Source organism: Cnephaeus nilssonii, assembly GCF_951640355.1.
Source record: "Cnephaeus nilssonii genome assembly, chromosome: X".
NCBI classification, from domain to species: Eukaryota; Metazoa; Chordata; class Mammalia; order Chiroptera; family Vespertilionidae; genus Cnephaeus; species Cnephaeus nilssonii.
In genome coordinates this window covers 39,472,798-39,544,886 of record NC_137071.1, presented here as the reverse complement: position 1 = coordinate 39,544,886, position 72,089 = coordinate 39,472,798, and the positions used below count along the sequence as shown (strand labels likewise).

At 42.2% G+C, this 72,089-nt stretch overlaps 1 pseudogene across 1 annotated transcript; it reads left to right on the top strand.

Annotated features, from left to right (window-relative positions):
• Positions 1–50,234: 50,234 nt before the first annotated feature.
• Positions 50,235–50,769, top strand: LOC307096395 (CYFIP-related Rac1 interactor B-like; annotated as a pseudogene). The gene has a single exon. The product of its transcript is annotated as a CYFIP-related Rac1 interactor B-like (transcript).
• Positions 50,770–72,089: the final 21,320 nt, after the last annotated feature.

The window sequence follows — 72,089 nt, the reverse complement described above, 5'->3', positions numbered from 1 at the left end:
TGGCCACCACCTTCTGCCTTTTTCAGGGTCGGGGCTTGGCCCCGGGCGGTGGCCTTGGGCTCGCCGCACCCAGCGTCCCTGCTACCGATCACAGGAGCCGACCCCCAGTGGTTTCCTGCGATCGGTGCAGGCTCCCCGCTGGTGCCCAAGGCCCGGAAAGCCTCGGCGCCTGGGACCCCCGGGAGGGGCGGGAGGGGCCAGGCCACGCCCCCCCCAGGTGGACGATCAACCCCGGGAGGGGCGGGAGGGGCCCAGACACGCCCCCCCGGGTGGCCGATCGCCCCCCGGGACCCCCTGGAGAGGCGGGAGGGGCAGGGCCATGCCCTCCCAGGTGGACGATCAACCCCGGGACCCCCGGGAGGGGCGGGAGGGGCGGGAGGGACCCAGACACGCCCCCCTAGGTGGCCGATCGCCCCAGGCACCCCCGGGAGCAGCTGAATGGGCCCGGCTACGCCCCCCGGGGAGCCGATGGGCCCGGCCATGACCCCCGGGGTGCCCATCGCTTCAGGCACCCCCGGGAGCGGCAGCATGGGCCCGGCCATGCCCCCCCGGGGTGCCGATGGCCCCAGGCACCCCCGGGAGCAGCGGCATGGGTCCCTCCACGCCCTCCCGGGGTGCCGATGGGCCCGGCCACGCCCCCCGGGGTGCCAATAGCCCCAGGCACCCCGGGGAGCGGCGGCATGGGCCCGGCCAAAGCCCCCCGGGGTGCCGATGGGCCCAGGCACCCCTGGGAGTGGCGGCATGGGTCCGGCCACGCCCCCCTGGGGTGCCGATGGGCCCAGGCCCCCCCAGGGAGCGGCGGCATGGGTCCGGTCACTCAACCCCGGGGTGCCGATGGGCCCGGCCACGCCCCCCCGGGGTGCCGATCGCCCCAGGCACCCCCGGGAGCGGCGGCATGGGCCCGGCCATGTCCCCCGGGGTGCCGATCGCCCCAGGCACCCCTGGGGAGTGGCGACATGGGTCCGGCCACACCCCCCCGGGGTGCCGATGGGCCTGGCCACGCCCTCCGGGGTGCCGATTGCCCCAGGCACCCTGGGGAGCGGCGGCATGGGCCCGGCCACGTCCCCCCGGGGTGCTGATGGGCCCGGCCAGGCCCCCCCGGGGTGCCGATCGCCCCAGGCACCCCCTGGCAGCGGCGGCATGGGCCCGGCCACTTGGCACCGCCATCTTGAACTTCTCAACGGTGGATATGCCACCCGGAGTCCCGCCCCCAGCCTCCTGCCGGCCCAATCGTGGGCATAGCGGAGGTGCGGTCAATTTGCATGTTTCTCCATTATAAGGTAAGATATGCATAACCCATAGACACAGACAATATAGTGAAGGCCTGGGAGGGGTGGCCATGGGGTTGAGAGGGTCAATGTAAAATAATAATAAAGTAAAGAATCATAAAAAAAGAATGTATATTCTGCAGCTTTGGGGTGAAATGCTCTGAAGCTATCAATTAAATCCATCTGATCTAGTGTGTTATATAAGGCAATTTTTCCTTATTCATTTCCTGTCTGGAAGATCTATCCATTGATGTCAATGGGTTGATAAAATCATTTAGCATGACTGTATTACTGTTGATTCTTCCTTTTACGTCCATCAAGAAATCAACTCAAACCACTATGCTCAACTAATATTTGACAAAGGAGGCAAGAACATACAATGGAATAAAGACAGTCTCTTCATAAATGGTGTTGGGAAAATTGGACAGGTACATGCAAAAAATGAAACTAGACTACTAACTTACACCATACACAAAAATAAACTCAAAATGGACAAAGGACTTAAACATAAGACAGGAAACCATGAAAATATTAGAGGAATCCATAGGCAGCAAAATCTTAGATATATGCCTAAGCAATATCTTCACTTATACAGTTCCTAGGGCAATGTAAACTAAAGAGAAAATAAACAAATGGGACTACATCAAAATAAAAATCTTCTGCACAGCAAAAGAAACCATCAACAAAACAACAAGAAAGCCGACTGCATGGGAGAACATATTTGACAATATTATCACCAATAAGGGTTTAAATCTCCAACATTTACAGGGAACTCACACAACTTAAAAAAGGAAGATAAACAATCCAATCAAAAAAAGGACAACGGACCTAAATATATACTTTTTGAAAGAGGACATAAGGAATGCCAAGAGACATATGAAAACATGCTCAAAGTCGCTAATCATCCAAGAGATGTAAATAAAAATGACAATGCGGTACCATCTCACACCTGTCAAAATAGCTATCATCAACAAATCAACAAACGACAAGTGCTGGAGAGGATGCAGAGAAAAAGGAACCCAGGTGCACTGCTGGTGGGAATGCAGACTGGTGCAGCCACTGTGGAGAACAGTATGGAGTTTCCTCAAAAAAGTAAAAATGGAACTCCCATTTGACTCAGTGATCCCACATCTAGGAATATATCCCAAGAAACTAGACAGGATATATGCACCCCTATGTTCATAGCAGCACAATTTACCATAGATAAGATTTGGAAACAGCCTAAGTGCCCATCAACAAATGAGTGGGTTAAAAAACTGTGGTACATCTACACAATGGAATACTACGCTGCTATAAAAAAGAAGGAATTCTTACCATTTGCAACAGCATGGATGGAACTGGAGAGCATTATGCTAAGTGAAGTAAGCTAGTGAGAGAAAGTTAAATATCACATGATCTCACTCATTTGTGGAATATAATGAACAACATAAACTGATGAACAAATATAGATCCAGAGACAGAGAAGCATCGATCAGACCATCAAACCTCAGAGGGAAGGTAGGGAAGGGTGGGGGTAAGGGGGAAAGATCAACCAAATGACTTGTATGCTTGCATATAAGCCTAACCAATGGACACAGAAACCAGGGGGGTGACAGCATGAGTGGGAGGTAGGAAGGGCAATGGGGGGATAAGGACACATATGTAATAACTTAATCAATAAAGAAAAAAAAAGAATTGCATCAGGGTGGTAATGAACCCTTTCACTTTTTCTTGTCTGGGAAACTCTTTATTTCTCTTTTGATTTTAAATGATATTTTTCCTAGGTCAAGTAGTCTAGGTCCCCTTTTTAATCCACTCATCTGCTGATGGGCATTTAGGCTGTTTCCAAATCTTAGCTATGGTAAATTGTGCTGCTATGACCATAGGGGTGCATATATTCTTTCTGATTCATGTTTCTAGTTTCTTGGGATATATTCCTAGAAGTGGGATCACTGGGTCAAATGGGAATTCCATTTTTAGTTTTTTGAGGAAACTTCATACTGTTCTCCACAGTGGCTGCACCAGTCTGCATTCCCACCAGCAGGGCACGAGGATTCCTTTTTCTCCGCATCCTCTCCAGGACTTGTCGTTTGTTGATTTGTTGATAATAGCCATTCTGACAGGTGTGAGATGGTACCACATTGTTGTTTTGATTTTCATCTCTCTGATGATTAGTGACTTTGAGCAGGTTTACATATGTCTCTTGGCCTTCCTTCTGTCTTCTTTCGAAAAGTGTCTATTTAGATCAGTTGCCCATTTTTTGATTGGTTTGTTTATCTTCTTTTTGTTAAGTTGTATGAGTTCTCTGTAAATGTTGGAGATTAAACCCTTATCTTTGATATCATTGGCAAATATGTTCTCCCATGCAGTGGGCTTTCTTGTTGTTTTGTTGATGGTTTCCTTTGCTGTGCAAAAGCCTTTTATTTTGATGTAGTCCCATTTGTTTATTGTCTCTTTAGTTTCCATGGCCCTAGGAACAGTATCAGTGAAGACGTTCCTTCAGGATATGTCTGAGATTTTGCTGCCTGTGGATTCCTCTAGTTTTTTTATGGTTTCCCATCTTATGTTTAAGTCCTTTATCCATTTTGAGTTTATTTTTGTGTATGGTGAAAGTTGGTTATCTAGTTTCATTTTTTTGCATGTATCTGTCCAATTTTCCCAACATCATTTGTTGAAGAGACTTTCTTGACTCCATTGTATGTTCATGCCTCCTTTGTCAAATATTAATTGGGCATAGAGGTTTGGGTCAATTTCTGGGTTATCTATTCTATTCATTGATCTATATGTCTGTTCTTGTGCCAGTACCATGCTGTTTTAAGAACAGTGGCTTTGTAATACAGCTTGATATCTGGTATTGAGATCACCTCCCTACTTTGTTCTTCTTTCTCAGGATTGTTGCAGCTATTCGGGTTCTTTTTTTATTCCAAATGAATTTTTTGAAGGTTCGTTCTAGGACTGTGAAATATGCCGTTGGTATTTTAATGGGAAGTGCATTGAATTTATAGATTGCTTTGGGTAGTATGGACATTTTGATGATGTTGATTCTACCAATCCATGAACATGGTATGTTCTTCCATCTGTTTATGTATTCCTCTATCTCTTTTTTCAGTGTCCTGTAGTTTTCCGCGTATAGGTCTTTTACCTCCTTAGTTATGTTTATTCCTAGGTATCTTAATATTTTTGGTGTGATGGTAAATGGGATTGCTTTTTTAGTCTGTCTTTCTGTAAGTTCACTATTGGTGTATAGAAATGCCATAGATTTCTTGGCATTAATTTTGTATCCTGCTACAATGCCAAATTCAATTATTAATTCTAATAATTTTTGATAGAGTCTTTAGGGTTTTCTATGTACAGTATCATGTCATCTGAGAATAAGGACAGTTTTACTTCATCTTTTCCAATTTGGATGCCTTTTATTTCTTCTTCTTGTCGGATCGCAATGGCTAGTACTTCCAGTACTATGTCAAACAGGAGTGGTGAGAGTGGGCATCCCTGTCTTGTTCCAGTTCTTATGGGAAATAGTTTTAGTTTTTGCCCATTGAGTATGATGTTGTCTGTGGGTTTATTATTTATGGCTTTTATTATGTTGAGTTATGATCCTTCTATTCCTACTTTTCTGATTGTTTAACAAGAAAGGGTGTTGGATTTTGTCAAATGCTTTTTCTGCATCAATTGTTATGACTGTGTGATTTTTATCTCTCAATTTTTTAATGTAATGTATCACGTTTATTCATTTGCAGATATTGTACCATCCTTGCATCTCCAGGATAAATCCTACTTGGTCATGGTGTATGAACTTTCTGATGTACTGCTGGATCCGATTTGCTAGAATGTTGTTGAGGATTTTGGCATCTATGTTCATGAGGGATATTGGCCTGTAATTCTCTTTCCTTTTGTTGTTTTTATCCGGTTTTGTTATTATGGTGATGCTGTCTTCATAGAATGAGCTTGGAAGTCTTCCTTCCTGTTGAGTTTTTGGGAATAGTCTTAGGAGGATAGGTTTTAGTTCTTCCTTGAATTTTTGGTAAAACTCCCCTTTGAAGCCGTCTGGCCCCGGGCTTTTGTTTTCTGGAAGCTTTTTGATGACTGCTTCAATTTCTTCCATAGTTATTGGCCTATTGAGATTTTTAGAATCTTCCTGAGTAAGTTGGAAGGTTGTATTTTTCTAGGAATGTGTCCATTTCCTCCAGGTTGTCCAATTTGTTAGAACAGAGGTGTTCATAGTTGTGTGTTTTTTTTTAACAATCCTTTGTACTTCTGTGGGGTCTGTTGTTATTTCACCTCTTTCATTTCTTATTTTGTTCATTTGGGTCCTCTCTCTTTGCTTCTTGGTGAGCCTGGCTAGAGGTTCATCAATCTTGTTCATCCTTTCAAAGAACCAGCTCTTGGTTTTGTTGATCTTTTCTATTGTTTTTTTGGTCTCTATGTCATTCATTTCCGCTCTGATCTTTATTATTTCCTTCCTTCTGCTCATTGTGGGCTTTTCTTGTTTCTCTCTTTCTAATTCTTTGAGTTGTTGAGTTAGATGATTTATTACCATTTTTTCTTGTTTTTTGAGGTAGGCCTGTAGAGCTATAAACTTCCCTCTCAGGACTGCTTTCATTGTATCCCAGAGGATTTGCAATGTTGTGTTTTTATTGTCATTAGTCTCCAGGATGTTTTTCGTTTCTACTTTGATCTCATTGATAATCCAATCATTGTTTAGTAGCATGCTATTCAGCTTCCAAGTGTTTGAATTTTTTGGAATGTTTTTATTGTAGTTTATTTCTAATATTATGTCATTGTGGTCTGAGAAAATGCTTGATATGATTTCAATCTTTTTTAATTTGGGGAGACTTTGCTTGTGACCCAATATGTGGTCTATTTTTGAAAATATCCCATGTGCACTTGAGAAGAAAGTATATTCTGTTTCTTTGGAGTGAAATACTCTGAAGATGTCAATTAGGTCTATCTCATCTAGTATGTCATTTAGAATTGCTGTTTCTTTGCTGATTTTTTGTCTAGAGGATTTATCCAGTGATGTCAGTGGTGTATTAAAGTCTCCTAGTATGATTGTATTGATGTTGATCTCTTCCTTGATATCTTCCTGGAGATTTTTTATGTATTTGGGTGCTCCTGCATTGGGTGCATATACGTTTACCAGAGTTATATCTTTTTGTTGAATTGATCCCTTTAGTATTATGTAGTGGCCTTCCTTATCTCTTATTATGGCCTTTACTTTGAATTCTATTTTATCAGATATAAGTATCGAAACCCCAGCTTTTTTCTCATTTCCGTTTGCCTGAAAAAATATTTTTCCATCCCTTCACTCTCAGTCTGTGTGAATCCTTTGCTCAGAGGTGGGTCTCTTGTAGACAGCAAATATATGGGTCATGTTTTCTTATCCATTCATCTACCCTATGTCTTTTGACCGGTGCATGTAGTCCATTTACATTTAATGTTATTATTGACAATTACATGTTTTTTGTCATATTTTTCCTTAGTGTTTGTGTTCCTTCTTGCCTTTCTCTTTCTTCTTTTTACAGCAGTCCCGTTTAGCATTTCCTGCATTGCTGGCTTGGTAATGATAAACTCTCTTAGCCCTTTTTCGTCTGTGGAGCTCCTGATTCCACCTTCAATTTTGAATGATAGCCTTGCTGGGTATAGTATTCTTGTATTCAGTCCCTTGCTTTGCATCACTTTGTATATTTCATTCCATTCTCTTCTGGCCTGGTGTGTTTCTATTGAGAAATCAGTTGATATTCTAATAAAATAGGTCCTCTTTTTAATCATTTTGCATATATCATGCCAATCCCTCCTGGCTTGAATGTTTCTGTTGAGAAATCAGCTGTCACTCTCGGTGTGGGCCTCTTTGGTTTCATCTTTCCTGTGACTTTCTCAAATTCCTGTACTCGTAGCAGGTTAGGAAAATTTTCAGTCATTATTTCTTTGATCCCTTGCTCTCTTTTCTTTTTCTGGTGCCCCTATGATGCAGATGTTATTATGCTTCATGTTGTACCAAAGGTCACTTAAACTATTATAATTTTGTTTTAATTCTTTTTGCTGCTCTGATTGGGTGTTTTCTGCTGCCTTGTCTTCCAAATTGCTGATTTGATCATCTGCTTCCACCAACCTACTATTTATTCATTCTAGTATATTCTCCATTTTAGATCTTGTATTCTTCTTTTTTGACTGTTTATTGTTATGTGTTTTTTTTTTTTTTTTTGTTCTTTTTCATGCTGTTGTAGATATTAAGTTTCTGGAGCATTTTTAAAACTTTTTTAAAATTCTATATCTGATACATTGCTCTCCTCCATTTCATTTAGTTCTATTTTTTGAGATTTCTCCTGTTCTTTCATTTGGAGCATGTTTCTTTGTCTCCCCATTTTTGCTGCCTCTTTTTTTATGAATTAGGTTGAACTGCTATGATTCTCAGTCAAGGTAAGGTGGCCTTATATATTAGGGTCCTATGGGACCGAGTGGTGCAGTCTCCTTGATCTCTTGAGCTGGGTGCTCTAGGAATGCCCTTTGTTTGGGTTATGTGTCCCTCCTGTTTTAATTAAGCCTTGATTTCTATTGGCCCTTTTATGTATGGAGTCAACACTCAGGCTGGCTGACTGTAAGGATGAACCCCAAGCCCATACCACAATGTATGAGCTTATCTGCCATTGTGAACACACAAAGTGAAATTCACTTCAGCAGGGTCTGGTGCATGCTGAGTTCTTCCTTTGGATTTACCACTTGTGAAGCTAATGGGTTCCCAGTGTGATGTTATATGAAGCTGGCCACTGGGTATGTTTGTTCTGGGGACTTTTGGGAGGGATTCTGGTGCAGGCCAATGTCAGACACTGCCTGTAACTGGCCCTAGACAAAATTTTTGTAGCTATGAAATGCTCCACAGTTTGTGGCTGCCTCTTCTGGACCAGAGTGTGTGTGGAAAGGACCAAGCCTGCCTTTTGCCATCACCAGGCATGGGGGAGGGTAAAAAAAAGTCCCAAGGCACCCCAAGATCCGCCTCTGCCTCTGCCTTCCTTTGCCTTCCAGAAGTTTGATAGGCTAAGTCCCTAAAATAACTTCCTTTTTTTCATTGTTAATAAATCTTTATTGTTCAGATTATTACAATTGTTTCTCCTCCCCCCCCCATATCTCCCCTCCTTCCAGTTCCCACCCTTCCCTCTTCCCTTACCTCCCCCCCTCGCTATCCTTATCCATAGGTGTATGATATTGTCCAGTCTCTTCCCGTACCCCACACACAGACACCCCCTTCCCCTGAGAATTATCAATCCACTCCCATTCTATGCCCCTGATTCTATTATGTTCATCAGTCTATTCTGTTCTTCAGATTTTTAATTCACTTGACTTTTAGATTCACTTGTTGATTGGTATGTATTTGTTGTTCATAATTTTTATCTTTACTTTTTCTTCTTTTTCCTCCTTTTAAATAATACCTTTCAGCATTTCATGTAATACTGGTTTGGTGGTGATGAATTCCTTCAGTTTTTTCTTATCTGTGAAGCTCTTTACCTGCCCTTCAATTCTGAATGATAACTTTGCTGGGTAGTGTAGTCTTGGTTGTAGGTTCTTGCTATTCATCACTTTGAATATTTCTTGCCATTCCCGTCTGGCCTGCATAGTTTTTTGTTGAGAAATCAGCTGATAATCGTATGGGTGTTCCCTTGTAAGTAACTAACTGTTTTTCTCTTGCTGCTTGTAAGATTCTCTCTTTGTCTTTTGCCCTTGGCATTTTAATTATGATGTGTCTTGGTGTGGTCCTCTTTGGATTCCTTTTGTTTGGGGTTCTGTGCGCTTCCTGGACTTGTAAGTCTATTTTTTTTACCAGGTGGGGGAAGTTTTTGGTCATTATTTCTTCAAATAGGTTTTCAGCGTCTTGCTCTCTCTCTTCTGGCACCCCAAAAATTCGGATGCTGGTACACTTGAAGTTGTCCCAGAGGTTTCTTACACTATCTTCTACTTTCTGAATTCTCTTCTCTTCTTGCTTTTCTGGAGGCATGTCCTTGGCCTCTTTTTATTCCAAATCTTTGACTTGATTCTTGCGTTTCTCTAGTCTGCTGCTGGGTCTCTGTATAATATTTTTAATTTCAGTCAGTGTATGTTTCATTTCTAGTTGGACCTTTTTCATATCCTTGAGGGTCTCATTAAATTTATCGGCTTTTTCCATGAAATTCTTGAAAAACCTTATAACCGTGGTTTTGAACTCTATGTCCAGTCGTTTGTTCTCCTCCATTTCTTTTGTTTGGGATCTGTTTCCTTGCCTCCTCATTTTCATTTTTGCTGCTTCCCTAAGTTGGTAGGGTAGCTTTGTGTCTTATTGTGTCCTATTGGTTCAACGGGTCAGCCTCCCAGTTACCTAAGGTGGATGCTCTTGGTGCACCCCTTTTTAGACTGTGTGTACAGCCTTGTTGTAGTTAAGTCTTGATTGTTGTTTGTGTCACTGGGAGAAATTGACCTCCAGGCCAATTGGCTGTGAAGACCCGCTGTGTCTATAAAGGCAGAATTTCTGTGCTGGAGACACATTTATGGGCCGGGACTTGTTGCAGTAGGGCTTTGGCGCTCACTGAGTCTGCCTCTTGAATGTGTCCCTTATGCGAGTGGTTGAAATCTGGTGTCTTCTCACACCGACCACTAGATGCCCTCGTTTCTGGATCTCCAATGGGGTGCAGGTCAGCTACTGTCTGAGGTCACTCAGCAGGAGTTACAGCAAAAAGTGCAGTTTTCTCCTCTTTGCTTGAGTGGTTTTGGAGCAGTCTGACTGGAGCTGCAATTTATTTGGTTAAGCTGCCATAGGGCAGGCCATGTATATGCAAAAGCTGCTGTTTGGAGCCTGGGTGTATTTGTAGAATGTGCAGGGTGCGTCTCAGGGCGGGGCGGGGTCTCAGGGTGTCACTAGGCTAGGGAATGGCAAACAGCAATGGCTGCTAGTCTGCCTTTTCTGCCTTTCCCCTTTCCAAGTCCCTGCGTCCCTTGCTCCAGCGCAGTAAATACTGATTGCTGGGCGCACCTCTACAAGAAAGTCACTCTCACTTTCTGACACGATAGCCAAGAGTCTAGCTTCTCCCCGTAGGTGTCTGGGTCCCCCGCGCGTCCCCAGAAACTGGATTTCAGAGTGATCGGGAGCTTATCTCCCTTCGGGTTGGAAAAAAAACCGCGCGTCCCGTCGCCCGCCACCAGCCCGATTCACGCGCCTCCGTACCTCAGCCCTTCCACGTTTGTTCTTTCTTTTTCCTTCTTAGTTGTAAATCTACCATTCAGCCAGCTTTCCTGTGGTTCTGGGTGGTAGACGCTTTATCTTTTAGTTGTATTTTTGAAATTGTTGTGCGCGGCGGCAGTTTAGTTGTTTAACGTTGCCGCCATCTTGGTTCCTTCCTTGAAAATAACTTCTGGCTGTATTCAAATTGCATGGGATAGATTCTCAGTGAGTCACCAGGTATGAGCAAGTGGTGTTCACCAGATTGACATAGGTTCAAACTCAGTGCAAGTGTTATATCTGAGGCCACTCGGCAAATATCCCAGGGTATTCCAAGTTTGTGTTACTGACTGTAAACTTTTGTGGTGTGGCAGGGTATTAGGGAGTTAGGGTGAGGTCAGCAGAGTTTATCAGGCCCAATAATACCATTGTTTTTACATGTGAAGGGAGGGCTCTGCATTGATCAGGTGTGTGAGTTAAAAATAGTCCCTATCCTAGAGCCACACTACTCAGTCTGTCCAAGATTCTGCTAGGAATCTAATCTCAGCAGGGAGGGCAGGTCCACCAAGAGTAGGGAGGATGGGGCTAGTGAATCTTCCGTGAGGGAAAGGTGCTGGTCAGGTTTGAGATAAGGTGGGAGAGTGATCCCTGTCCTTGAGCCACACAACTCAGCCTGTACTGCATTTCGGAAAATGGGGCCCCCGGAAGACTACAGAGTGAGGATAGCAGATCTCCCATGAGGTGAGGCACCAGTCAGGTTCACCACCACACAACTCAATCATTGACACCCTCTCAGCCTGCTCAGAATTCTACACACTGGCCCAGGCAAGTGTCTCCTTAGGAGGGCCTAAGCTCTGCAGGATTATGTGACACGGAGTCCTGAGGGTGGGTCTATTTCATTCCCCCAAGCTGATGCCTTAAGGAGGGAAGTGTTCCACCCAAGAGATATGGCATCTGCAGTGTGGGAGAGGAACTCAGTAGCACACGGATCCTGGCTACTGTCTCATTATCTCTCTTCCCAGAGCCATAAACCCATTTTTCTTCATGTGATTCTAGTTTGCTCTGCCCTTCCTCTGCTGAAGCCCAGGGTGAGTGGCTATGAATGAGATTTTGTTTTGGGCCCTTTAAGAGGGAACCTGTGTCCTAGCTGGGTGGCTCAGTTGGTTGCAGCATCATCTCATTCACCAACAGATTGAGAGTTTTATTCCCAGTCAGGGCATATACCGAGGTTGTGGGTTCAATCTCCAGTTGATTCATATATAGGAGGCAACCGATCTATGTTGATTTTTCTTTATTATCTCTCTCTCTCTCTCTCTCTCTCTCTCTCTCTCTCTCTCTCTCATATCTCATCTCTTTCTCTTTCCTTTTCTCTATCTAGAAATCATTGAAAACATATCCTCTGGTGAGGATTAAAGAAAAAAAAAGAGGGTTCTTGTGTCTCTAGCAGACTTCTATCTCTCCCTGTTGTTATAGAATCCTCACTGATTTTCACAGCCAGATGTTATGTGGATGCCTCTTTCTAGTTCTGGTCCTGTGGTCTGGGGAGCCTGTCTTGGGGTTGAGACATGTTTCTCAAAGGAAAACTTTGCAGCTGAGATATTGCTCTGGAATCCCAGCTGCTGCCCCTGGGAGTGGGGCCAACCCTTTTTGCGTCTCCACCTTTCTTACCAGTCTCAATGTGTCTTCTTATATAAATACTTGGTTTTAAGACTTTTCTTCAGACAGTCTTCAATTGTTTATTCCAGTAGATTGCCAGAATTGATCCATTTGTATTAAATGGTCAAATTTATGGTGCAAGACATCCTATCACTCTGCTATTCCTCTAGGCCTAGAGTTTCAAACCACTTAGCTTTTACTAACCACATTTCAGAATTCTCATTTGTTGCCTTTAGGTATTTTTTAGAGTTTGTAGTTGTTCTTGGCAGGGAGAAACAAAGAAAATGTCATCTTGCCTGGTTTATGCTATTTTGTTGGGAGCAGAAGTCTTAAGAGGGTATTTTTATACTATGTCAAGAAAAGGCATTCTTCCATGTGGGGCTTCCTAGGGCTCCATCCCAAAACAGTCATATTCTACCATAGCAAGGATTGAGATAAAAGAAAGTGGAGCTATAACAGATACTCAAAAAATGTGGACTCTGGTGGCTCAATTTCTAGGCATTTTAATGTGTAGTGGACATGTTTGTAAGGCTCTGAAGCTGGGTCTATGTTCCCATAGTTTGAGTTACCATTCATACCTGTGAACCTGTTCTCCTTTGGAAGAGCCAAAAAGGGTCTTAGCTTTATTTTGTGTCTGCAAGTTTGAGCTCTGGTTTTCCAAACATTATATGGTCTTTAAACTACCAGGCTGGGATTCTAGGTCACCGAATAATGTGTGGGAAACAGTTACAGACGAACAGTTTCCACATGTTGGGGGTAAGAGGCTTTACTTGGGGATAAGGATAAGTTATTTGGCCCAGACATTTCTACCATAAAGCCAGACCTTCATTCTCCATTTGAGTTTACTATTTTATCTTAAACAGAGCCATGGGATTTTCTGACCGAGAAAGTATTGACAAATCAAAAAGGCTGCCTTTCTCAGCCTCTGGTGAAGCTGAGGCATAGAGAAGAGAAGAGGCCTACATGAAATAACCCAGTGAAACAGTGACAGAATGGGAATAAAGATATAAGGTTTCTGACTTTAAAGGTTCTTCCAACAGAGCTAAACATTGGTAGCCACAGATTTTTGATGTTGGATTCAGTTTGAGAAGATTTTATAGTGAATGGACAAACTGGAATATATCCAAAAGGTAGTGAACAGTCTGTGAAAAGGGCTTCTAATAAGGACTATGAGGAACCTTTGAAAGAACTAACCCTATTTAGTCTAGAGAACAGTTTAGGAAGACATTTTCTCTGCCTTTAGATATTTAAAGGACTATCATGAGAAAAGAGACCCAGTTAATAAAGCTAAGGCCTGTGGGTGGAAGCCATAGGAAGATACATTTCAGTTTAACAGAATAAATAAATATGTAATGGGAAGAGTTATTCAGAGATGAGATGGGCTATCTTAGAAAGGAGCAAGCTTCTTGTCACTGGAATGTGACTGGAACTAGAAAACCATTGGTAAGCATTGCAGTAGGAGTAATTCAAGATTTAAATGGGTGAGGATTGAACCAACAGATCTTTAAGGAGATCTCCAATTATAAGTGTCTGTGTATCTGTTATCCTGACTAAATTATCTACTTATGTAATGTGAAGCAAATCATCTAATTATTTGTGATTCTATCCCACCATCCTAGTCCCAAAGACAAAGAAGACAACTGCATCAGGAGGAAATAATTAACCATCCCAAAAAGAGAAACATTTTTTTTCACCATACTTCAAAAAAAAAAAAAAAAAGAAATGTTTATTTTGAGGAATTTGAGTTGTCTTCAAGAACTTGATTGAATTTGAGGTCACAACATGAGCCCTGGTTTTATTGAAATTTTGGCAGTAGTATATAGATCACAAAGAGATGTCACTTTGTGCATGCTTAAATCCATACTTCTGGGAATTCAAAGGTGCTTCTACAGAATGCAAAAGCATTCCCCAGGGTTGAAGGGGCAGAGGTAGAATGATTCATCCCACTATTGAGACTGGAACATTGATACTCAAAGGACTAGTCAATTCAGGCTTAACATTACATATAATCTCTTTTCTAGAATCTGATCCCAGTTTATTTTTGTAATTTATCTCCCACTATCTCTTAATTCCGTGAAGTGCTCCTTTCTTGACTTCTCCCTCTGCTGGCCTGTACTAAAAGCTGCAGGAGAGCAGAAACCTAAACTTTTTCATCCCCGTATTTCTCCCACAACCCAGTACACAGTGACTACAGCTTTGATTGAATGTCTTGTCTTACTTCAGGGGTTACATTTAGACATACCTGCCAGAAGCTAATTCCAGCATGTCATAAATGTAAGAAGTTTCATCAAAAGGATTATGGAACCTTGAGGATTGCCTGCTGGAAATGGCTAAGGGCATTTCACCACACCTAAAGATTTGCATAGGTGATTGCTTGCTGGCAGACAGCTGAGGGCATTTTAATCTACATGTTATTGACTCCTACTGACCAAACACCTGAACAGCCATAGGCAGTTCTCCCAATCTGACAATGGATTCTGTATACTAAACCTTGCCTTTGATCTGTATATCTACTTTGCCTTAGGACAATTTGTCTTAATAAAAAGCAAGGGGTCCTGAGACAAGAAGAACTTGGTTCCTACAGCCAAGCTCCTCTGGCTCCCCAAAATGCGGTCCAAATTTATGTATCATCTCAGGACTCTTTAATAATTCACATGCAGCCCTTCTCTAGATTCCTAAACCCTTCTAGATACTGGATAAGACCCCCAGCACATACCCTTGTGCACACAGCTTAGTATCATGGCATATTCCTAATCCCCACTGAATTTTGTTATTCTCAGTTCTCCATCCTGATTTCTCCATTCTGTTGAGTGAGAAAAGTTAACACTGAGCTTTACTGAATACTTCCTATGTGCTAGACACAATTCTGAGTACTTATCATGCAGTAACTCATGATAATCTTCCTCGAATTATCTCCATTTGACATATGAGAAAAATGAGGCACAGAGAGATGCAATGACTTGTCCAAGGTCATGCAACTAAGAAGCTGGCAGTGTTTATCTTTGAACTGAGGCAACTGGCTCCATAAGCCACAAAGGCACAAGGGCCTGACATGGGAGATATGGGCTGAAGTAGAGAATAAGTTAGTGGAAGCTTTAGAATCCATACTATAGAGAAAGTTTGGTGCAAGTGTCCCACGTCCCACATGGTTCAGGGTTCAGGTTCAGGCTCTGGAGGAGACTGTGTGCAAATGAAAGAGACTAGACAAGAAATAATAATTTGGAAATTGGGGGCCAGGTGGAAGCCCAAGTAAGGACTCCGTTTTGCTCTGGCCTTGCCATCCTTTTTATTCAAGTTTGAGATACACCCATAGCCCTTAGGCAGGCAATTCCAGTAATAGCTCGGTGATAGCCTATCAGCAAGGATTTACATAAGACTAAAAGGTGGAAGTTGCTTCAGCTACCTTTTTCTCAACTAGACAGTGGGTGTATGGCTCTGACCCTTGCCAGAGCTTCAAGGTTGACCAGTCTTCCAGACTACTTGTCCACCCCTTTCTGCTAGTGAAGGCAATGGGCATCTCCAACATCTCCCCCTTTTATTTTCCTTAAAAAATCTTGCATCTAAAGAATAGAAATAAACATTTGAGAACAAAAATCAGACAAGCAATAGTGGTTATGCTGAGAGGAAAATGAATCAGTCTGTAGTAAGTTTCTTTCTGGACCAACAGTTCTTTGAGTCCCAATTTCAATGTCCAACAGTTCCTTATGTGTACATGCCAGCAATGATATGCTAGTTCTGGATGGTGGGCAAATGGTGGCAATGCAGGTCTGACCTTATCTGGCTTGGTCCTGGGCAACCTGCAGTGATGCACAGCTGCTGACTGCTAGCATGGCAAGGTGTCTTCACCATCTTCCATCTCTGGACCGTTTCTCCTCTTGTCTTTGTGGCTGGAGCAGTCCAGTCAGTTCCTCTCTGGGATCCGTTGTTGCAGGAATCCACACAGGCTTGGAGGAGTTTTCTGGAAATATACAAACATATTCTCGACCGAAGGTTAATAAAGGCATCTTTTCTATAAACTAGGGATCCTTTCTTTTCATTGTGCCCAAACCATTTTCCTTTGGCTTATTTTGACACCATGTGTGTTTTCATGGGTGTCTTGCTTTCCGCATTACAAATGAAAAATAATTTTTAAAGTAAAAATTTTTCTTGATGTAATTTACTCACAGGGGATTATTCCACTATCCCCCTTCTTTTTTTGATTTAAATAATATTAAGAGGCTCTTGGAAATTTTGCAATGCAGTCTTAATAACTTTTTTATTTTCAATTTTATGCACAGAAATATGACTGCTTTGGATTCATTGCATGTTAAGCAGATTTTTAACTATGAGATAAACCATTAGTAAAAAAATTAGTTAATGCTTCAGGAACAGTTTCCTGCCCAGTACAACAAGGTTTTTATGAATATTCATTTATTTTAATTAGCCAATTTAAATCAATCTGAAATAAGGTTTATTTATTTGTTTATTTTTAACTTTACTTGTCCTAGGTTATGGACAGTAAATGACATTAATTAAATTTTTGCTATTAGTCTTTGAGTAACTTTACATAAGCTTTGTCTAGGGAGGCAAAAATACAAATTATTTATTTTTCAAAGCCTAATACATTGACTTTTTAATTACTGTTTCCCAGATATTTGAAGGAAATCTCTTTATTTCCTTCCAGAATAATTTCCAGGCCAGCTTTTAGAGAGTTTCTCTTAAAAGTTTTTGTCTTTTTTTTTTACACCAAGCAACATACAGGGCTGCTGCTTGGATACTGAGTCATGTGGCCGAAAAACTATATTACAATGACTTTCTTTACATTATGTTGACTATTTATCATCAGATTTAAGGCTTGAATAATAATTTTCAGTTTTCCCTGTAAATATTAGTGGAAGAGATTTCAAAATTTTAAAATTTCTCCTTTTTATTAAGCTTAGAATTTATTTTTAAAGTGTATCCCCTTTGGCTTATTTGCATATACAGAGGGATTATGGGAAGTTTCAGTAATTTTCCTAGACTTTACTTGGATTCAGTTATAATTTCAGCATATAAAGAATAAATAATATGTAAGATTTTAAAATGAGGCACATGGCTTGTTGCAAGCAGTGTATTGAGCATTGAAAATAATTCATAAACTCCCAATCTGTGAAACTCAAATGCCCAGAGTATCACTGGCAGACGCCCCCACAGGGAATCATGAATCTTGGTTTGCCCGGTGTCCCTTACTGGACACATGCTACCTCCCTGAAAGTTTCCTGTTTGAACTTGGCTCTGAATCTTTCCAAGTTCCTTTCTGAAGCAGAGTGCCTTAACAATGCGCAAGAACTGTCCCTTGCTCTTGATTGGAGCTCAGGTGCACGGTCTTTCCCGATTGCCTAATTCAAAGGGAGGGGTTGGCCTTTGCTGTTTCAATATGGCAGCCCCCAGGGGAGTGGCAAGCCATGTGGCCAACATGGCAGCTGCCAAGTCAGACAGTCCAAAATGGCGGCTATCTAAACTGTTCTTTGACAGAAAAGATGATTTGTTTATTCTTACAATAAACAAGGGAAGAGCAAACCAAAATCCCTGAAAGATAGACAGTCAAAATTATATTGCAGATGAACAGAAATATCACTAGCTATTTCTGGTGGCTTTTTTAGAATTTAATTGTTTATAAAAATATTAGCTTTTCATTTAGCTGAAATTATATAAAACCTTGATTATAATTTAAAAAGCTAATTTATAAAGTAATTAAAGTAGGTATCTTTGTCCAACAGAACTGTTGGACATTGTAATTGGGTCTCAAAAGAACTGTTGGCCCAGAAAGAAACTCACTACAGACTGATTCATTTCCTGTCACCATAACCATTATTGCTTGTCTCATTTTTAGTTCTTATAAGTGTATTTCTAATAGCACATGATCTCACTCATCTAGTGGAAATAATGAACAACATAGACTGATGAACAAGAACAGACCCAGAAACAAGGAGGCATGGATCAGTCTATAGGGCCTCAGAGGGAGGGTAGGGGAGGGAGGGGGTAAAGGGGACAGATCAACCAAAGGACTTGTGTGCAAGCATGAGCCTAACCAGCGGTTGGGGACAACAGGGGGGGTGGGAGCATGTGTGGGGAGGGGTGTGAGATGGGAATGGGGGCATGAGGACAAATATGTGATACCTTAATCAAGAAAGAAATAAAAAAAAACACAAAACAAAAAATAAAAATAAAGTAGGTATCTTTATTAAAAAGGCAAAACAAGTAAACTTTAGTAAACATATACGTTTGATTCACAAGGCACAAACATTGCCCCACCTCCAGCCTAATTAAAATGCAGGTGGCTATGGGCTTTTTGTCTTTAAAATTCCGTCTTAAAATTCTGCTGTTGAAAAATTTGGGTGTATTTAAGAAATATATTGTTACTTTATTTTGCCCTTCTTAGTGGCCAAAACCCTCATAACATTTAAAATATATGTATATAAGTAAAATATAGCTATCAATTTTCATTTGATAAAGCTTTCCATGTGATTTCAAGTATATTAGATTGGCCAAATTTAAAATATTTCCTTTAAGAAGAGAGAACAAAATCTTTGAATCATTTCAGGGCTCATAAAATGCTCCAAAATTATCCCTCAGTTATAGCTTTGAAATTTAACTTGGAAAGACCATCAAATGTATATAAAATAAATTTCTATACTTTAGGCATTTAGTTACCACAACTACATAATTTCTCCCAATTTAACTTGAACCTTTAACTTTTAGAGCTGGCAAGTCAAATATTTAGCATTTCTTAGATTAGGCTGCTAGAATTTGGTAGCCATACAAATGCAAATTAGTTACATTGTTGGAAATGTGACCAGCCCCAAGGAGGGGAAGCCAGAAAGCAAACTTGTCTTTAGAAGTTGTTACTGGCAGGAAACTTATGTTTTTGGCTGGCGAGGACCTAGCCACTTGATTTTAAAATGCCCTTTTTTTCTGCTGGGGGAAGGGCGACTAGCCCCTTCCTCCATTAGAGAGGCACAGCTAGCCTTCCCCCTGAGCTATTGGACCTTTATAATTAATATATTATTTATCTATGTTTCAACAATTTTTTTTGAGATTTAAATCCAATTATAATTATCTTAAGGCATTTTCTTTGGCAAATTTTTGTAACAGAGATAACTTATTGACTTTTAGTGGCTTCAATGCTAAAGTATTATTTTATTTTATAAAAACAGGAGTGCCTCCAAGATTTGGGAGGCAACCTTGTAACATGATATATTATTATTCAAGAACTATCATTATTATGGAAGCATTAATCCTATTGCCTAAATACAGCCTGTATATCTTCCTTGTGTCATTTTTGCCATCTTTTTAAAGAAAAAAAAAGTCTGGTTTATTTGTAGCATTCGTGAAAAGATTGGGGCTCAAGAAGTCAGCCAAATTTGGGCGGAGCACACACATTTTCTTAAGCTTGCTTTTCTATTCACGGGTACAGAAATCCCAGATGCATCCCTAAATTCTGGGAAATGTTTTGTTAACGAAAAAAAACATTGAAACCTGTAAAGAATTTTAGTGAGTTTATTTGAGCCAAACTGTCGACATATGCCGGGAAGCAGAACCTCAATGAATTGATATTACGCTCCGAAGAATGGTGGGTTACATCTGTATTTATACATTGCCATCAAAGGAGGGACATAGGTGGGCTACATGAAATTCATTGGATAAAGTCAAACGGTGGGAAACCCCTGGGATTGGATAAAAAGTAAAATGATGGACACATACTTAGGTGGGTGCAGGAACAATTAACATGATAATGAAGGAATTTGAGGCATCTGTCCTGGAGCCTACCACATTTGGTTGTGCCCCAGGGGCTCCAGCAAAAGAAGGAAGTTACAAGTTACCCAGACATCTCACAGATATGTTATCTTAGAGGCAAAAAGTCAAATGGGCTCAGGAAAGATCTAAGTTGATCTTTGTCAGGGAAAATATCGGCCTAGGACATGACTGCCCACTATAACCTGTTTGTAGTTAAATATTTAATTTTCAGACCATCTTTTGTGGTTATTTTAGGTCTCTGAGTTTTCAAGACTGCCACACAGGCCTCCCCTGAGCTTGTCAGGTTAGCAGGTGGCTTCTTTCGTTCACAGTTTTATTTGTCTAAATTTTAAATGATGGATTATGAAATAAAAACATGGAAAAAAATGAGACTTAATAACACTCTTGAGAGTGGGCACCTATTTTACAGGATCGCCAAAAGACCTAGTAATTTATTTTTAATGTTCTGTTTTTACACAATTATAACACCTTTTATTCCCCACTGTTACAGTGGCAGCAAGTAAATTTGCTTGAAAAGTGCGTGACCCCACATTCTGACATGCTCGAATCATTTCTCCAAAAATTCTCCCTTCCATAGTAAATGATCTCCTCCATTCAGAGTTGCACGAGCCAGAGGATACCAATCATAAGGAGCTAAGAATGCTTCAGAAATATTATTCATAATTTCTCCTGTAAAAGGAGCCATCAGACCATTTTGAACAATGCTTTCTCGCAATGCTTTTATCATTTTAAAATCAATTTTTTTCATGGTGTCTTATTATCTGATTTGGGAGCTGTGGGTCAGCAAGCCTTTCTTCCACTGACATGTCCTTCATACCTTCTCTGATGGCTCTCTGTATAGGTGATTCTATTAACGGCCAATTAAATGTTTCAGGGTTAGGACATGGAGGTGGAAGGGGCCATGAAGGCCATTCCTCCAATTTTTCTTTTTGCTCCTCTTTAGGAGCAGAGGGACCCAGGGGAGGAGGTTCCTCCTTAGCCTCTCTAAAAGGCTCTAGCGAATGCAATACCGTGTTCCACAAGGAAAAACAATTTGGAGGCAAGTTTTTTCCCTGCTGCTGGGCTTTTTTCAAATTTTGACCCACTCTCTGCCAACATTCAAAATCTAATGTACCTTCTTCAGGAAACCAAGGGTTACGTTCTATAACATCATGCAAAAACTGTAAGAGAATACCTTCTGAAACTTTAATGCCTTAAGCATGCAAACCAAAAGTCTATAATAAAATTTACTTTATAATTGAATTCTGCCCCATTTGGCCTGGCTGAAAAAGATGTTCCCACCCTACTTATAGATTGAGACTTCTGCAGCTTATCATGGGCTTTGCAAGGGGTGAATTTTATTCACCTATACGGTGAATTCTTCCCCACCTAATTGGTGAAATCTTCCTTTCTTTGCTCTAGGTGAAACCATCCCCTCCAGAGGTCCCACATCAAAGATGCCAGTTGCGAGTGTCCCACGTCCCACATGGTTCAGGGTTCAGGTTCGGGCTCTGGAGGAGGCAGTGCACAAATGAAAGAGACTAGACAAGAAATAATAATTTGGAAATTGGGGGCCAGGTGGAAGCCCAAGTAAGGACTCCGTTTTGCTCTGGCCTTGCCATCCCTTTTATTCAGGTTTGAGATACACCCATAGCCCTTAGGCAGGCAATTCCAGTAATAGCTCAGTGATAGCCTATCAGCAAGGATTTACATAAGACTAAAAGGTGGAAGTTGCTTCAGCTACCTTTGTCTCAACTAAACAGTGGGTGTATGGCTCTGACCCTTGCCAGAGCTTCAAGGTTGACCAGTCTTCCAGACTCCTTGTCCATCCCTTTCTGCTAGTGAAGGCAATGGGCAGCTTCCAACAGTTTGGCTTGAACAATGGGGAAACATGGAAAAACAATAAAGCAAGTGTAGTATTTGATCAGATCTCCCTAAACTGACATTTTTAAACATTTATTTTCCAAATCACCCCACCCACGAAATTTTAATACCACAATTTTACTGTTTCACTGTTCATGTATTGTGTCCTTTTGTAGGGCCACAAACCAGTGTAATAACTAAAATTCTCCTCCCAAACCCTCAAAAGCCAATTTTCACCTGTTTTGGGACTATGTTGTCCGAGTTGGGAACACATGCTAACAGATTGCTACTCAAAGTGTGCTTCTAAATCAATGATATTGGCCTCACTTGGAATTTGATAGAAATGCAGAATCTCAAGCCAATCCCAGACCTAGTGAATCTGAACCCACATTAAAAAAATACCTTCCAAGTATGCTATATACATTTTAAATTTGAAAAGCACTGCTCTTCAAGGCTTCTCCCCAAAACACAAAGCTGATTATCTCTGGTTAAGATGATTAGAAGCAGTAGCATCCACATAGACTGAGAAACTCAAGACTGAAGCTAGAAGGTATGTAGTCCATACCTTTCCAAGATTTTTTTTTAGACAGAGGTTCCTTGTGTTGAGCTAAAATTATTCTCATTGTGGCATTTACTGTTCTATCTGTCCTCTGGGACCAACCAGAATGTGCCTACATTCTTTGTTCCATGACTTCTTCAAACTCTAAAGACAGAAGCCATGTCTCCCCGAGTCTTCTTTTCTTCTAAGCTCATTCAGCCACTTTTCATAGGGCATATTTTCTGCTTCTTTCTCTAGACTGCTCACTTTCTTCTGAACATACATTAGTCTGTCTGGGCCACTATTAATGGTATGGGGCCTGGAGCTGGTGTAGGCAGTATCTCAGGTATAGACTAAAAAGAAGTAAAGTTGGATTATCACCTCCCTTCATCAATACACTAGACTTTTATTAATTCCCACTATATTTAAAGTAGCTTTATTACCAACTACATCACACTATTGATTTATATTGAATTTACTATCAAATAAAACCTCTAGAAAGTTTCCACATAAGCTGCTTTAAAGTAATATTGATAGTTGTCCTTTAGTTGAGCTATGTTACCTGAGTGCAGATCTTGACATTTATCTACACTGAATTTCACCTTGTTAAGCAACTCATGAAATGATAGTAAAATCCAAGAAATTCAAATTAAAGTAAATTATATCATTTGGGAAATATTAAATTGGCAAAGAACTTTTAAAATGTTAAAACCCAGTATTTTGGTGGGTACAAAAAAACAGTATTCTGTGGAAGTGAATTTTAGTGCAAACTTTCTAAAGTGCAATTTGGCAAGAAATAACACAAAAAGAAGGCTTTTGTAAGTGTAACCTTGTTACCCAATAATTCTACTTCTAAGAATATAACCTAAGGAAGTAATCTGAATCATACAAGAAATATGTACAAAGATAATTTTTATAACATTGAACAAATGAGAAAAACCTAAATATTCAACAAGAAAAGATTGGTTAAATAAAAAGAAATAAGTGGACAAGGTAAGTCCAAAACATATGTAACCTTTTGTAACTTGATTAGCAATTATATTAATGCTCCTATTCTATTCGTATCTCAGTGATGACTTAATAGTGTGAAATTTGGCAAGTCTTCTAAGAAGAGAATGATTTAATTAAATAAATTCAAACATGGTCATTTAAATCCTATATAATAAAAGCCTAGTATGCTAAGTATCCGGTCAACTGGTTGGCCATTCAACCAATCAAAGTGTAATATGCTAATGCCATACTAAGGCCATTCAACTGCTTGCTATGACATGCACTGACCACCAGGGGGCAGACACTCTGACCAGTAGGTTAGCTTGATGCTGGGGTCTGGCTGATCTGGACTGAGGGAGTGGGCCAGAAACACCCTGGAGCCCTCCTGTGGTCCTTCCCCGGCTGGCCAACCTCCTGCATGTCTCTCCGACCCTGATGGTGCACTGGTGAGGTCCCTCGGCCTTACCTGAGCCCTCTCACAATCCAGGACCCCTCAAGGGATGTCGGGGAGCTGGTTTTGTCCCAATCTAACAGGCTAAGTCTAGGGACCCCACTGGTGCACAAATTCATGCACTGGGCCTCTAGTCATTTATAAAACCATTAAGTACATTTAAAAAGTCATATTGTTAAATATTAAAAGTAGGTTACAAGATAATATGTACAAATTGATCTTTATTTTATAAAAATATATATACATATATCCTATCTATAAAACAGTAATATGCAAATCATCACTCCGCTACACTCACAAGCCACGCCCACTGGCCACGCCCACCGGCCAATCAGAAAGGGAATATGCAAATACACCTAACCAAGATGGCTGCAGCCTCGGAGAGCAGTTGTTGGAACTGGGATATTGGAGCCGAAGATCAGAGGGGAAGATCGGAGCCAGCGGGGGTCCCCCACAGGTGATCAGAGCCAGCTGGGGTCCCCTGCAGGCGATCGGAGCCAGCTGGGGGTCCCTGTCCAGGGCTCGAGCCTCAGCCAGAGGCTTGCGGCATTGGCTGGGGGTGGAGCTGGGCCACTGGAGCCAGCTGGGGGTCCTTGACCAGGGCCCAAGCCTCAAACAGAAGCTTGAGGCCTTGGCCTTGGATGGAGCGGGGGATAGAGCTATCTGGGGGTCCCTGCCCAGGGGCCGAGCCTCAAACAGAGGCTTGCGGCATTGGATGGGGGCGGAGCGGGGAGATCAGAGCCAGCTGGGGGTCCTGTCCAGAGCCCAAGCCTTGGCCAGAGGCTTGCAGCCTTGGCCGTTGGAGCGGAGCCTGGTGATCGGAGCCTGGCGATCAGAGCCAGCTGGGGTCCCCTGAGGGCGATCGGAGCCAGCTGGGGGTCCCTGCCCAGAGCCCAAGCCTCTGCCAGAGGCTTTAGGCCTTGGCTGGGGGTGGAGCCCACGAGCGGAGCCAGCTGGGGGTCCCTGCAGGTGATTGGAGCCAGCTGGGGGTCCCTGCCCAGGGCCCAAGCCTCAGCCAGAGGCTTTAGGCCTTGGCTTGGGGTGGAGCCCTCCAGCGGAGCCAGCTGGGGTCCCTTGCAGGTGATCCGAGCCAGCTGGGGGTCCCTGCCCAGAGCCCAAGCCTCTGCCAGAGGCTTGTGGCCTTGGCCGCTGGGGCGGAGCCTGGCAATCAGAGCAAGCTGGGGTCCCCTGTGGGCGATCGGAGCCAGCTGGGGGTCCCTGCCCAGAGCCCAAGCCTTGAGGCTTGCAGCCTTGGCCGTGGGTGGAGCCGGGCAATAGAGCCAGCTGTGGGTGTCTGTGGGCAATTGGAACCAGCTGGGGGTCCCTGCCCAGGGCCCGAGCCTCAAACAGAGGCTTGCGGCCTTGGCTGGGGGTAGAGCAGGGCGATCAGAGCCAGCTGGGGGTCCCTGCCCAGGGCTCGAGGCTTTAGGCCTTGGCAAGGGTGGAGCCGGAGATCACAGGAGATAGGTGTGAACTACAGAGGAAATACCTTTTCTGACCGCTCATTGGCTAAGCTCCCTGTATGCCACTGGTAATATTCTTAGTAACTTGGGTATAAGAATCCAAAAAGGTGATCTAGGGCTTTTCCACCACACTCCTGGAGAAAAAAACGAAGGTCCACTGCTGGAGGGCTAAGAAATGTCATAACCTGCCCTACATGGTTTGGCTCAGTGGATAATGTCTAGGTTTGCCAACCGCAGAGTCCAGGTTAGATTCTGATCAAGGGCATGTACCTAAGTTGCAGGCTCCTCCCTGGCTGGGGCCCAGGTCAGGGCTCAGGAAGGAGGCAAGCAATCTAAGTATTCCTCTCACTTTGATGTTTCTCTCTGTCTTTCCCTTTCTCTTCCACATTCTCTAAAAGTCAATAAAAACATATCCTCAGGTGAGGATAAAAAAAAAAAAAGAAAGAAATGTCATCCTATCTAATAAAAGAGTACTGTACAGATTGATCATCACTGCAACACACAATATAGCTGCCCCCATGTGGTCAAAGATCCTGCCCCCATGTGGACACAAGATGGCAACCACAAGATGGCCAGCAGGAGAGGGCAGTTGGGAGGCACCCGGCCTGCAAGGGAGGGCAGTTGAGAAGGACCAGGCCTGCAAGGGAGGGCAGTTGGAGGTGATCAACCCTGCAGGAGAGGGCAGTTAGGGGTGACCAGGCCGGCAGAGGAGGGAAGTTGGGGGCAAACAGGCTGGCAGCAGAGTGGTTAGGGGGTGATCAGGCTGGCAGGCAGAAGCGGTTAGGGGCAATCAGGAAGGCAGGCAGGCAAACAGTTGGGAGCCAGCAGTCCTAGATTGTGAGAGGGATGTCCGACTGCCCTCAAGGCAGTCGGACATCCCTTGAGGGGTCCCAGATTGGAGAGGGTACAGGCTGGGCTGAGGGACAACCCCCCTCCGTGCACGAATTTCGTGCACCGGGCCTCTAGTGTAAATATATGTAGTTGCATAGAAATTTCTATTAAAGTATATGTCTCCCCCAAATTAATAACAATTACCTCTAAATTATGGATGTTATTGCCTGAATGTTTGTGTCCACCCAAAATTTATATGTTGAAGTCCTAACTCACCATATGATGGTATTTGAAATGGGAATTTTCTGATGTAATTAGATTTAGATGAGATAAAAACCATAGGGATCCCATGAAGGAATCAGTGTCTTTATACAAAGAGAGACAAAAGCACTCTCTCCATAATATGAAAATACAGCAGGAAGGTAGCCAACTGCAAGCCAGGAAGAGGGTTCTCACCAGGAACTGAATCTGCCAGAATCTTAATCTTAAACTTCCTAGTCTTCACAAGTGTGAGAAATAAATGTGCTGTTAAAGCCACCCAGTCTCTGGTATTTTGTGATGGCAGTCTGAGATGACTAATAAAGTGAGCTAAGGGGTAATTTTTACTTTTATTTTTTCTCAGTATTTGCATAATCTAATCTAATAATAGAGGAATATGCACATTTGTCCATTATAGCGTCACATCATGACCAGATCAACAGGTTGCATCCCCACCCTCTTCTCAGGCAGCTGCAAGGTCAGGGGTAGGATAAGATATGATAGGAGGGGATAAAAAATAAGAGGGAGAGGAAGGCAGGCCTTCTTGCAGACAGGCTGAGAGGAGAAACAGAAATACAGAAAGGGAACAAGAAAAAAACACAGGAATGGAAAAGGGAAGGAAATTGCATGCAGAAGGGGGTGGCGACCGCGGGGGGGGGGGGGGGGGGGGATGGAGCAGGTGTGCCCAGACTCGGGAGGAAGGTGGTGGCGGCCATTGGTGGGGAGGCGCCCATGGGTCTGGGACAGAGTGGAGGACAGTCCGAGTTCTTCTGGGTGGTGGTGCTCCTGCTTTGCAGCAGCAGTGCCCAGGCCACACGGGCCTCAGCAACCCTTGCTGGGTTGGGAGTCCTGGGCAGGGAATGGGAGCAGGACAGTGGTGGGGAGACCCAGGAAAGGGGTGGTGAACACCTGGCTAGGGCTGAGCCCTGGGTTGGGGGTTAATGCCCCCCAATGGAAGCTTTAAGAAGGGAAGGAGGGAGGGAAGAACTTTATAAAGGAGTCAGTAGAGAGCAGAGTTAAAGAAGGAAAGAAGATGTGTGAGTGAACTGTAGGAGCTATAATGAAAATCAAGTATAGTTCTGTACTGGGGACATATTTTAAAAGTAGGAATCAGAAAAGAAAAAAGGTAAATGATAATGAATAATTAGGCAGATAGATAGATATTAAAACAGTGGAAGTAAGTAGAGAAGAATGTGGATGAGAGAGAAAGAGGGAGGGGAGAAAGTTTTAAAGGGGAGCCAGTAGAGCTTAAAAGGAAAATGGGAAGAAATGGGGGATGGAGCAAAACAGGTCTGAGGGAGGAAGTGACAAAAAAAAAATTAAGGTGGGAAGGAAGGAAAAGGGGAGGGAGGATAGGAGAAAGATGGGAAGAAGTATGATGGAACAGAAGTAGGAAATAAGGAGGAAAGAAAAGATTATAAATGATGAGTCAGTAGGAAAAAGTGTTACATAAAGGAGAGAGAAAAAATGTGTGAGAGGGAGAAGCCAATAAGGAAGTCAAATACAATTGTGTGCGAAGGGGATAAGATTTGTTTTTAAGTTAATAGGGGCAACCAGGCTGGCAGGGGAGGGCAGTTATGGGGATCAGGCAGGAAGGCAGAGTGGTAAGGGCAGGCAGGCAGGTGAGTGGTTAGGAGCCAGCGGTCCCAGATTGTGAGAGGGATGTCCCCTGTGGGATCAGGCCTAAACTGGCAGTTGGACATCCCCCGAGGGCTCCCAGATTGGAGAGGATGCAGATCGGGCTGAAGAACCCCCCCCCCCCCCCGTGCACGAATTTCATGCACCAGGCCTCTAATGTTCTATAATGAGCATGTATTGAATTTAATAGTTAATAATTATTTATATTTTAAAACATTTTTGTTTAATTCAGGCTACTAACATACGCTGTTGAGATTTTTTTTTTAGCTCAACTGTCATCTAAAATCTGACTCACACTTCCTAGCTTAGATGCCTTGCATCCATGCATCCAGTCACCCATTCCCTCATTTAGGCCACATTTAATACAGTTGATCAGAATATGGGTGAGTAGAGACTTGTGGCATACCATTGGAGAGTAGTGGCAATAATATTGTTATGTGATGGGGAAAAATCAGATTGAGAAAAAGAGACCTTGTTTTCAACCTCGATTATTTTTTAAATCTCTCTGATTTTAAGCAAATAACTTTCCCCTTCTGGCTCTCTCTTTCCTCATCTGTAAATGAGCTGAGCAAGAGGTTGGACTAAGTAATTTCTAAAGTCTTTTCCAACTTCAAGATATTTTGAGTGTATGCTTCAAGGAAATTGATGGGTTAGGAGATAGAGCTAAGAAAATGATATGGGGGACCCAAGATGGCAACCGGCAAGAAGGTAGGGAAGGAGAGTGTGTGAGAGAGTGAGGGAGTGATAGAGGAGTGTGTGGACGTGAGTGGTGTGTGTGAGTGAGAGCTAGGGACAGTTAGATCCCACAGGTCTTCCAAAGAGCTGAAAAACTAGTAAGTCTTAGAGAGCAAAACCCAGCTGTCACCACAAACACTCCAAGGGCAGCCAACACGGGCACAGAGACCACACCATCTTGAAGAACAGAACTACTTGAGACTAGGATACTAACCTCGCCACTACCCAATCTGGTCTCAGACACAAACTGGGATCCTAGAGCCACTCGGGTAAAAGACCTGCAACCACAGCTGCAGAACCATGTACACCAAGACCCCAGGCACCCCAGCCACAGATTTCAGTGAGACACAGAGCCAATCCCCTCCCTCCTGGCCCCGTGACAGTGGCATAGGAACTGCCAGACCATCTCTGCTCAAACAGGCCTCCTGCCCACACACAGCAACTGTGGCTCTACCTGAATTTGAGCCTGGGTGTGTGGACAGGGGAAGTTTGTTTTCTGTGGTCAGACCCTGCACCCACACAGGGAGGCTGTGCTAAATTTGAGCTGGGGAGTGCAATCTTGGGGAGTTTGTTTCCCGTGACCAGACCCTGGGCCCATGCAGGGAGGCTGTGCTGAATTTGAACCTGGGCACACTAACTTGGGGAGCCTGTTTCCCATGACCAGATCCCACACCCATGCAGGGGGGCTGTGCTGAATTTGAGCCTGGGTACACGGACACAGGGAGTTTCTTTCCTGTAGTGCACACCCATGTGACCAGACCCCATGCCCACACAGGTCGGCAGAGCCACCTGACCTTGATTTAGGGCAAGTGCACATGGAAGGCTGTTTTATGCAGGGCAGAAGTGGACCTCCTGCCGACACAGTGTGACTGTGTTACCCAGTCCCCCAAGCAGACCAGGGACCTTGATTCTCTGCAGGAGAGGCAGCACTGAGCACCAGTGACTTGACTCTGTTTCTCATCACGCGTGCCAGGGATACCTGATTCCCAGTGCATTCACACTAAGAGCCAGTGACTCCAATTCTTGGCCCATGCATATACAGTGAACCTGATTCTCAGTGGGAGGCCACACCAAGCAACAGAGACTCTGATACTCCATTCTTGGTATGGGCACAGGGGGCCTCTGACTCATGACACACACTAGGGGACTCTGATTTTGGGTACATACCAGCGAGGTCTCTTTTACAGTGTGGCACGGTGGGGGTGGGGGATCCCTGATTCTAGGTGTGCACACGAGGCCACACTAAGTGCCTGTGACTCAGATCCTGGGCGCGCGTGACTCCAACATACCCAAGGCAGCCACACATCTTGGTGTTGGAGCTCTTCAGTGACACTTGTGGGGTGTGAAGCTCCCACTGCACACAGCACAGGCCCCCGCAATTCAACATTTGAACATTTTGGTGATAGTTAGAATGGGGCGACAACGAAACAATCCCCAGAGGAAAGAAAAAGAGGAATTGCCAAGAAAAAAAATAAGTGAAAAGGAAGCATGCAAAATGACAGAAAAATAATTCAGAGTAATGGTTGTGCACTTCGTACACTGGATGTATGAGAAAATAAACAACCTATGCAAAAAACAGGAAGAAATCAAAAGTGATATAGCTACAATCAAAAACACCATGGAAGGTTTCAACAGTAGAATAGAAGAAGCAAAGGACAAAATTAGTGAGTTAGAAGATAAGGTACAGAAGAAAGCCCAATCTGAACAGCAACTGGAGAAAAAAATTAAAAAGCAGGAGGAGAGGCTAAGGGAGCTTTGGGACAATGCAAAACAAAGTAACATACATAAAATAGGGCTGCCAGAAGGACAAGAAGAGCAGCAAGGTTTTGAAAATCTATTTGAAGAAATAATGACAGAAAACTTCCCCGATATGGGTAAGAAAAAAGTTACACAAGTACAGAGAGTCCCAAGCAAGAGCAATCCTAAAAGACCCACACCAAGACACGTCATAATTACAATGGCAAATGTTAATGACAAAGAGAGAATCTTAAAGGCTGCAAGAAAGAGACAGAGAGTTAACTACAAAGGATCCCCCCATCAGATTATCAAATGATTTCTCAATAGAAACACATCAAGCTAGAAGGGAATGGAAGGAGGTATACAAAGTGATGCACAGCAAAAGACGGAATCCAAGAATACTCTAACCAGCAAGACTATCCATTAAAATTGAAGGTGAAATCAGGAGCTTTGCAGACAAAAAAAAAAAAAAAAAAAAAAAAAAAGCTAAGGGAGTTTATCACTACCAAGCCAGCAATGCAAGAAATGCTAAAGGGACTGCTGCAAAAAGAAGAAATAGAAAGGGAGGAAGGAATACAGGCATAAAATACAGAAATTGCTACAAACAAGTACCTATCAATGATAACATTAAGTGTAAATGGCTTAAATGCTCCAATAAAAATACATCGAGTGAATGAATGGATAAGAAAACATGACCCATATATATGCTGTCTACAGAAGACCCACCTCAGAACAAGGGACTCACACAGACTAAAAGTGAAGAGATGGAAAAATATCCATCAGGAAAATTGAAATGAAAAAAAGCTGGAGTAGCAATACTTATATCTGACAAAATAGACCTCAAAGTGAAGACCATAACAAGAGACAAGAAAGGCCACTTCATAGTTCTAAAGGGATCGATACAAGAAGAGGATATAACTCTGGTAAACATTTATGCACCCAATGCAGGAGCACCTAAATACATACAAAAACTTCAAGAAGATATCAGGGGTGAGATTGACAGCAACACAATCATAGTAGGAGACTTTAATACCCCATTAACATCACTGGATAAATCCTCTAGACAAAAAAATTAGCAAATAAACATCAATCTTAAATGACTCACTAGATCAGATGGACTTAATCAACATCTTTAGAACATTCCACCCCAAAACTACAGAATACTCATTCTTCTCAAGCGCACATGGGACATTTTCAAAGATAGACCACATATTGGGACACAGGCAAAGTCTCTCCAAATTCAAGAGTATTGAAATCATATCAAGCACCTTCTCAGACTACAATGGCATAAAATTAGAAATCAACTACAGTAAACACAATCACAAAAATTCAATCACTTGGAGGCTGAATAGCATACTATTAAACAATGAGTGGGTTACCAAAGGGATCAAAGAAGAAATAAAACACATCCTGGAAACAAACGACAATGAAAACACAACAATCCAAAAACTTTGGGACACAATGAAAGCAGTACTGAGAGGGAAGTTCATGGCATTACAGGCCTACCTAAAAAAAAAAAAAAAAAAAAAAAAAAAACAAGAAAAACTGAAAATAAACCATCTAACTCTGCAACTTGAAGAATTAGAAAGAGAGCAACAAGAAAAGCTCAGAGTGATCTGAAAGAAGGAAATAATAAAGATCAGAGCGGAAATGAATGACATAGAGACCAAAACAAACAAACAAACAAAAAAAACACACAATACAAAAGATCAATGAAACCAAGAGCTGGTTCTTTGAAAGGATAAACAATATTGATGAACCTCTAGCCAGGCTCACCAAGAAACAAAGAGAGAGGACCCAAATAAACAAAATCAGAAACGAAAGAGGTGAAATAACAACAGACCCCACAGAAATATGAAGACTCAGAAAAAAATACTATGAGCAACTCTCCTCCAACAAACTGGTCAACCTAGAGGAAATGGATATATTACTAAAAAAAACCCAGACCTTCCAAAACTCAGCCAGGAGAAATAAAAAAATCTGAATAGGCTGATAACTATGGAGGAAATTGAAACAGTAATAAAATATCTTCCAACAAACAAAAGCCCTGGACCAGACGGCTTCACGGAGGAGTTTTATAGAACATTCAAAGAAGAAACAAAACCTATCTTCCTCAGACTATTCAAAAAAATTCAAGAGGAAGGGGCACTTCCAAGCTCTTTCTATGAAGCCAGAATTACCCTAATCTGAATACCAGATAAAGACAATAAAAAGAAAGAGAATTACAGGCCAATATCCCTCATGAACATAGATGCCAAAATCCTCAACAAAATTCTAGCAAATCGAATCCACCAATACATTAGAAACATCATACACCATGACCAAGTAGGATTTGTTCCGGGGATGCAAGGCTGGTACTATATCTGCAAATCAATAAATGTGATACACCATATAAACAAACTGAGAGATAAAAACCATATAATTATATCCAATGAGGCAGAAAAAGCATTTGACAAAATACAACACCCTTTCTTGAGAAAAACCCTCAGCAAGGTGGGAATAGAAGGATCATATATCAACATAATAAAAGCCATATATGCCAAACCCACAGCCAACATCATACTCAATGGGCAAAAACTAAAACCATTCCACTAAGAAGAGGAGCAAGACAGGGATGCCCACTCTCACCACTCCTGTTTGACATAATACTGGAAGTACTAGCCATTGTGATCAGTCAAGAAGAAGAAATAAGAGGCATCCAATTGGAAGAGAAGAGGTGAAACTGTCCTTATTTGCAGATAACATGATATTGTACATAGAAAACCCCAAAGACTCCATCAAAATCTACGTGACTTAATAAATGAATTTGGCAATGTAGCATGATACAAAATTAACAGCCAGAAGTCTATGGCTTTTCTATATACCAATAATGAACTCACAGAAAGAGAAATTTAAAAAGCAATCCCATTTACCATTGCAACAAAAATATTAAGATACCAAGGAATAAACTTAACCAAGGAGATAAAGGACATGTACTCAGAAAATATCAGAACGTGGAAAAAAGAGATAGAGGAAGACATGAACAAATGGAAGAATATACCATGATCATGGTTTGATAGGATCAACATCATTAAAATTTCCATACTAGCCAAAGCAATCTATAAATTCAGTGCAATCCCCATTAAAATACCAATGGCATACTTCAAACACCTTAGAACAAATTCTCCAAAAATTCATCTGGAATAAAAAAAGACCCCAAGTAGCTGCAGTAATCTTGAGAAAGAAGAACAATGTTGGAGGGTTCACAATACCAGATATCAAGCTATACTACAAAGCCATTGTTCTCAAAACTGCCTTGTACTGGCACAAGAACAGACATATAGACCAGTGGGACAGAACAGAGAACCCAGAAATTGACACAAGCCATTATGCGCAATTAATATTTGACAAAGGAGGCAAAACCATACAATGGAGTTAAGACAGTCTCTTCAATAAATGGTGTTGGGAAAACTGGACAGATACTTACAAAAAAATGAAACTAGACCACCAACTTACACCATACACAAAAATAAACTCAAAATGGATAAAGGACTTAAATGTAAGATGGGAAACTGTAAAAATCTTAGAAGAAGCCATAGGCAGCAAAATAGCAGACATTTCTCGTAGCAATATATTTAACGATACAGCTCCTAGGGCAATGGAAACTAAGAAGAAAATAAACAAATGGGACTACATCAAAATTAAAGCTTCTGCACAGCAAAAGAAACCATCAACAAAACAACAAGGAAGCCCACTGCATGGGAGAACATATTTGTCAATGTTATCTCCGATAAGGGTTTAATCTCCAACATTTACAGGGAACTCAGACAACTTAACAAAAGGAAGATGAACAACTCAATCAAAAAATGGGCAAAGGACCTAAATAGACACTTTTCGAAAGAGGACATTCAGAAAGCCAAGAGACATATGAAAACATGCTCAAAGTCACTAATCATCAGAGAGATGCAAATCAAAACAACAATGAGGTACCACCTCACACCTGTCAGGATGGCTATCATCAACAAATCAACAAACAATAAGTGCTGGAGAGGATTGGGAGAAAAAGGAACCCTCCTTCTCTGCTGGTTGGAATGCAGACTAGTACAGCCACTGTGGAAAACAGTATGGAGTTTCCTCAAAAAAATTAAAAATGGAACTGTCATTTGACCCAGTAATCCCACTTCTAGGAATATATCCCAAGAAACCAGAAACACCAATCAGAAAGGATATATGCACCCCTATGTTCATAGCAGCACAATTTACAATAGCTAAGATTTGGAAACAGCCTAACTGCCCATCAGCAGATGAGTGGATTAGAAAAATGTGGTATATCTACACAATGGAATACTATGCTGTTATAAAAAAGAAGGAACTCTTACCATTTGCAACAGCATGGATGGAACTGGAGAGCATTATGCTAAGTGAAATAAGCCAGTCAGTGAAAGATAAATACCACACGATCTCACTCATATATGGGAAATAATGAACAACATAAACTGATGAACAAAAATAGATACTGAGGCAGAGAAGCATCGAACAGACTGTCAAACGACAGCAGGAAGGCTGCGGAGGGTTCGGGGGCAGAGGGAGGTAAGAGATCAGACGAAGGACTTGTATGCATGCATATAAGCATAACCAGTGGACACAATACACTGGGAGGGGCGTGAGGGCATGTGCCGGGGAGTAGGGGAGGCTTGGGGAAGGTCAATTGTGAAAAAAAGGAGACATATGTACTACCATTTGTTATACTTTAAACAATAAAAAAAAGGGGGGAAAAAAGAACATCACAAAGTTTGAGAAATAAAAATGGCTTCAAGCCAAGTAAAGATGAGGACTAAGGAAATCCATTGTGCTGACACTGATCTTGAACATTTAGCCTCCACAACCGTGTGAAAATAAATTTTGTTTAAGCCCCCCCCCCCCCAAAAAAGGAAAATGATATGCCAAGTTACATATAGATAGAGAAATGTATAGATGGATTGATATTTATTATATAGCAAGTATAGTAAAATGTTAAAGTTATAATCTAAGTGGAGGGCATAGAGGTGTTCACTATAAAGTTATTTCACCTTCTGTATGATTAGCAAAATAGAGACAGACTCATATTAGTAGGTAGAAAGCAGGCTGACATCTCTCAGGGGATGGGGGAAGCAAGGGGTGTGGAGAGACTGAGAAAGAAAAAAGAGAGATAAAGAACCAATGGACATGGACAACAGTGTGGTAATTGTCCAGGGGTGGAATGGAGGAGGGTATTGGGGGACTAAATGGTGATGGAATATATAAAATAAAAATTTTAAAAGAAAAATATTAATTGTGAAATCGAGGGTTGAAAATCCAACATTTGTGAAAAATACAGTTTTATCTGGAAAGTAAAGGAACAAGGAAAAAGACTGAGGACTCTAGGAAGGGAGGAAGATTAGGAGTTTTCTGGATCACCTTTGAATGAGACAGCAACAATGGGTAAAGAAGTGATTAAACTTACTTCAATTCAACATAAAAATCATTTTAGGGTACATCTACTGTGTGCCAGGCAAAGTTCTACAGTTGATAATCCAACAAAGATATGTCCCTTGATGTGGAGAAGCTCTAAGTCTAACATGACAAACACATATATAAACAGATAATTTGACTATATTATATATGCCTAAAAATAAGTAAATAATTTCAAAATATTATAGTGTTTTCTATTTTATACTGCTGTTGCTGTAATGAAATTAAAATGTCAAAAGAATTATATTACATAAGATTGAGCTCAAACTACAGTAAAATGCTAATTGAAAATGTATTTGCTAGAACTCACAGACAAGTGTTAATGCTCTCCATAAAGCTGCTTAAATTTTTACATGACTTGTCCCATGAGTAACCAGGAAAAATGATTCTAAAGCCACTGATCTTGAAATTCACTTCATTAAGAGACTCCCCTGACACCTGAGCAAGATGAAAACAAGAAAGAAAACATAATTCAGATAATTCTTCAGATGAAATATGGCTCTCTAAAAACCTCCTTAGGTTAGGACATAAGACTCCCTAAAACATAGATTTTTTTTGAAATATGTTTCATTTTTGTCATTCATTAATAGAAAATAAAAGAATGTGTCACCTGGAGAGTGTTGCTCAGTGATTGAGCGTCAACCTATAAACAAGGAGGTTACAGTTGGATTCCCAGTCAGGGCACATGCCCAGGTTGCAGGCTCAGCCCTCAGTAGGGCACGTGCAGGAGACAGCTGATCAATGATTTTCATCATTGATGTTTATATCTCTCTCTCCCTCTCCCTGCCTCTCTGAAATCAATAAAAATATGTTAAAAATAAAAGAATGTGTCAATTGGTAAACATTCAGTGCTCCCTTGGTGCATTGGCCATATTGTTAACCAAACATGCTTATAAGGTACGTATCATCTCTATTTTTTGTTAATCCTCACCTGAGGATGTTTTTTCCATTGCTGTTCAGAAAGAGTGGAAGGGAGGAATTGGGTGGGGGAAAGAAACATGGATGTGGGAGATACACATAAACTGGCTGTCTCCCTCATGCACCCCAACTGGGAGCAGGGAGCATACCCGCAACTCCAGGTACATTCCTTTGACTAGGAATCAAACCCATGACCCTTTGATGTGAGGGCTGACATTCTATCCACTGTGCAACACCAGCCAGGACTCATCACTATTTTTTTTTGGATGAAGAAATTAGAGCATTGAAACATTAAATATCTTGCCCAATTGTACATAGCTAGTAAGTATTTGAAGTGTAATTTGTACTTATACTGCCCAACTCCAGATCCCACACTCTTAACCAATGTTTCAAATCTATTTTACTCATTTGTACATGATTTGAACTCCCTCACAGGCAAGCTGGGTGTTAGACAGGTGGTCTAAATTTTGGGGGGAAAAATGAGATGAGTTTTGTGAGGTGGAGCCACAAGACAATTTTAGAGAGATCAATATGTAGAAGAAAGAACACTTGATAAGTTGTTTCTTTCAAAATGGGGGCAGGTAAAGCCACAGCTAATGAATGGGAGCTCGTCTGCAGCCCGTGGGACCCGCTGCCCAAGCCCAAGCCAGCTTCATAGCTGCCTTCATAGCTTTCGGAGAGTGACCAATCAGCCTTGTGGATATGAGCTTGTTTAGACGCAAGCAAAGGAGCCAGGTCAATCTAACTGAAAACAAAATATAAATTAACATGATAATCTGAACAGAAAATGCAATTTGGACCCATCAATTTATCTTCTGGGAGTTTATCTTGAGGAAATAATGAGATGTGTGAAGGTGTGTATATGTACCAGAAAGTCCATTTAAATATGAATTTTGATAGGAAGAAGTTTAAAAAAAAGCCTAAATGCACAATGGTGTGTAATTGGATTAAAAAAAATAGAATATCCGGGCCGGCGGGCTGTGGCTGCAGGAGGGTCGCGGGTGCAGATAAAGCCGCAGCTAATGAATGGGAGCGCGTCTGCAGCCCGTGGGATCCGCTGCCCAAGCCCAAGCCCGCGGTCTCTGCCTTTCATAGCTTTCGGAGAGTGACCAACCAGATGGGGAAATGGAGCTGTTGGCACGTGAAGAGCAGTGATCATGGTAATGCAGGACCATCAAGATGGCGGCGATCCTGTTTCCAAGGCAACAAGCAGGTCTGCACAGCATGAATTTAGGTCTGCACCAAGAAGTACTTTATACAACTCCTGGAAAGCAGTGGTCTGGGCCCTGAGATGATGTGCTCCTCAGTTACATCTTCTGTTTTCCAGTAACTTGTATGATTAACATCCCGAAAGATAGAATTATTTTGAAAACACTGAATATAATGTACGTCTGAGGGCACAAATGAGTGCTTGGATCATTTTCTTACCAACCTGAGATAGCAACATGATGACACAGCCAGAATAGTTATGGTGAGTCATGGAGAATAACCAGGAAACCCATCCCAAAGAGGATGGTGACTTTGTTTCTGACAAAATAAAATTTTAAAATAGAAGAGGAAGATGATGGAATTCTGAATCACAGTTTGGAAAGAGTGGACTTTAAGATTGAACAAGAGGACAGGAAAGCAGCTGGCAGTAGTGATGAAGAGGCAGAGATCAGAGAAGCGAGCTACAGCTGTAAGCCCCCCGGGGAAGTGTTCCCCTGCCGATCACGAGGACAACTAAGGGGCCCTGTTCTCACAGTACAGCAGCACATTGTACAATGTCGCCATGGAAGCTGTGACAGAGAGCCTCCTGTTCAGCCGCAGCATGAACTCCAGGAAGAAGTCTCTGGCCTGGAAACATTTCTTCATCTCTCCTCAGGACAGCATGAAGGCAGTGTGTGTTTACTGCATGAAAGAGTTCAGCTGTGGCAAAAATGAGAAGGACCTGAGCACGAGCTGTCTCATGCAGCATGTGAAGAGGGCGCATACCACAGCACTCATCCAGGAGGAAGACAGTGTGTCCGTCCTGGCCTCCCACTTCTCCCCTGCACTGGTGCTCCCTCCTCAGCCCACACCCTTTGGAGATCTGGTACTGTACTGTCACCCATCAAACTTGTCCAGAAAATAGTCTCCCAAGATCCCGTCTTCTGAGCAAGGGACAGAGGAATATCTTCTGAAGAGGTCTCCTCTGATGTGTCCATCTCTGAGAAGTACAGCCAGGAAGAAGCCCTGGTGGAGTCCCTCCCACCCCCCAATACTCCCCAGTATGACTCTGCAGAGAGTGGGCTAAAGAAGAGCCTTCCACTTCCAAAGAGCACCTCTGGATCCCGAAAGTGGTCCGCAGTCTGAAAGCACTTCTACCTGTCACCTCTGGACAGCTTGAAGGCCATGTGCATTCACTGCATGAATGAGTTCAGCAGAGGGAAAAATGGGAAGGACCTGGGCACCAGCTGCTTCATCTGGCACATGTGACGGGAACACCGTGCCATCATGCTATAGGAGAAGAGTAGGGAAGCATCCATGCCTCCCCCTATCCACACTGCCAACCCTGCTGCCTGCCCTCCCGCCTCGTAAGAGAGATCCAAGCTTGGTGTCCTCATCACCAGGCAAGGAGGTACAAGAGTCCCCCTTGGCGTCCTCCTCCCCTAACCAGCTGACTGAGCACCTGCAGGCACATCTGAAGCCCGGGGATTCACTGATGGAAGATGCATCAGTGTTGTCATCCTCTGATGATGTGGGTGAGGCCTTGTTGGTGTCCTCCCCTGAGAAGCAGCGGGTGATGAGTCGAGCCCTCACATGGTCTAGTCTGGTGCTGTGTATTCCAACAGAATGAAAAGGTGATGAAGAGACTGAAGTCGGAGGTCTGGCATCACTTATCCCTCTCCCCCATGGACAGTCTGAAGGTGGTGTGCAGACACTGGCTGTGTCATCAATTGAGGAAAGAAGGGTGACATGGGCACCAGATGTTTGATGAGACATCTCTACAAGAACCACCCAGAAGTTGTTGGGCTCGTTTGGCAAATCCTTCATACAACAACTTGGTGTCCACAGAAACTTCCTCCAAATTAACTGACTTTCCAACAGTGGTTACAAAAAGCAGTCCAGTTCTATTTCCTGTTCACAGAAAAAAGGCCTCCAAGCTGTGGAATCACTTTTCTGTCTGCTCTGCAGACCCCACTAAAGTCGTGTGCTTGCACTGTAGCCGGATGATAAGCAGGGGGAAGAAGCAGACTAACCTGGGCAGCAGTTGTCTTCTGAGGCATTTACAAAGGTTCCATGGCAGCATGCTGAAGACCACCGTCGCCAAGACCATGCTGCCCTCTTCTCCAGGCATCACTGTGCCTGAGTGCAGAATTGTAAGGAGCTTCCTCCTTTGACGATACCGATGAGAAGTTTTATGATTCTCATCCAGTTGCCAAAAATATAACAAGTCTCATAGATGAAATGATTGCATTTGACCTTCAGCCATATTCTTTTGTAGACAATGTTGGCTTTAACAGGCTGCTCAAATACTTGAAACCTCAGTACTCTTTGCCCTCCCCTTCCTACTTTTCCAGGAAAGCTATCCCCAGAATGTATGATAATGTGAAACAGATAATTATGTCACACCTTAAGGAAGCTGAGAGTGGTATGGTCTACTTCACGTCTGGAATATGGATGAGTAACCAGACCCGGGAGTACCTTACACTCACTGCTCACTGGGTCACCTTTGAGTCGTCGGTCCCTCCTCACTGTGAGGATCACCACTGCTTAGCATTGTTAGATGTATCATAGATTGGCTGCAACTATAACAGCAACAGCATTCAGAAACAGCTGGGATGTTGGTAGGCCTGAGTTACATCCACTGACCTTCAGGTTGGCATTACAGTGACTGACAATCCCAGCATAGGAAAGATGCTGAATGAAGGAGAGCACTCCAGCGTGCAGTGCTTCAGTCACACAGTGAACTTCATTGTCAACGAGGCCATTAAAAGCCAGAGAATGGTGCAGAATTTACTCAGCATTGCTTGGAAGATATGTGAGCGGGTGCTTCGCTCACATGTAGCAAAAGAGAAACTGGCAGAACTGCAAGAGTATGAATTGCCACCCCGCCATCTTATTCAGGATGTCCCATCCAAATGGAACATGTTGTTTCATATGCTCAAACGCTCATTGAGCAAAAGAGAGCAATTAACGAGATGTTCATGAAGTGTAATTTCAGAGAATTGATCAGTTGTGACCAGTGGGAGGTCCTGAAGTCTGTGTGTCATGCGCTGAAGCCCTTTGATGCTGCAATTTTGGGAGATGAGCAGCCACATGTCCACCCTCAGCCAGGTAATCCCCATGATCCACATCCTGAACAGAAAAATTGAGATGCTGTTGAGGAGACCATGGGCATCAACACCATGCTGAAGTCTCTGAAGGAAGCCATGGTGAGCCAACTGTCTGCCACCCTCCATGGCCCCCAGGTACATCTTTGCTACATTGTTGGACCCTCGTTACAAAGCCTCCCTGTTCTCTGAGGAGGAGGCAGAGCAGTACAAGCAGGATTTAATCAGGGAACTAGAAATGCTGAATTTTACCTCAGTAGACACTTTGAATAGGTGTGCTCCAGGCTCCCCATCCAGAAACTCCAGTGGGGACGAGAGTCTGTGGTCACTCATGGCCAAGATAAAAAAAGAAAGGCCCAAGAGAAAAGAGGAAGGTTCCTGAGGCCATGGTGCTTTCATACCTGGAGGAGGAGGTGCTTGAACACAGCTGTGACCCGCTTACCTCCTGGAACCTAAAGAAGTCTGCCTGGCCAGGACTCTCAGCCTTGGCCATTAGATTTTTGGGTTGTCCCCCAAGTACTGTCCCTTCAGAAAGGCTTTTCAGCATACCCACTGAGAACAGTAGCTTTGGCCAGTCCAGGCTCATGATGGAACATTTTGAAAAACTTATCTTTTGGAAAGTGAATCTTCCATTAATATACTTTCAGTATTGAAATCACAATGGAGCCACCAGGCTAAAGATGTTGTTGCTCATTAGGCAGCACCTGTTTGTCACAGGCTGTTGGTTGGCATCAGTTGGTGCCAAGGAGGACATCAGACCAGGCACTCTCAGGTCCACACTGAGTTTCTCTTGCAGTCTTCCCGTAACGTCAATATGTGCCTTACTCCTAGTCCTTCAAGCCAGGTACTGCGGTGTGTTTTTTTACAAAGCCACTAGAAATAGCCTGTCTTGTCAATTATGAAATATGGTGTTTTAATTTATAACTGTAATTTTTTAAAAGCTAGGGGTTAGTAATTTGTTTTACTAGAAAGACAGAAGATGTAAACAGTTTTATTCTGCAGGCTTTTTATTCAGTTATGTAAGAACAACAAATCAGGTACTGTATTTTAGTTAAAATTTGATTTAATTGCAACAAAGCAGCCTTTGTGGCTGTCAAATAAAATGTTGAAATAGGTGGAGTAGAAGCTATTCTGACAGAGGTTTTTACCTGCATCTCTAACATATGTGAGAAGTGCAGAAAATATTGTGGAAGATACTGTTCACTACAACAGAGATGTGGCATTTGAAGACAAAACTAAACTTAAATGTATCATGGAATGTCAGTTACATAGTGGTTGTAAGGAGAACTTCCCCATGTTCTGTTTTTGTGTTGAGGTTTCACATGGTCAGTTACATCGGAGACATTCTATTTATAGCATGCTCCTTGCTGCCTGTTGTCCAACACGTTTACAGCAGTTCTGATGATTGAACATCCAAGCCTCTGACTTAGTGTCTCTACTTTGAAACTGAAGACTTCAAAATAGTGTTTCTATTTTGAAATGTGTTTAGTGCCCCCCACTTTGATCAAATCACGTATAAAATTATTTTTAGAGGAGGTGATTTATTAACAGGGAAGCACACGGTTATATTACAGTTATAAGAGTAGCCTTCGGTGTTTAGATTTTTTTTTTTATAATACGGAAGACTCAGTCATCATGGGTATTTTAGAATCCCAGGGACATCAGAATGAAATGTCAGTTGTCAGATTATTTTAACGATGTGTCCTCAGAGTTTTTGCTTCAACATGTAGAAAAGGATTCATTTTCTTATTTCATATCAATTAAATATGCTGGGTAAAACAACAACAAAAAAAGAATATCCATAAAATTAGTGCTTATGCAGCCAATAAAAATGTTGATATAGATCTATATTTACATGGAAAGACAATATATGTAGCAGGCTGAGGAGACTGGTTTCCAGCGTGATGGCATGAGGAGCTCCATAGACTTGCTCCCCATTTAAAATAGTGAAATTATAAGAACACCACCATTTGAAACCTCTAGAAATGGTCCTAGGGACAAACATAATTTTTTTAAAAAAAATTCAGCCCTGGCCAGCATGGCTTAGTTGTTAGAGCATCAGACCACACACTGAAGGGTTGTGGGTTTGATTCTTGGTCAAGGGCATGTACCTGGAGTTGCGGGTTCACTCCTCAGTTGGGCACATATGGGAGGCAATTGATTGATGTCTTTCTCACATTGATTTCTCTCTCTCTCTTTCTCTCCCCTCCCCCTACCCCTCTCTTCCACTGTCTCTGAAAATCAATGGAAATATATCCTCGGATGAGTATTAACCAAATATATATATATATATATATATATATATATATATATATATATATTCAAAAATATATGAGAATTATAAGAATGACAAGAGTCTGTAGTATTTTAACTAAGACTGCACTTTTCCTTCTCCCATTCAGCTCAACCAGGTGAAACCTCTTATAAAAATGTATAGGAGTTTATTTAAGTTTATTGTAGCAAAGAACACAGAGTACCCTGTCATCATAGCTCATAGTCAGAGGGAATTTTTCCTGGAAGAAGCAAGATGTCAGTGTTTCTCATCCTATCCCCAGCTCTCTCCTGCTGAAGCAAAGTCCCAGGTGAGTGTAGTGAAGCAGTGGGAGCTCCCCTCTAACACCCAGCACCCTCTTATGAAATGGATGATGTACCTTGTGTGCAGCATGCTAAGAGTACTGGGACCCCGATTTCTCTTTCCCCAGTCCATGAGATAGGGGTTCCATGCCTAGAAAGACAACAAACTAACAATACCTTCGGTAGCCATCTCCAACCACCATGGAAAGCTCAGCTCCTAGAGCAGAGGTGTCACTCAGAGAAGAGCTTGCCATTTTCCTGAAGCCCAGCTTCATAGCCATAGGTCAGTTTTATCAGAACAAATATCAAACATTGACCTCAGGAACCTTTCCTTCAAAGAAGCCAAAATACAAGTGTCAAAGCCACTGTCATCTCAGGGTGACTATGGGCATATCCAAAGCCATGCCTCCATAAGAAGCAATATTATAGACTTAACATTGCATATGAGGAAAGGGATAGACTACTTAAATAATCCAGCTAGTCACTAAACAAATAAACAACCAAATAAAGTAGCAAACCCTGGAATTGGTGAGGTCAGTACCCAGATTTACTACAATATATTATTTTCAACATTCCGTTTCCAACATAAATTAAGAACCTGTCCATGTAAAAATGTCCAAACCTATAAAAATGTATAAGAGTTTATTTAAACCAAACTGAGGACATGCCCAGAAACAAGATCTCAATGACTGAGAAAATGCTCCAGAAAATGGCAGTTTTGAAGTTATTTTTATACATTTTTTATCAAAGGAGGGATGGTAAAACCAATTACATAAAATTTATTCATGGTAGATTTAGGAGGAGTGATAAAGCAGGGGGAATCTCTATGCTTGGATAAAAAGTAAAATGGAGAGAGGGGGAAGATGGCTGCCAATGGGAAGGCAGACTGCAAGATAGTGTGTAAGTGAGAGAACAAAGGTAGAGTGTGTGGTCCCACGGGGAGTGTTTGTTTGTGAGTTGAGGGACAGCTATACTCCAGGGGACTGTGGGGGATTGCCGGAAGGTGTTCACCTGACCGGGCAGCCTCCACTGCTGCTGGGATCCCTCTCAGAGCGACCAGCTCTGATGCAGAGACCATGCCATCTTGAAGGGGAGAGTGGATGTTGTCAGAAGCCTGAAAATCCCGGGAACTTACAACAAGGGCACCGATGGAACAGCTGTGAAGCCATGAACTCGGGTCCCCAAGCAGCGTGAGCACACAGATTCAGATGAGCTTTGTGCCTCCTCACAGAAAGGTCAGATTTCACCTGAGATAAGGTGAGGTCTGTGGTCCGGGCAGGAGAGAGAAATGCTCACTGCCGGAGCTGGAGGATCCGGGAAGTCTCCGCCCAGAAAAGTCCTTGGCTATTGGGGCTGGCGTGATCCTCGAATGTGGAAGGGGATCCACAAGGCTGCTAACAGAAGGGAACTCTAAAGAGCAACCCATAGCTGAACTGGGTGCAAAAGGGCAGCTTAAAAATTTTTAAAGTGTGCCAGCTGCTTAGACCCAAGGGGAAAAAAGACTACACAAACTTGCACTGCAACGCCAGAGTTCATGCACTTACTCTGGCTCTTTTTTTCTTCTTTTTTTTCCTCTTTAAATCCTTGTTTTTGATTACTAAGCCCAATACATAGGATCACCCAATTGGGGACACTCTAAGAGACTGCAGGGGAAAGTTGTTTTCGTGGAACCTGGGGATCAGAGTGGGGAATAATGATCAGAGAACCAGCTGTGGGGCAGCCCATTCCCCCAAACCGGTATTAAGTGCCACTGGGAAAACAAAATCTAAACACTAAATCTAAAGCTAGAGAGGACTTATAGACCCGGAGGTCAATCCTGAAACACTGCCACCCAGGGGTTGAATCACAAATTGACTCTTGTGTAAACACAAATAAAGGAGTATAAGAAACAAAGAAGTACTGCCTGCTTGAAAATCAGGACTGTGGCATACAACACCGAAGAGCAGTGGAACGCAGGGATCTTCAATACTGTCCTGACTAAGAAACAGGTGTGCCAAACAGAACAGTAGAGGAAGTGAATGACCTTCACTACAGCACATTTTTATTTATTTTTTCATCTTTTACTTAAGAAACTAATTTTTTTCTTATTTCCTCACTTGATTTGACCTTTTTAATTATTACATTTTTTATTTTTTAAATCAGTATTAATACTACTACTATTTTACCTTTTTTTAAAGTGTCATTTTATTTTCTCATTATTTTATTTTGGGATCAGTGTTCTACATTCTATTTTCATCTTTCCTTTAGCATTATTTTACTCTATCTCAACTTTACCTTTATGCCAACACTCTCTTCCTCACTTTTCCCTTTTTTTGTCCTATTTCTCTTACCTTATTCCTGTTTTAGATTTTCCCTATTCCTTCTTTTTACCCCTGTTAAAATTTCACCCTACTTATATATCTAATTTCCAATGCCCTGCTCTAAGTCCATACACACCTCTCTCTTCTCTTTCTTCACTATCCAAATTTTTTCTCTCTCTGTCCTTTTGTTGTTGTTTGCTTGATTGTTGATTATATTGTTTTTTTTTATGTTTGTTTGTGAGATTGTTTTGCTTTTTCTGTTTGTTTTTTTGTTTTGATTTTGTTTGTTTTTTGCTTCTGTTTTCCCTTGCCTTGCTTGATATTAGGTGTTGTTTGTAGTTTGCATTCATCCCTAGGTATTTGTTGCTGGCATTTGTTGGGATTAGTGGCTGTTCTATTGGAGATTTCTCCCCATATAAATATTTTATCCCCTCTTCTTTTTTATTCTCTATCTTTTCTCTCTAACTTGTTTTTCCTTTTTCTAATTTCATTTTTGCGCTCCTTTTTTCTCTTCTTCTTTCTTTCTTATCCCTTAATTCTCTTTTCTCTGATGGTCACCTTCATTGGGGGTTATTAGTATCATGAATACATTTGTGTTCAGTGTCTTGTGTGTTGTGTCCTGTTGTGTTGTATTTTGTGCCTTTAGATCAATGCAGGAGAGAGTACTATATAACCAGACACTTGGAGAAGAGAGATCATGTGGAGACAAAGATACAGCCCGCATATGAAAGAAAAGCAGGCATCACCAGAAAAGGAAATAAACAAAATGGAGGCAAGCAAACTGTCAGATAAAGAATTCAGAGAAATGGTCATAAGGTGGATGAAAAGAATGGAAGACAAATTCAACAATATCTGTAAGAACCAAGAGGAAATGATAAAGAACAAAGAAGAAATGAAAAATGACATTGCTGCTATAAAGAACTCAGTAAAAACCATCAACAGTAGGCTAGAAGAAACAGAGGACAGCATGAGTGAGCTAGAAGACAAGGTAGGAAAAATACCCAAGCAGAGCAGCTTCTAGAAAAAAAATTAAAAAGCAGGAGGAGAGCCTAAGAGAACTTTGGGACAACATGAAATGAAACAACATACACATAATAGGGGTGCCAGAAGGAAAAGAAACTGAGCAAGGAATAGAAAACCTGTCTGAAGAAATAATGACAGAAAACTCCCCTGATATAGGGAAGAAAAAACTCACACAAATTCAAAAAGCTCACAGAGTCCCAAACAAAATGAACCCCAAAAGACCGATGCCAAGGCACATTATAATTAAATTTGCAAACACCAACGACAAAGTAAGAATCTTAAAAGCAGCCAGAGAGAGACAGAAAGTTACCTACAAAGGATCATCCATCAGACTAGTAACTGATTTCTCAACAGAAACACGTCAAGCCAGAAGGGAATAGAATGAAATATACAAAGTCATGCAAAGGAAGGGTCTGAATCCAAGAATACTGTACCCAGCAAGGTTATCAATCAAAATTGAGGTGAAATCAGGAGCTTCACAGACAAAAAAGGACTAAGGGAGTTTATTATCACCAAACCAGCAATGCAAGAAATGCTGAAGGGTCTCCTGTAAAAAGAAGAAATAGGAAGTGAAGAAGGAACACAGGGATAAAGAATAAAAATGGAGACAAACAAGTACCTATCAATAATAACTTTAAATGTAAATAGATTAAATGAGCCAATCAAAAGACATAGGGTAACTGAGTGGATTAGAAAACATGACCCATATATCTGCTGTCTACAGGAAACTCACCTCAGAAAAAAAAAAAGACACACACAGACTGATGGTGAAGGGAAGGAAAAATGCTTTCGAGGTGAATGGCAATGAAAAAAAAAGCTGGGGTAGCAATACTTATATCTGACAAATTAGATCTCAAAGTGAAGGACATAAAAAGAGATAAGGAAGGCCACTTCATAATACTAAAGGGAGCAATCCAACAAGAAGGTATAACTCTGGTAAACATATACACACCCAATACAGGAGCACCCAAATACATAAAAGCACTTCTGGGGGATATCAAGGGAGAGATTGACAACAATAAAATCATAGTAGGGGTCTTTAATACCCCACTATCACCATTGGACAAATCCTCTAAACAAAAAATCAGCAAAGAAACATCAATCCTAAATGACTCACTAGACCAGATGGAATTAATTGACATCTTCAGAACATTTCACTCCAAAGCCACAGAATATACATTCTTGTCAAGTGCACATGGGTCATTTTCAAATATAGACCATATATTGGTTCACAGACAAAGTGTATTCAAATTCAAGAAGATAGAAATCATATCAAGCATCTTCTCAGATCAGAATGGCATAAAACTGGAAATCAACTACAATAAAAACAATCCAAAAAAAATCAAACACCTGGAGACTAAATAGCATGCTATTAAACAATGACTGGGTTACCAGAGAGATCAAAGAAGAAATCAAAAATCATCATGGCCACCTACGACAATGGAAACACAACAATCCAAAATCTATGGGACACAACGAACGCAGTCTTGAGAGGGAAGTTCATAGCTCTACAAGCCTACTGCAAAAAAAATAAAATAAACTGAAACAATGGTAATAAATTACCCAATCCTTCAACTAAAAGAGTTAGAAAGAGAGCAACAAGAAAAGCCCAGTGTAATCAGAAGGAAGGAAATAATAAAGATCAGAGCAGTGATAAATGACATAGAGACCAAAAGAAAAAAAAAACAATACAAAAGATCAACAAAACCAAGAGCTGGTTCTTTGAAAGGATCAATAAGATTGATGAACCTCCTGCCAGGCTCACCAAGAAGCAAAGAGAGAGTACCCAAATAAACAAAATCAAAAATGAAAGTGGAGAAATAACAACAGACCCCACAGAAATACAAAGGATTGTTAAAAAAATACTATGAACAACTTTATTCCAACAAACTGGACAATCTGGAGGAAATGGACATATTCCTATAAAAATATAACCTTACAAAACTCAATCAGGAAGAATTTAAACATCTCAACAGGCCAATAACTATGGAAGAAATGGAAGCAGTCATCAAAAAGCTTCCAGCAAACAAAAGCCCGAGGCCAGATGGATTCACAGGGTAGTTTTACCAAACATTCAAAGAAGAACTGAAACCTATCCTCCTCGGACTATTCCAAAAAATTCAAGAGGAAGGAAACCTTCCAAGCTCATTCTATGAAGCCAGCATCACCCTAATACCAAAACCAGATAAAGACAACACAATGGAAGAGAATTACAGGCCAATATCCCTCATGAACATCGATGCCAAAATCCTCAACAAAATTCTAGCAAATCGGATCCAGCAATACATCAAAAAGATCATACACCACGACCAAGTAGGATTTATTTCAGGGATGCAAAGATGGCACAATATCTTCAAATCAATAAACGTGATACATCACATAAACCAATTGAGAGGTAAAAACCACTTAGTCATATCAATTGATGCAGACAAAGCATTTGAAAAAATCCAACACCCATTTTTGATAAAAACTCTCAGTAAAGTGGGAATAGAAGGGTCATACCTCAACATAATAAAAGCCATATATGGAGTGCTGGTGGCAGGGCTCCGCGAAGGCAAACAGTGTTTCCTCTTCCTACTCCAGGCTTTGCTTCCTTTTATAGTGATTTGTCGCCTGTCACTGGCCTGGGTTGCTGCTGCTGCTGATTCTGCTGCCATGGCGTGGCTGCTTGCAAACCTGTGGTGGTGACATTCGACCCGCCAACCTGGAAAAGGTGGCGGCTAGGGGCACTGAGTCAGGAGGCTCCTGCGCTGAGCTCCCCTTGCCGCCAGCACGCAGCCAGGAGAAGAAACTGAAGCCTGGAGTTTGAGTAATTCGTTCAAGGTTACCAAGTTGGTAGAGGGACCAAGGGCAGAATCACCAGCACTGGCTGAAGGTACCTTAACATGGCGAATCTTTTGACATGAACAGACCTTGAGCAGGGGCCAAATTTTTTCCTTGATTTTGAAAATGCCCAGCCTACAGAGTCTGAGAAGGAAATTTATAGTCAGGTGAATGTAGTGTTAAAAGATGCAGAAGGCATCTTGGAGGACTTGTAGTCATATGGAGGAGCTGGCCATGAAATACGAGAGGCCATCCAGCAGATGAGAAGTTATAAGAGAAGGCATGGGGTGCTGTTGTCCCACTAGTAGGCAAATTAAAGAAAATTTTATGAATTTTCTCAGAGGTTAGAAGCAGCATTTAAGAGGTCTTCTGGGAGCCTTGACAAGTAGCCCATAGTCTCCCACCCGGCACCTAGAGCGAGAGCCCGCTCTCACTAAGCAGTTTGCAGAAATCCTTCACTTCACACTCTGGTTTCATGAACTCAAGATGACAAATCCTGCCATACAGAATGATTTCAGCTATTATAGAAGAACATTGAGTTGTATGCAGATTAATAACGTTTCAGCAGAAGGAGAAATGAAGTAAATAACGAACTGGCAAGTCGAATGTCTTTGTTTTATGCCGAGGCAACCCTGATGCAGAAAACCTTAAGTGATGCCACAACAAAATTTGTATCAGAGAATAAAAACTTACCCATAGAAAATACCACGGACTGTCTGAGCACCATGGCCAGCGTGTGCAGAGTCATGCTGGAAATGCCGGAATACAGAAACAGGTTTACAAACAAAGAGACAGTGTTGTTCTACTTGAGGGTAATGGTGGGAGTCATCATACTCTATGACCATGTACATCCACTGGGAGCATTTGCTAAAACCTCAAAAATTGATATGAAAGGTTGTATCAAAGTTCTTAAGGACAGCCTCCTAATAGTATAGAAGGTCTTCTCAATGCTCTCAGGTACACAACAAAACATTTGAACGATGAGACTACCTCCAAGCAAATTAAATCCATGCGGCAATGACACTGCAGAGGGAGCGCCTGCAGTGACCACGGATGCACAGTTTTTAGTGATTGCAATTACTCTCTCATTTACTCTCGCTTAATTTCTTCCCGTTGTTCCTCTGCCCTCTTTTTTACTCATGTTCTTGTTCTTAAGACTTCTTTTCTGTGCCAAAATCAGTCAAGTTATACCCTGGAGGGGTTGCCTTTCAGACAGGCCACCTGAGGCAGCTAATCATGCATCGCATTGGGATCTCCACTGAGAGAAATTTTGTGAATTAAACTAAATATTTTTAAATGTGGATTTTTTTTGGTAAACTAATATTTAATATTGCTTCTCCTGCATGGAAAAACTGCCTACTCTGCAATTTAAAACCTTCAATGACTTTGTTTTCTACTGCCTCTTTTTTCATGTGCAGCCAAATGAAAATGTTTAAATTAATTGTGTTGTACAGATGGTACCCAACACAAACTATTTTAAAATTAGTAAGACTTTTGTTCAAAGTTTTAAGTTTGCATTTTGACCTTTTTGTAAGGATGTATGTTTTGTGTTTAACCTTTATTAACTAACGTTAAAACTGTGAGGTGTGCATAGAGTATTACGTATGCATATTCATGTTTAAAGAATGGCTGTTGATGATAAAATATAAATCAGCTTTCATTTTTCTAAAAATAAATAAATTAAAAAAAAATAAAAGCCATATATGAAAATCCCACAGCCAACATCATACTCAATGGTTGAAACTAAAACCATTTCCCGTAAGAACAGGAACAAAACAGAGATGCCCACTCTCACCACTCCTGTTCGACATAGTACTGGAAGTATTAGCCATTGCAATTAGACAACAAGAAGAAATAAAAGCCGTCCAAATTGGAAAGGAAGAAGTAAAGCTGTCCTTATTTGCAGAAGACATGATATTGTACATAAAAAACCCGAAAGACTCCATCAAAAAACTAATAGACTTAATAAATGAATTCGGCAATGTAGCAGGATACAAAATTAACGCCAAGAAATCTATGGCATTTCTATACACCAATAGTGAACTTACAGAAAGACAGACTAAAAAAGCAATCACATTTACCATCGCACCAAAAAAAATTAAGATACCTAGGAATAAACTTAACTAAGGAGGTAAAAGACCTATACGAGGAAAACTACAGGACACTGAACAAAAGAGATAGAGGAAGAAATAAAGAGATGGAAGAACATACCATGTTCATGAATTAGTAGAATCAACATCATTAAAATGTCCATACTACCCAAAGCAATCTAGAGAATCAATGCACTCCCCATTAAAATACCAATGGCATATTTCACAGACCTAGAAAGAACTCTCCAAAAATTCATCTGCAATAAAAAAAGACCCCGAATAGCCACAGCAATCCTGAGAAAGAAGAATAAAGTAGGAGGGATCTCAATACCAGATTTCAAGCTGTATTACAAAGCCACTGTTCTCAAAACAGACTGGTACTGGCACTAGAACAGACATATAGATCAATGGAATAGAATAGAGAATCCAGAAATTGACCCAAGCCACTGTGCTCAATTAATATTCGACAAAGGAGGCATGAACATACAATGGAGTCAAGACAGTCTCTTCAGTAAATGGTGTTGGGAAAATTGGACAGATACATGCAAAAAAGTGAAACTAGAACACCAACTTACACCATACACAAAAATAAACTCAAAATGGATAAAGGACTTAAACATAAGACGGGAAACCATAAAAATACTAGAGGAGCCGAAACCGGTTTGGCTCAGTGGATAGAGCGTCTGCCTGTGGACTCAAGGGTCCCAGGTTCGATTCCGGTCAAGGGCATGTACCTTGGTTGCGGGCACATCCCCAGTAGGGGGTGTGCAAGAGGCAGCTGATCGATGTCTCTAACTCTCTATCCCTCTCTCTTCCTCTCTGTAAAAAATCAATAAAATATATTTAAAAATAAAATACTAGAGGAATTCACAGGCAGCAAAATCTCAGACATATGCCGAAGCAATTTCTTCACTGATACCGCTCCTAGGGCAATGGAAACTAAAGAGAAAATAAACAAATGGGACTACAACAAAACAGAAAGCTTTTGAACAGCAAAGGAAAACATCAACAAAACAAGAAAGCCCACTGCATGGGAGAATATATTTGCCAATATTATCACCTATAAGGGTTTAATCTCCAACATTTACAGGGAACTCATACAACTTAACAAAAGGAAGATGAACAACCCAATAAAAAAATGGGCAAAGGACCTAAATAGATACTTTTCGAAAGAAGACAGAAGGAAGGTCAACAGGCATATGAAAACATGCTCAAAGTCACTAATCATCTGAGAGATGCAAATCAAAACGACAATGCGGTATTATCTCACACCTGTCAGAATGGCTATCATCAACAAATCAACAAACGACAAGTGCTGGTGAGGATGCAGAGAACAAGGAACCCTCGTGCACTGCTGATGGGAATGCAGACTGGTGCAGTCACTGTGGAGTTTCCTTAAAAAACTAATACTAGAACTCCCATTTGACCCAGTGATCCCACTTCTAGGAATATATCCCATGAAACTAGAAACACCAATCAGAAAGGATATATGTATCCCTATGTTCATAGCAGCACAATTTACAATAGCTAAGATTTGCAAACAGCCTAATTGCCCCCCAGCAGATTAGTGGATTAAAAAGTAGTGGTACATCTACACAATGGAATACTACGCTGAGGTAAAAAAGAAGGCATTATTACCATTTGCAACAGCATGGATGTAACTGGAGAGCATTATGCTAAGTGAAATAAGCCAGTCAGAGAAAGATAAATATCACTTGATCTCACTCATTTATGAAATATAATGAACAACATAAACTGAATAACAAAAATAGATCCAAAGACAGAGAAACATAGATCAGACCATCAAACCTGAGAGGGAAGGTAGGGGAGGGTGGGGGTAAGAGGGAGAGATCAACCAAAGGATTTGTATGCATGCATATAAGCCTAACCAATGGACACAGACAACAGGGGGGTGAGGGTATGAGTGAGGGTATGATGAGGAGGGTAATGGGGGTATAAGGACACATATGTAACACCTTAATCAATAAAGACATTTTTTAAAAAGTGTGGGGAAAACGGAAAAAAAAATCTGAAAAAGAAAAAAGATCATGTTACAGAAGCTGCACATGAGAGGAATCACATGTTGGAATTATTAGTTAAATACTTTAGAGTACAGCTTCTGGTCCAAGATAGCCTCATTGGAAGACCCTGAACTCACTTTTTTCCCATAAGCACATAGAATTCAACAACAAAGAACTGAGGGCTGACTGGACAACTTTTGCACAACAAACAGAGGAGAGAGAGAGAGAGAGAGAGAGAGAGAGAGAGAGAGAGAGAGAGGAAACAAAGACAGTATTGTGGGAACCTCACCCCCAATGCACAGTCCTACAAACCTGCAGTAGGGAGGGATTACTGAAAAGCCTGTGCTCAGACTAGGCTTCCCTGGAACACAGCAAAAACAAACAAGCAAACTATGGTTTAAAGGGCACCTGCAATATACAGAAAGGAAATCTATTCACTAACCCTAGAGCATCTGCCAAATGAGAGGGGAGCTGTGATAATCCTCTCCAGAGTCAAAAACACCAGAGAGTGCCATTTATTGTGCTCTTCCTTCACATTGATCACATGGGAAGGAGCATAATCCAGGCATTCTATCCCACCAGGAAAAGGCTGTCCTAGTGTGCCCCAAGAAACAGGCCCACAACAGATCCATGGCTTGCTCTGGGACCTTCCCCCACCCCAGCCTACACCTTCTCTAGACCCAGTTTCAAGCCCTAGAAAGACTTTTCCCTTTGATGTCTCTCAGCCCACACCCACTCCAATTATAGCTCTAGGTCCTGACACAGCTTACTCACAGTATTATCATGGTCTGCTCAAGCTACAGCTTCTAGTCAGCCTTCCAAGGCAGGCCCTGCTTAGTTTGCCCCCTGGAACACCACATGGCTCATGCCCACTCTAGTTAAATCTCACATCACAATGAAACTTATCTCTGGGACTTATTGCAGACCAAGCCTTCTCCAGCTCAAGCTCCAGGCTCTAACATTGCTTAGCCTTGGGATTCCCCATGGCCTGAGCCTATTCCAACTCCAATCATTTTGCTAAGGTGGTCTCAGTGAGGCTTGCCTCCAGGGCTCCTTTTGACTCACACCTACTCCAGATACAGCTCCAGACCTCATCATAAATTTCCCCTGGGATTAACCACAGCCTGAGCCTGCTCTGAATACAGCTCCAATTATTCTGCCAAGGTGGTCTTGACGTGGCTTGCCCCTTGGACTCACTGCTGCTCACACCTGCTTCAGATAAAGCTTCAGGCCCTAGCATGGGGTTGATTCTGGGAATTCCCATGCCCTCAGTGAACTCCAACTACAGCTCCAACTTGACTGCCAAATCAGCTTTGGTGTGGTTTTTCCTTGAAATTCCCTGCTGTCTGTGCCTGCTAGAGCTACATGTTCAGCCAGCCTAGAAAGATGGGCCCAGCATAGCTTTCTTCCAGCACTTATTGTGGCCCCTGCCCATTCCAGCTACAGCTTTGGGACTCAAAACAGCTTACCCACAGGGACTACCCATGGTCTGAGCCTGTTCTAATTAAAACTTGAAAAGGTGACTCCAGTAGGACTTGACTCAGGATACTCCAGTTTCTTAGCCAGCTCCAACTATAGCTCCAGACTACCCACCAAAGAGGCCCCAGCAAAACATGTCCCCATGGCCTGTACCTGTTCAAACTTTAGCTCAAACCAGCGTGCCAAGGTGGCCCCTGTGTGGCTCACCCTCCAGTCCCTCAGTCCCTCTTCAGCCCAAGCCCACTATAACATCAGCTTTAGCCCTTCTGCCTAACAGACTTGCACACACAGTCTACAAAGAGAAAGCGCCTACACAGGCCTCTCCTTCAAACCAACGAGAGATTGCTGTTTGGCTTATTACATAGAAACAAAGACAGAGAGAGGGCCAAAACAAGGAGACAGAAATATGTTTCTAATGAAGGAACAGAACAAAACACCATAAAAAGAACTAAATTAAATGGAAACTAGCAATCTACTAGATAGTTTTAAAAAAATGGTTATAAAGTTACCCAATAAATTCCAGAGAAAAAATAGATTAACTCAATGAGCCATTCAGCAAAGAACAAATGATACCTGATTAATACAATAACTGAAATGAAAAAATATGCTAGAGTGATCAAGAGCAGATTAGATGATTCAGAAGAAAAAGTCACCTAGCTGAAAGATAAGGTAGTAGAAATTACCCAATTGGAACAGAGAAAAGAAAAAAAAAAAGAATTAAAAAATGAGGATAAACACACAAGGTGTCAAAACAAGCCAGAGGAAAATCATTTGGGCAAAAAATGAAATAGGATCCCAAGTCAAATTTATAAAAAATATTCCTGTATTAACTTTTGGTCTAGAATATGTTTGTATATTTTCAGAAAACAACTCCGAGACCATGTGGATTCCAGCAACAGAGAGGAATCGACAGGACTACTCCAGCCATGAAGACAGAAGAGAAGCAGTCCAGAGACGGAAGACGCTGATGTGGCCTTCCCATACTAGCAGTTAGCAGCTGTGCATCACTGCAGGTTGCCCAGGACCAAACCAGAGAAAGTAGGACCTGCATTACCACCATTTGTCCACCATCCAGAACTGAAATGTCAGTGCTGACATGTACACATAAGGAATTGTTGGACATTGAAATTGGGTCTCAAAAGAACTGTTGGCCCAGAAAGAAACTCACTGCAGAATGATTCATTTGCCTGTCACCATAACCATTATTGCTTGTCTCATTTTCAGTTCTTATAAGTGTATTTCTAATAGCACATGATCTCATTCATCTAGGGGAAATAATGAACAACATAGACTGATGAACAAGAACAGACCCAGAAACAAGGAGGCATGGATCAGACTGTCGGGCCACAGAGGGAGGGTAGGGAACGGTGGGGGTAAAGGGGAGAGATCAACCAAAGGACTTGTGTGCAAGCATATGAGCCTAACCAGCGGTTAAGGACAACAGGGGTGTGGGGGCATGTGTGGGGAGGGGTGTGAGATGGGAATGGGGGGATGAGGACAAATATGTGATACCTTAATCAATAAAGAAATTTTTTAAAAAATGAGGATAATATAAGGAACCTTGGTGACAACATCAATCATATCTATACTTGAAACATAGGATCTGTGAAGTAGAAAAGAGGGATAGAGACACAGAAAACCTATTTGAATAAATGATTGCTGAAAATGTCCCTATCCAGGAGAAGTGAACAAACATCCAAGACTTTCCAAGATATACAGAAGCACAGAGAGTCCCAAAGAAAATGAACACAAAGTGGCCCACACCAAGACACATCATAATTAAACTGCCAAAAGTTAAAGGTACATAAATAATCTTAAAAGCAGCAAAAGAGTGAGGTGAACCAAGATGATGGTGTATGTAAATGCTGGTACTCACTGCCTCCCACAACCACATGAAAATTACAACTAAAATACAAAACAACCATCATTCATAACTGCCTGAAATTTGGCTAAATGGAAGTCCTATAACTAGAAAAATAAAGAAGAAAGCACACTGAAAATGATAGAAGAGGTAGAGGCATGGAACAGGCCAGTCTGACACTCACATGTGGCATTTTTTTATATTGGGAGATATATCATAGCTGAGGAGGCCTCCCATGAGGAGCAAGGGGTCACAGTCCCACACCACACTCCGAGCCCAGGGTTCCAGTTCTAGGAAGGGAAGTCCCCTTAACTTTGGGCTGTATAAAACAGCGAGGATTGTGGCCGAGTGACAAGGAGGCTGCTGGAGTCCCAGGAAATTCCTCGTAAAGGGCTGGTATATTGACTTACTTGGACTCAATCCCTCTGGGCTCCAATTCTGGTGTAGTGGCTTGAAAGGAATCTGGGACATTCAGGAACGACCTGGATTATCTGGCATGGGGACAGGACCTTGGAGGCAGCTTTTCCCCAGACGTGGGTGCTCACAGGAGTCATTGTTCCATGTGCTGGGACCTCTGCCATCACAGGGCTGAGTAGCCATATCTGAGTCTCCATCAGCCTGGCTCATACTGTTGACTCCACCTGGTTATTCCCTGATATCCTATCCCATCCATTTTGCAGCCCCACTCAAGTTGTTTGTAGTGGCTTTTCCATATGAATGGCTTGTCTTGGTTTAGGCTTCAGAATTTTCTAAAATCTCTTAAACAAGCAGCAGCTGACATACTAATGCATCATACCTATCAATAAGAGGCCCAAGACCCCACAATAGCACCAGTCTTCCTTGCTTCACAGCTCAGCCTGACCTGGGCACTTCCAAGCTCAATACAAGTAGCAGCCATCTCCATATCTCTCTGAAGCTCCTGCAGGGTGTCCCCAAGCAGTGGCTCACTTTGCACTTCCTAGGGGTTCCCAGAGTCAGTGCAACAGGTGGACAGATTCAGACCACACTAGATTACAACTTTACACGTCCATAAGTGACACATTCAAGCAGCAGACTCACTGAGTACCAAAGCCCCAATGAAGCAAGTATTTTTCAATAGAGGTGTCTCCTGAACATTGTCTCTTCCAGTGTAGTCACAGCTGGTCCTCACAACCAATTGGCCTGGAGGTCAACTCCCAATGACACCAACAGAAATCCAGGCTCAACTACAACAAGACTGTGCACACAGTCCACACAGAGGTGCACCAAGAATGCCAAGCTAAAGCGACTGAGAAGGCTAAGCCACTGGGCCCTACAGGAAACCTACTACACAAGGCCACTCTACCAAATTCCAGGAGACATAGCAGCTCTACCTAATGCATAGAAAATATCACTGGAAATATCCAAAATGTTGAGACAAAGAAGCATGTCACAAATGAAAGAAATGGAAGCAAGCAAACTACTATATACGGAGTTCAAAACAATGGCTATAAGGTTGCTCAAGGATCTTAATGAGAGCTTCAAGGGACTTAGTGAGAATTTCAAAGACATGAAAAAGGACCAGTCAAAAATTAAGCATACACCAACTGAAGTGAATAATTTACAGGGATTCAACAGTAGAGTAGAGGATTCCGAGAATCAAATCAATAATTTGAAATATGAGGAAGCAAAAAACACCCAATCAGAAGAGCAAAAACAAACAAAAAAATAATCCAAAAATATGAAGATAGTGTAAGGAGCCTCTGGGACAACTTCAAGCATACCAATATTTGAATTATGAGAGTGCCAGAAGGAAAAGAGAGCAAGATATTGAAAACCTAGCTGAATAAATAATAACATAATACTTTCCCTATCTGGCAAAAGAAATAGACTTACAAATCCAGGAAGCACAGAGAGTCCCAAACAAGAGGAACCCAAAGAGGCCCACACCTAGGTATAACAGAATTAAAATGCCAAGGGTTAAAGTTAAAAAGAGAATCTTAAAAGCAGCAAGAGAAAAGCAGTTAGTTACCTACAACAGAGGTCCCATAGGACTGTCAGTTGATTTCTCAACAGATCACAGACAAGAAAAAACTAAAAGAGTTCATCACCACCAAACCAATATTACATGAAATGTTGAAGGATATTGTTTGAGAAGAGGAATAAGAAGGAGGAGGAGGAGGAGGAGGAGGAGAAGAAGAAGAAGAAGAAGAAGAAGAAGAAGAAGAAGAAGAAGAAGAAGAAGAAGAAGAAGAAGAAGAAATAAAATATATGAACAATAAAATGGCAATAAATACATATCTATCAACAATTGAATCTAAAAATCAAAATAAACAAGAAATCAAATGGAAAAAATAAACTGATGAATAAAATAGAATTAGAAGCATAGAAACAAGGAACAGACTGATGATCTCAGAGGAAAGGGGGGGCAGGAGGAGATTAACCAAAGATCTTATATGCATATATGCATTACCTATAGACACATACAATAGGATGGTTAAGCCCTGTGGCAGGATGGGAACCTGGTGGAGGGGGCCACTGGGCGGGGGGAGTAGGACATCACTACTACTCTCAACAATAAAGATTTTTTTAAAAGCAGCAAGAGAAAAGCAGCTAGTTATGTACAAATGATTCCCCCATAGAACTGTCAGCTGATTTTTGAGCTGAAAATTTGTAGGCCACAAGGGTATGGCACAATATATTAGAAGTGATGAAAGGAACAAAACACAATCAAGAATACTTTACCCATGTCAGGGGAATGGTAGCTTAAGACATCCCCTTGATCTCTCCCCATAAAACTTTAACAAGTTGATCAACTAAAACTCAAGACAAGATTCCCTGCTCAATACAGAGGCACACCTGAAAGACCTACACATTGAAACACCTAAAGGTGGACAAACAGGAATTAATGGGGAGGCAAGAAGGAAGGAAAGTTTAGACAGCTGACCACAGATACAGCACTGTGGCCAAGATCCGGTGGCCAGCTGAGCCCAGAGAGGGGAGGAAGCCAGTGGTAGCAGGTACTTCCCTTGGCCAGGAAGAACAGAGAGTCTTGGTGAACACTCCAGCAGGGTGAGCAGTGTGAACAGCAGCATAGTCAGCTGAAAGACTGGGGCAAGGACATAGTGCAGGGGTTCTGCCAAGACTATCTGCCAGAGTGTTTTTCAGCATCTAGAAGGATTCAAGAAATCTGGAAAAGGGGTTTCACGTAAATGAATAAAGAGAATAGACATGAAATATAAATTTGAAAGGCATATTAGAGGGCCAGACAGAAACTTAGTTCTAGTGGCTAAGTTCTCTGAATCTCTGGACCCCTAGCTTTTTATTAACACAAATTGCCCTAAAGCAAAGCAGATATACATATCAAAGGTAAAGCCTGGTAAACAATAAAGGACCACCAGATTGAAGATTGGGGGAACTGCCCTCAGCTGTCTGGCAGCAGGCAATATTAATACAAATCTTCAACCCTGCTGAAGCTGTCCATCAACCTTTTGATGGACCTCCTGCATTTATTATGCTAACTGCTGTTCCTAGCCTCTAGCATATCCCGATTTTTTATTTAATAAATTTAAAAATCAATCACATTCATGTCCTTTTAAATTGCTGCCAGGCATCAAAGGAATCAGTCTGCAGTAAGCTCCTTTCTGGGCCAACAGTTCTTTGAGTCCCCTTTCCAATGTCCAACAGTTTTCTATGGGTTCTATTCCCAATCACTGCCCAACAATTTTTCCATGGGCTCCCTGTGACATGACAGCAATGATACTCTAGTTCTGGATGGTGGACAAACGGTGAGCAATGTCAATGCAGGTCTGACCTTCTTTGGCCTGGTCCTGGGCAACCTGCAGCAATGCACAACTGTTGACTGCTAGCATGGCAAGGCGTATTCACCATCTCCATCTCTGGACTGTTTCTCCTTTCTCCTCAGTGTGTTGCTTGGGGCCACTGCTATCTGTGGCTGGAGTAGTCTGGTTAGTTCCTCTCTTGGGTCCATTGTTGCAGGAATCCACATGAGCTTGGAGGAGTTTTCTGGGAATATATAAGCATATTTTGACCAGAGATTAATAAAGGAATCTTTCTATAAACTAGACTCGGGATCTTTTCATTTGCTTAAACCATTTTCCTTTGGCTTATTCTGACACCATGTGTGTTTTGCCATCAACATTACAAGTGAAAAATAATTTTAAAGTAAAAAATTTAAGTAATTAAGGCTTGATGTAATTTACTAACAGGATATTTCTCCACTATCGCCCCTTTTTTGTTTTAAATATTATTAAGAGGCTTTTGTAAATCTTGCAATGCAGCCTTAATAGTTTTTTTTGTTTGTTTTGTGAATCTTTTTTTTTATTGCTTAAAGTATTACATATAGTAGTACATATATCTCCTTTTTTTCCCCATTGACCTTCTGCCCCAGCCAGCGGGGTCTTCTAACGAGGGTACCGAGGCGGCACACCTAAGAGAATGAGAGACAGACAAGGGACGCAGAAGAATGGAGGCAAGATAAAAGGGTTTCTGATCAAGCCTCCAATTTTATTTTTTACAGCATTCCTTATATGTGGTTCCTAGTAGGGGTGGGGGCTGGACGGGCTTATGTGGGAGGGTATGTGGCGGTTGAAGGGCGGCTACAGAAGGAATGCTTTGTCCTCAGGCAAGAGGAAGTGGGACTGAAGTAAGGTCAGAGTTAATCCTTTGACCAACTCTTGGCTCCTGACAACCTTCCTCTGGATCCGATTTGCTAGAATTTTGTTTGACCGCCTCACCCCCCAGTGTCTTGTGTCCATTGGTTGTGCTTATATGCATGCATACAAGTCCTTTGGTTGATCTCTTTCTCCCCCTCCCCAATACTCCCAAGCCTTCCCGCTATAATTTGCCAGTCTGTTCGATTCTTTACTGCTTCTGTATCTACCTTTTTGTTCATCAGATTATAATGTTCTTTATTTTCCATAAATGAGTGAGATCATGTGGTATTTTTCTTTCATTGCCTGGCTTATTTAACTTAACATAATGCTCTCCAGATCCATCCATGCTGCTGCAAATGGTAAGAATTCCTTCTTTTTTATAGCAGAACTAGTAGCTCGTTTGCACGAAGATTTGTGCAATAGACCTTCATTCACCTGGCTGCCTGCACCAGTTTTCTGCCGGCACCAGGGACCCAGGCCTTGGCTGTGGCCACCGCCTTCTGCCTTCTTTCAGGGTCGGGGCTTGGCCCCGGGCAGTGGCCTTGGGCTTGGCCGCACCCAACATCCCTGCTAAGGATCGAAGGAGCCAACCCCCAGTGGTTTCCTGTGATCCGTGCAGGCTCCCCGCTGGTGCCCAAGGCCGGGAAAGCCTCCGCCCGAGGCTTTCCCGGCCTTGGGCTCCGCCACACCCCAACGTCCCTGCAACAGTTTCCTGGTGGGCGTGGTTGGTGGGCGTGGCTTGGTTGGTGGGCGTGGCTTGGGCGTAGCGAAGGTGCGGTCAATTTGCATATTTGTCTATTATAAGATAAGATACTATTCCATTGTGTAGAGGTACCACAGTTTTCTAATCCACTCATCTGCTGATGGGCATTTAGGCTGTTTCCAAATCTTAGCTATGGTGAATTTTGCTGCTATGAACATAGGGGTGCATATATCCTTTCTGATTGGTATTTCTAGTTTCTTAGGATATATTCCTAGGAATGGGATTACTGGGTCAAATGGCAGTTCCACTTTTAGTTTTTTGAGGAAACTCCATACTGTTCTCCACAGTGGCTGCACCAGTCTACATTCCCACCAGCAGTGCACAAGGGTTCCTTTTTCTCTGCATCCTCTACAGCACTTGTCGTTTGTTGATTTGTTGATGATAGCCATTCTGACAGGTGTGAGATAATACCGCGTTGTCGTTTTGATTTGCATCTCTAGGATAATCAGTGACTTTGAGCATGTTTTCATATGTATCTTGGCCTTCCTTCTGTCTTCTTTCAAAAAGTTTCTATTTAGGTACATTGCCCATTTTTTTATTGGATCATTTATCTTCCTTTCATTAAGTTGTATGAGTTCCCTGTAAGTGTTGGAGATTAAACCTTTATCAGTGATAACATTTGCAAATATGTTCTCCCATACAGTGGTCTTTCATGTTGTTTTGTTGATGGTTTCTTTTGCTGTGTAAAAGCTTATTTTTATGTAGTCCCATTTGTTTATTTTCTCCCTAGTTTCCATTGCCCTAGAAGCTATATCAGTGAAGAAATTGCTTTGGCATATGTCTGAGATTTTCCATCCTGTGGATTCCACAAGTATTTATATGGTTTTCCATCTTATGTTTAAGTCCTTTATCCATTTTGAGTTTATTTTTGTGTATGGTGTAAGTTGGTGTTCTAGTTTCATTTTTTTGTATGTATCTGTCCAATTTTCCCAACACCATTTATTGAAGAGACTGTCTTGACTCCATTGTATGTTCGTGCCTCCTTTGTCAAATATTAATTGAGCATAGTGGTTTGGGTCGATATCTGGATTCTCTATTCTATTCCATTGGTCTATATGTCTGTTTTAGTGCCAGTACCAGGCTGTTTTGAGAACAGTGGTTTTGTAATACAGCTTGAAATCTGGTATTGAGATTCCACCTAATTTGGTCTTCCTTCTCAGGATTGCTGTGGCTATTCGAGGCCTTTTTTTTATTACAGATGAATTTTTGGAATGTTTGTTCTAGGTCTGTGAAATATGACATTCATATTTTAATGGGGAGTGCATTGAATCTATAGATTGCTTTGGGTAGTATGGACATTTTACTGATGTTGATTCCACCAATCCATGAAAATGGTATGTTCTTCCATCTGTTTATGTCTTCCTCTATCTATTTTTTCAGTGTCTTGTAGTTTTCTTCGTATAGGTCTTTTACCTCCTTAGTTAAGTTTATTCCTAGGTATCTTAATATTTTGTTGCAATGGTAAATGGGATTGCCTTTTTACTCTATCTGTAAGTTCACTATTGGTGTATAAAAATGCCATAGATTTCTTGGCGTTAATTTTGTATCCTGCTACATTGCCGAATTCATTTATTAAATCCAATAGGGTTTTTTAAAAATATATTTTATTGATTTTTTACAGAGAGGAAGGGAGAGGGATAGTTAGAAACACCTATGAGAGAGAAACACCGATCAGCTGCCTCCTGCACACCTCCTACTGGGGAAGTTCCTGCAACCAAGGTACATGCCCTTGATCAGAATCAAACCTGGGACCCTTCAGTCCGCAGGCTGATGCACTATCGACTGAGCCAAACCTGCTAGGGCAAGTCTAATAATTTTTTGATGGACTCTTAGGGTTTTCTATGTACAGTATCATGTCATTTGCAAATGACAGTTTTACTTCTTCTATTCCAATTTGGATGCCTTTTATTTCTTCTTTTTGTCTAATCACAATGGGTAATACTTCCAGTACTATGTCGAACAGGAGTGGTGAGAGTGGGCATCCCTGTCTTGTTCCTGTTCTTAGGGGTAATGGTTTTAGTTTTTGCCCATTGAGTATGAGGTTGGCTGTGGGTTTATCATATATGGATTTTATTATGTTGAGGTATGATCCTTCTTTACCACCTTGCTGAGAGTTTTTATCAAGAAAGGGTTTTGGTTTTGGCAAATGCTTTTTCTGCGTCAATTGATATGACTATGTGACTTTTATCTCTCAATTTGTTTATGTGATGTATCACGTTTATTGATTTGACAATATTGTACCATCCTTGCATCCCTGGAAAAAATCCTACTTGGTCATGGTGTATGATCTCTGTAATGTACTGCTGGATCTGATTTGCTAGAATTTTGTTGAGGATTTTGGCATCGATGTTCATGAGGGATATTGGCCTGTAATTCTCTTTCATTGTGTTGTCTTTATCTGGTTTTTGTATTAGGGTGATGCTGGCTTCATAGAATGAGCTTGGAAGTGTTCCTTCCTCTTGAATTTTTTGGAATAGTCCGAGTAGGATAGGTTTTAGTTCTTCTTTGAATGTTTGGTAAAACTCCCCGGTGAATCCATCTGGCCTCGGGCTTTTGTTTCCTGGAAGCTTTTTGATGACTGCTTCCATTTCTTCCATAGTTATTGGCCTATTGAGATGTTTAGATTCTTCCTGATTGAGTTTTGAAAGGTTGTATTTTTCTAGGAACATGTCCATTTCCTCCAGGTTGTCCAGTTTGTTGGAATAGAGTTGTGCATAGTATTTTTTAACAATCCTTTTTATTTCTGTGGGGTCTGTTGTTATTTCTCCTCTTTCATTTCTTATATTGTTTATTTGTGTCCTCTCTCTTTGCTTCTTGGTGAGCCTAGCTAGAGCGTCATCAATGTTGTTGATCCTTTCCAAGAATCAGCTCTTGGTTTTGTTGATCTTTTGTATTGTTTCTTTGGTCTCTATGTCGTTTATCTCCGCTCTGATCTTTATTATTTCCTTTGTTCTGCTTACACTGGGCTTTTCTTGTTGCTCTCTTTCTAACTCTTTGAGTTGTAGTGTTAGGTAATTTATTACCATTGTTTCTAGTTTTTGCAGTAGGCTTGTAGAGCTATGAACTTCCCTCTCAAGACCGTTTTTGCTGTGTCCCATAAATTTTGGATTGTTGTTTGCTGCCATGATGCTTTTATTTCTTCTTTTATCTCTCTGGTAACCCAGTCATTGTGTTTTTTTTAAAATTTCTTTATTGATTAAGGTGTCACATATTTGTCCTCATCCCCCCATTCCCATCCCCCACCCCTCCCCACAGATGCCCCCACCCCCCTGTTGTCCTTAACCATTGGTTAGGCTTGTATTCATGCACACAAGTTCCTTGGTTGATCTCTCCCCCCTACCCCCACCCTCCCCTACCCTCCCTCTGAGGCTCGACATTCCGATCGATGCCTCCTTGTTTCTGGGTCTGTTCTTGTTCATCAGTCTATGTTGTTCATCATTTCCCCTAGATGAGTGAGATCATGTGTTACTAGAAATATATTTATAAGGACCGAATGTGAGACGAGCAATAATAGTTATGCTGACAGGCAAATGAATCAGTTTGTAGTAATTTTCTTTCTGGACCAACAGTTCTTTTGAGACCCAATTTCAATGTCCACCAGTTCCTTATGTGTACATGTAGGCACTGCCTTTTCAGCTCTGGATGGTGGACAAATGGTGGTAATGCAGGTCCGACTCCCTCTGGTTTGGTCTCGCCCGGACGCAGGGGCGCGGCTTCACCCAGACTCAGGGGCACGCGGCCTCAACTTAACCTGGGACCCAGCATCACCCAGGCCCCGGGGCGCGTGGCCTCACCCGGACCCAGGTGTGCGCGGCCTCACCCGGTCCCTGGATCCAGCCTCACCCTGACCCAGGGGCACGTGGCCTCACCTGGAACTAGGGGCGTGTGGCCTCTCCCGGACCCAGGGGCGCAGCCTCACCCGGACCCAGGACCCAGCCTCACCCGGATCCAGGGGCACATGGCCTCTCCCAGACCCTGGGGCGCAGCCTCACCCAGACCCAGGACCCAGCCTCACCCAGATACAGGGGTGCACGGACTCATCCGGACCTGGGATCCAGCTCCACCTGGACCCAGGGGTGCATGGCGTCACCCGGACCCAGGGGCGCGTGGCCTCTCCTGGACCCAGGGGCGCGGCCTAATCCGGACCCAGGACCCAGCCTCACTCGGATCCAGGGGCGCACAGCCTCACCCTGACCCGGGATCCGGCTTCACCCGGACCCAGGGGCGCACGGCCTCACCCGGACCCGGGGGCGAGCGGCCTCACTCAGACCCAGGACCCAGCCTCACCAGGATCCAGGGGCGCACGGCCTCACCCGGACCCGGGATCTGGCTTCACCCGGACCCAGGGGCGCACGGCCTCACCCGGACCCGGGGGCACGTGGCCTCACCCGGACCCGGGACCCAACCTCACCAGGATCCAGGGGCGCACGGCCTCACCCGGAACCGGGATCCAGCTACACCTGAACCCAGGGGCACGTGGCCTCACCCAGACCCAGGGACATGTGGACTCGCCCAGACCCAGGGGCGTGGCCTCACCCAGAACTGGGACCCAGCGGAGCTTCGTCTTCTTGATCCCAATTCCTGTCGGTCAATTCCCTCTCAGCAATTCCTTCGGCCATTTTCTCAAAGCTCCGGGGCGGCTGCCGCGGAACTCGCCGGGCAGCAGGCTCGGCGAAGCTCCAGTGCGCCCAGTGCGCGGCGGCGGGCTGGTCCGAGGTTGCTGCGGTGGCACTCGGGTCTGCAGCGGCGACCAGTGGCCGGCGAGCGCACCTGGATCCGGGACCCAGCGGGGCCTCGTCTTCCCGATCCCAACTCCCATCGGTCAAATCCTTCTCAGCAATTCCTCCGGCCAGTTTTCTGGATGGTGTCTGCTCTGTTTTCCAGTTGTAGTTTCAAAATTGTTGTGGTAGGCAGCAATCAGGCGTCTGCCCTATGCCGCCATCTTGGTCCTCCAGAAGATTCTTAAGTAACCTTATAAATGTGGTTCTGAACACTGTGTCATCCATTAGTTTACTTTTCTTCATCCCTTCTATTCGTGACCTGCTTCGGTGTCTTCACCTTTTGGCTGCCTCCCTATAGCTCAGCTTCCACAATCTCCCTAGGTGGTCGCTCTTGATACCCCCCTTTGTGGGCTGAGTGCAAAGTCTTGGTGTTGTTAAGCCTTGATTGCTGTTGGTACACTGGGGGGATTTTACCTCCAGTCCAATTGGCTGTGAGGATCAGCTGTGTCTATGCCGGGAGACAGCCTTATTCAACTAGACTTGCAAAATTGTAAAAGCCTCTGTGCTCAGCTTGGATGGGGCAGAGTTTTAGGGTGGAGCCTACAGCCTTGGCTTCCTGTCAGCCCCACCCTATGAGGTTCCTGTGTCTCAGTGTCCCTCTGTACTCCCTACAAACACCTCTGAGAGAAAAGCGCTCTGGAGTTTCGCCCACTGCCAAACAGTCTAGACTCTCCCCAAATGAATCTGGATTCCCAGATGCTCGCCCGGAACTGGGTTTCAGTGTAATCGGAACTGGGGCTCAGCGCAGTCTGACGCTTTTGTCTCCTTCCCACCAGGGCAATTCAGCAGTACAGTCAACAGACCATCCTCTTCGCGCATTCCCGTGCGCGCCTCCGGTGCTCTGCCTTTCGCCGCTTCTCTGCATTTCCGCCTTACAGCCCAGATTCCCCTAGTATGAGCCTGGCTTCCCAGGGTCTTGCCCGGAACTGGGGTTCAGTGCAGTCAGAACTGGGGTTCAGCAAGGTCTGGAGCTTTTGTCTCCTTCCTGCTAGAGCAATTCAGTGGCACAGGCAACAGTCCGTCCTCTGCGCGCATTCACGTGCACGCCTCCGGAGCTCTGCCTTTCGCCGCTCCTCTGTGTTTCTGCCCCACAGCCCAGATTCCCCCAGCATGAGCCTGGCTTCCCAGGGTTTTGCCCAGAACTGGGGTTCAGTGCAGTCGGAGCTGGGGTTCAGTGCAATCTGGAGCTTTTATCTCCTTCCTGCTAGAGAACACCGGCCAGGCCGTCAGCCGCCCCTTCCTCTCCGGCTCCGTCCTCCCCGCATGTGCACGTGCTCATGTCTCCACCCATGTCTCCATACCTCAGGCTTTTACAGCTCCTCTGATTTTCCTTGTGGTTTTCTCTTTCCTTCTTGTTGTGGGCATTTCAGTCAGCCAGCTTTCCTGTGGTTCTGGATGATGTCCGTTTTGACTTTTAGTTGTATTTTTGAAATTGTTGTGCCAGGCTGTAGGTTAGGTGTTTAACCTATGCCGCCATCTTGGTTTCTCCCCAGTCATTGTTTAATAGCATGCTCTTTAGTCTCCAGGTGTTTAATTTTTTTTAGATTTTTTTATTGTAGTTTATTTCTAATATTATGCCATTGTGATCTGAAAAGATGCTTGATATGATTTCTATCTTCTTGAATTTGAAGACACTTTGCCTGTGAACCAACATATGGTCTATCTTTGAAAATGACTCATGTGCACTTGACAAGAATGTATATTCTGTGGCTTTAGGGTGAAATGTTCTGAAGATGTCAATTAATTTCATCTGGTCCAGTGAGTCATTTATGATTGATGTTTCTTTGCTGATTTTTTTAGAGGATTTGTCCAATGGTGATAGTGGGGTGCTAATGTCCCCTACTATGATTGTATTGCTGTCAATCTCTCCCTTCCTATTCTACAGGAGTTTTTTTTATGTATTTGAGTGCTCCTGTATTGGGTGTGTATATGTTTACCAGAGTTATTTCTTCTTGTTGGATTGCTCCATTTAGTCTTTCTAAGTGGGCTTCTTTATCTGTTTTTATGTCCTTCACTTTGAGATCTAATTTGTCAGATATAAGTATTGCTACCCCCACTTTTTTTTTCATTTCCATTTTCCTGAAAAACCTTTTCCCATCCCTTCACCATCAGTCTGTGTGCATCTTTTTTTCTGAGGTGGGTTTCCTGTAGACAGCAGATATATGGGTCATGTTTTCTAATCCACTCAGTTACCCTATGTCTTTTGATTGGGTCATGTAATCCATTTACATTTATAGTTATTATTGATAGGTACATGTTTGTCGCCATTTTTATTCTTTACCCCTGCATTCCTTCTTTGCTTTCTATTTCTTCTTTTTATAGCAGACCCTTTGGCATTTCTTGCATTGCTGGTTTGGTGGTAATAAACTCCCTTAGTCCTTTTTTGTCTGTAAAACTTCTGATTTCACCCTCAATTTTGATTGATAACCTTGCTGGGTACAGTATTTTTGGATTCACACCCTTCCTTTGCATGACTTTGTATATTTCATTCCATTCCCTTCTGGCCTGATGTGTTTCTATTGAGAAATCAGTTGCTAGTGTGATGGGAGATCCCTTGTAGGTAACTTTCTGTCTCTCTCTGGCCACTTTTAAGATTTTTACTTAGTCATTGGTGTTTGCCAATTTAATTATAATGTGCCTTGTCATCAGTCTTTTGGGGTTCATTTTGTTTGGGAGTCTGTGAGCTTCTTGGATTTGTGTGAGTTTTTTCTTCCCTATATGAGGGGAGTTTTCTGTCATTATTTCTTCAGATAGGTTTTCTATTCCTTGCTCAGTTTCCTCTCCTTCTGGCATCCCTATTATGTGGATGTTGTTTCGTTTCATGGTGTCCCAAAGTTCTCATATGCTCTCCTCCTGCTTTTTAATTTTTTTTTTCTAGAAGCTGCTCTACTTGGGTATTTTTTCCTACCTTGTCTTCTCGCTCACTGATGTGGTCCTCTGCTTCTTCTAGTCTCCTGTTGACACTTTCTATTGAGTTCTTTATAGCAGTGATGTCATTTTTCATTTCTTCTTGGTTCTTCTCCATTTCCTCTTGGTTCTTACAGATATTGTTGAATTTGTCTTCCATTCTTTTCATCCACCTTATAACCATTTCTCTGAATTCTTTCTCTGACAGGTTGCTTGCCTCCATTTCGATTACTTCCTTTTCTGGTGATGCCTGCTTTTCTTTCATATGCGGGCTGTTTCTTTGTCTCCCCATGATCTCTCTTCTCCAAGTGTCTGGTTATGTAGTACTCTTTCTCCTTCATTGATTTAAAGGCCCAAAATACAACACAACAAGGCACAACACACAAGGCACTGAACACAAATGTATTCACGATATTAATAAGCCCAAATAAAAGTGACCACTAGAGAAAGGTGAACTAAAGTATAAGAAAGAAAGAAGAAAACAAAAAAGTAAAAATAGTGCAAAAATGAATTCGGGAAAAGGAAAAAAAAAGTAAGAGAGAAAATAAAGAGAATATTAAAGAAGAGGGGAAAAATCTATTTATATGGGGAGAAAACTCCAATAGAACAGCCACTAATCCCAACAAATGCCAGCAACAAATACCTAGAGATAAATGCAAACTACAAACAAAAACTAATATCACGTGAGGCAAAGGAAAACAGAAGCAAAAAACAAACAAAAACAAAACAAAAAGAGAAAAAGCTAAACAATCTCACAAACAAGCATAAAAAACCAATATAATCAACAACCAAGCAAACAACAGCAAAAGAACAGAGAGAAAAAATTTTTGGATAGTGAAGAAAGAGAAAAGAGAGGTGTGTATGGACTTGAAGCAGGGAATTGGAAATTAGATATATAAGGGTAAAATTTTAACAGGGGGTAAAAAGAAGGAATAGGGAAAATCTAAAGCAGGAATAGGGTAGGAGAAAGAGGACAAGAAAAGGGGAAAAGTGAGGAAGAGAGTGATTGCATAAAGGTAAAGTTGAGATAGAGTAGAATGATGTGACCACACATTCTCCCTTTGTTCTCTCACTCACACAGTATCTTGCAGTCTGCCTTCCCATCGGCAGCCATATTCCCTTCCTCACAGCCTTGATAGTTTTAATTTCAATTCTTTGCACAGAAATATGACTGCTTTGGATTCATTGTATGTTACGTAGTTTTACTATGAGATGAATTATCAGGAAAAATTAGTTAATGCTTCAAGATTAGTTTACAACAAGTTCCCATGTATATTCACTTATTTTAATTTGCCAATTTAAATTAGTCTAAAATAAGGCTTATTTTTTAACTTTACTTGTCCTTGGCCTTGGACAGTAAATGAGACTAATTTAATTTCTGCTATCAGTCTTTGAGTATTTTTACATAAGCTTTGTTTAGGGAGGCAAAAACACAAATTGCTTACTTTTATTTTTGAGGCCTAATACATTGATTTTTAATTACAGCTTTCCACACATTTGAAGGAAACCTCTCTTTATTTCTTTTTAGATTAATTTCTAGTTCACCTTTAGAGAGTTCTTTCTTTTACACCAAGCAACCTACATGGCTGCTTTTGAGATGCTGGCTAATGTGACCATGATTATAATTAATTTGACTCTGTTTACACTATATGGTGACTACTATTGATGATCAGATTTAATGTTTGAATAACCTTCAGTTTATCCTGTAAATATTAGTGGAAGAGATTTCAAAAATTTTTTAACTTCTCCTTTTTATTAAGCTTAAAATTTGCTTTTAAACAGCATTCTTTTTTGCTCATTTGCAT